Consider the following 72089-nt stretch of genomic DNA (forward strand, 5'->3'; position numbering starts at 1 on the left):
AAGCATTTTTGAAACTACATAGCAACAAATTCTGTTCCAAATCTGTGCTGCCCGACACAGTAGCCGTTAGCCACATACAGCTACTGAGCACTCACAGTATGGCTAATCCACATTTAACTGTGCTCTGAATGTAAATGCACACTGGCTTTTGAAGGCAGTTTGTGTTTTTTAATAATGTAAATATCACATTAGTAATTTTTATATCGACTACCTGTTAAAGGATGGTATTTGAGATAATTGGGCTAAGTAACATATATTACTAAAATTAATTTCACCTGTTTCTTTTCCCTCATTTGACATGAATTCTAGCAAAGTTTAAATTGCATAGGTGACTTGCATTTGGAGCTTGCATTGTATTTCTATTGGACACCACTGGTCTAAATTTGAGGGGATGTGTGTTGTTGGTGTGGGAGGTCCGTGAGTCTGGAGCAGACCTCCAATCAGGCGGTGGGGGTGGGATAGGACAGCTTTTGAAACCAGTCTGCTTTGGTCAGTTGGTTGTTGTCCCTAATTCCCTGTGAATAAAATGGACTGCCTTCCCTTTTCCCATCCTGCCTCCTGCCATTCACCGGCCTCCACAAGATGAAATGGGTTCAGCAGTGGAAATTGCTGGCATTTCTGCGGATGCTCCCTGGTTTCCTCCCCTCAAAGGACTGTACCCAGAAAGGAGCTCTTCTGGCTCCTCTGAGTGGGATATGTCTTCAGGAATTCTCGAAAGGACATCTGTGGTCTCCTGTCCAATGCCCATGCGCCTCTTCCTGGAAGCAACGTGTCTTGTTCTTAGCTTGGTTACCCCAAATACATCCTGAGACAAAGACTTGGGTGCAAGTGATCTTGCAGCCAGGGAGTCCCAAAAAGCACTGTGAGGTAGTCAGGCTGTGACACTGGGAAAGGATGGAAACCAACAAAGGACAGGCTGACAAGACTGCTGTGGGTAGCGGGGGCTCGGCTCCTTCGGGGACTTTGAGATATGGAGTGGAGCACATACCATAATCGTCCCACTAGGAGAGAGCAGGATAAGCTATTTATTCACTCCTTCTTTAATTTTTTTTATATTGACAGTCATTTTGGAGATATTAACTCTCTGGTATTTCTAGCTTGTTGCAGATACATATTCCCGGGGACAGAGAATTACCTCAGTAAGAAAAATGTAGGGAATCTTTCTTTAAAGTATATAAGAAATGCCTTCAAGTGGCCTTCAAGAAAGGCTGAAGGGAAATGGGAAAAGCACACCTAAGCAGACACAGAGGAGAGATGGAAGAAATGGGATCTGGGCGATGGTTCTGATCCGCTGGGTCAAGCCTTACCTGAATCCTACACACACCTCTCATTTATCTGCACCTATACATTCCATGTACTGTTTAAGTTGGTTTGAGTTGTGTTTTCTGGTATTTGCAACATAATAATTCCTAACTCATTTCGTTCCTAACCTTGTTCCCACAATTAAGAAGCTTTCCGGAGGTTTCACAGTCAGGACACAGCGCTGAGGGGTGAGTCATACCATCATCTCCTTCCTGAAACCAGGGGGCAGTGGTAAGGAAGTGAGGAGCAGCGTGAAATGATGGCCCGGTTCTCCTTGTGACCCAGCAGCTGTTCCAGGGAAGGCGACCTCCCTGGGGAGCTTACTCAACTCTCTCTGAACACCGTCCAAACTCCACGCCCAATGCACTGATGTTTATTCCGAATCACCTCAAGAATCTTCCTATGGAAACACAAAATTTAATAGGTTTCTTTGATGCTCTAAGGATTTTCACAGAACAACAAATGCAAAATACTATGTCCCATATAATATAAATACATTCATTTTATATATAATATAAAACAATTATTTCCACAAATAACTTATGAAAATACCTACGGAAGAATTTAAACAAGAGAAGAACAGATTTCACCTGCCATTCACATCATTTCACAGAGTTTCATGGATTTGGGAGGACAGCCGGGCTCCAGGAAGATTTAGCATAACATCTGAGACTTCTCCAAAGCCCAACTCTCTAGTAACCAATCCTAGGCCCACCAGCTAGGATCATCGATCTTCTTTCTCAGTTTTGCCTTTGGGTTTGAGTGGGGAAGTGGGAATTGATACAGTTCCATTGCTGAAATGGCCACAAGAGGGAGCTCCCAACGGTTGGCTGTACCTGAAAGGAAATGAACAGTCCACTCCGTGGGAAGTGACAAAGAAAACTTGACCAAGAAAAGATGTCTTCTGATAAATCTCAGCATCTTCCTGCTAAAATGCAAAGAACCATCATTGAACACGTCTGGTATGTTCAATGCATCCTCTCAGGATCTAGGTGAGAAACATTGTCCTGTTTAAACTAGGTCATTTGATTTTGGGCATTGGTTTATCTTGGGAGCTGCTCTTACATTTTACAGGGTAAATTTTGGAGCGACACAATTAAAGACTCAGAAAGTGGGTGAAGTTAACACTGAGCCCGTGGGCCTTGTATACGGCCAATCGAGTCAGAATAACTATTTACCATTGTGAAGCTCGGGTCCCCAGTTCACAGTTGTTTCTGAAGAACGCTCCATCGCCTCCCATCCCAGTACTGGTCTGAGTCCTTTCAACTCATGTTTGAATTGCTTCTCTCTCCTTCTCTCTCTTTCTCTATTTTTTTTTTATTATTATTATCATTTCACCAAGGACTTTGGATCATCACAAGATTGCTGGTAATGACAGACTATAATTAAGCTTAAAACAGATTTTTCTTTTAGGGGAGAGAAGACTCTGCTCCGGCTGAGACTCCAGATTGCTGGGCTGTAATTTGCAGTGCCGTCACAAAGGGGTCCCTTCTGCGCATGGCGCGCCGCAATGATGAGCCCGGAGCTGAAGTTGAGGAGTGTGTGCCTCTCCCTGCGCTCTCTCCGAGCCGGCAGAATGGACGCCTAAATAGCTGAGTAGAGCTTGAGGCTGATTACAGGCCAGATCCTGCTATTGTGCTTCATCAGTCGTCATTGTTGAGGCTGCAATTGCACGGTATGTTTCTCTTTGTCGTCTCCTCCGAGCTCGCTTCTAGGACAGGATGGGAGGGAAACTGTGTGGTGAGCCTGAGGCCCGGCGTGGGGAGAATTGTTCTTCTGGTGTGTCGTCCCAGGAAGGGCTTGGCCACTCTTCGGAAACAGAAGGTGGGCTGGCTTCCACCATGATGCCTGTAGCCTTGGTGTTGGTTTGGCTCCCAGACTTCCTTATGGATAATCTCTAACAAAGAGGGAGGGAGTCGTGGCTCTGCCCTCACTGGCTGTGTGAACTTAAGCAAGCAGTTCAACTTCTCTGGCCTTAGTTTTCTCATCTGTACAATGGGATTAATATTACTTATCTCCTATTCTGATGGCAGATTTGAGTACCAATAAAGTGAAATATAAAAAGCCCTTACACACACACACACATATAGTAGAAATAACAACTACTAATATATATTATTATGGGTATTGTATATGTATGTATATATGAGTATGTATAGCTTCTTAGGACTAGAGGTCAGATTATAGAGGGCTTCATATGCCAGGAAATGCAGTCTGGACTTGACAGCCTAATGTAATAACGATGATGGTAATGGTAAACTTGCATTGAGAGGCTCCTATGAGCCAGGCATTTTTCTGGGCACTTCACATGTATCAAAGGAGTGATTCTCCATAGAGGACCACTGACCTCTGGGAAGGACTGTTCTTCATCCTCTTAGGGACAGTCCCAGTCATTATATGATGTCGAGCGTCTTGCAGAACCCTCAGCATCTCTGCTCACCGTGCACAGCTAGCGCATCCTCAGTCACAAGACAGCCCGGGCCCTGCACTTTTTAAAATATCCAGCTGCGAACTGGTCTCCTAAAGCGAAGGCCTGTACTGTCCCGTGCAGAAGCTACCAGCCACCTGTGGCTCTGGAGCTCTGGAAATAAGGCCAGTCCGAGCTGCGGGTGCCGGGAGTGTAAGACAATGCACACAGGGTTTTCCAGGCTTGGCATTAAAAAAAAGTGAAGATCTCATGAATATTTTTGTATTGATTACATGAGGCAATGATTTTAACACATTGGATATATTGTGTTAAATACGGTATTTAAATTAATTTCACCTGTTTCTTGGTACTTTTAAAAAGGTAGCTACTAGGAAATGTCAAGGCCCACCTGTAGTGAGCATCTGGGGTTTGTGTTGCATTCCTTTTGGACGGTGCTGGTATGAACAGTGGGACACTGCAGAGAGGTTTTAAGCCAGGCCTTTTTTTTTTATTATAAAATGGGAATAATATTTACCTGGAATTTTGCAGTGAGAATTAGACGAGAAAATGGTTCTTATGTGCTTAGCCCAGTGCCTGGAAACAGTATGTTCTCAGAAGATAATAACCGTCACTTTCCTTGCAGCGTCCTCCCGGACAGGCTAAGCTGCCTGCCCCCCTCGCTGGCCATCCTATAAGCAGGGCCCGTGTGGGGCAAACGGGATACCCGCTGCAGCATCAAGGAAGTGGGAAACCTTTGGCAGCCAAGAATCCTCAGAGGTGAGATTTTGGTTCAGTTCTCTCCTAACAAAAAGGCACATTGAACTTTTCTATGACTATGATGCTGCAGATGGAGTTTCCTAGACAACTCTACAATGAGAAATCTAGGCTACGTGATTAGCCGGAAATGCCACAGGCTCGTAGCAGAAGCTCTGAGCTGCCTCCCTCTTCTGAACTGCAGGCACCTGTCTGCACTGGAAAGAACTGAAATTTGGGGATCAGACAGACCCTTCCCTTAAAGTCCTCTGGGCCTCACCTCTCTCTCATTCCAGACGCTGCACAGCGACCAGGTCAAGGCAGACCCTGACCAGATCCGCGCAGGGACAAGTGGACATGTTGTGCGGGACACGCCTTTCTGTCCTGCTGCGGGAGAATGTACATCCAGCTGCCACCTTACAAGGCCCCCCCAGGCTGCAAGACCAACTGCGGCCAATGGGAGACGAGAGCTGATGGATACACGCCTCCCTTACATCCTCTCTGCAGGCAGCCCCCAAACCCAATTCACAAGGCCGCTTGGACAGGCCTCATGGGATCAGGAGGCAGCCCCCGTAGCATCAGCCACCTTGCTCCCTCCTCCTTCTGCTCCGTGGATCGCTCCCCCCAGTAGTAACCCCTCCCACAAAGCCTTTGTCTCAGGCCCTGCCTGCTGGGGGCCCAAGCCAAGACAATCCCCATGGCTCTCCTGAAATGAAATTCATTCATCCAACATCCACTCGTATTTTTTTTTAAAAAATCAATATAATGCCCTAACTGTATTTTAATGGAGAAATAATAGAAATAGGCTATAAAATAAAATGTCTTTCAATGTGTGCAAGTTCAGACAAAAATCTAATAGAAGACCGCGGGAGCAGTGGAGATGAGGGCACCTTTGTGTGGATGTGACCTCGTGGGCAGAACCCTAAGAGGGTCAGGGACCTGGCTCTAGGCATCAGCTCTGCCATTAACCTCCTATGTCATCTGAGTCCTTTACTCTGGGCCTCCGTTTCCTCAAGGATAAAGTGTGGCCTTGAACTGTATGTTCTCTCAGGTCCACTTCTGCTCTATTTCTGTACGGTTTTCTGATCTTCTGACCTTTTCTGAACACTGGTTTCCTTATTCTGGTCTCTCCCCAGCTGGTAGAGGAGCCATCAGCAGTGAAAATAATAATGTTTATGTTGAGGATCCACTTCTTCTGGACGCTGACAGGGAGACAAAGCGTGGCCATTATGGAATTCACATGTAGGGAGGCGGTGGGGGGTGGAGAACAGGCAACAAGCCAACAGCTAAACATAAAGTGTGCCGAATAATAAGAGTAACAGAGAGAAGTAAAATAGGTAAGGGCTAGGGAACACGGGGGTAGGAGGCCAGGGATGGTTACTGAATAAATACATCCCTTATGATGTTCATCTCAGAGAGTTACACCTGGACTCTCTTCGCTTTGGAATGCCTGCTATTGCGGGTACTATTGCTGCATATAGAATGGCCCCAGCGCGTAGTAGCTTAAAACAGTGATTATTTCATCATCTCACTTGGCTTCTGCTGGCCAGGACTTGGGAAAGCGCACAGCAGGTGGTCCTCGCTTGGGGTCTCTCTGGCGGTGCAGTCAGTCAGGGGCTGGGCTGCAGCAGCAGGGGGCGCGGGATGTCGCTCTCTCTTCCTTGAGCTCAGGTTTCCCCATGGGGTCCCCCCACATGGGGCAGTGGGAGCTTTCTCACGGCTCGGAGGCGTTTGCACGGTCAGACCACTTACATGGTGCCGCAGGGCTCCAGGTGAGTGTCCCAGCAAACCAGATGGAAATTGTAACACCTTTTGTGGTGGACAGTCCTTAGAGAGGTCCCATGATTCTTGTCCCCTAATGCCGACACCCTGTGCGATCCCCTCTCCTCCAGGTCGGCCAGAAGTGTGCCTCATTCTAACCAGTAGACGAGGCCAACGCAATGGGCTGTCACTCCCATGGCTGTGTTATGTAAGTAAAGTGTAAAAAAACGTGTAAAGATTTTTCAGATGCAATGTCCCTTAATCATTTAACTTTGAGTTCATGACCCTGAATGGGCCTGAGCTAATCACGCGAACCCTCCAGAAGGAGGCCCAGACCTTTCCTGAAGTGAGAGGCTCCAAGAAGCGGAGACTCCCTCTGTCCATTGCTTGCTGGCACGGGCTGACCATGCTCTCTCTAAATTCATATGTTGAAGCGCTAACCCCCGGTACCTTAGAAAGTGACTATTTGGAGAGAGCGCCTTTCAAGAGATGATAAAGTTAAAAGGGGACCATTAGCGTGGCCCCTCAGCCAATCCAACTGGTGACCTCATAAGAACAGGAACTTAGGACGCACAGACAGACACCAGGAATGCATGTACAGAGAGGACAAGGAGAGCAAGGCCATCATCCGCAAAATAAACCTCAGAAGAAAGCAAACCCGTGGACACCTTGCTCTCAGACTCCCAGCCTCCAGAACAGCGAGATGACGAATGTCTGTTGCTGAAGCCCTCTGATCCGCGGTATTCTGTCATGGTGGCCCCGGCAGGGAGCACATTTGCCTTGAAAAAGCCAGGGGCCATGAAGTCTACAGTCCCAAGGACATAAATCCTGCCAAGAGCCTGAGGAACCTTAGAAGTGTGTCGTTCTCCACTTGAGCCTCTTCAAAGAGCATGGCCCAGTCAACCCCTTGATTTCCTCCTTGGGAGACCCAGCTAACGCACATCCAAACATACAACCCACAGAAAGTGTGAGGTGATAGCGAACTCTGTGACAGGCTGCTGCGTATGTGGTCATTTGTTATGCAGCATAGAACTCTAACCCATCTTTTGTGATTCAGCCTTGGAGGTCACAGCACCACTTCTGCTGCATTTTCTTGGGTACAAGGGAGCCATAAGCCCACCCAGATTCCAGCTTTGGGACAGGAGGTATTGCCGTGGCCAAATTTTAAAAAATACAGCCTGTGGCACCAACATAATTGAATTGCAATTTGTGGCTCACATTCAAAACCATAGCTTGCTTTCTGCATTGACATCATGTTCATTGACGCTGCCCGGTCCCTCCTTGATCTTCTGCTGAGGCCTGTTTGAGCCCGTTTACAGGATGTCTGCCTGTCCCTTTGAAGAGCCCCCAACCATAGCAGTATTGCATGTATTACAAAACAGGCTTTTCCAAACGTGCTCTCCATTTTTGATGACTCTCCATCCAGGCGTGTTCTCATTTAGGTAAAAACACTTATTTCTCTTTATACGTATTCCGTCCCCCCACCCTTGCGGCTCCTGGTGGCTGGTTTGATCGGCCGAGCCTGGGAAAGCATGAGCATAGTGAGCCAGCTGGAAGTGTGAGTCTCAGCCTTGTGAAGTGACCCCGAAATCAGTTCACTCAGCCAGCTCTCGGGGTTGTACCTGCGCTGAGAAGGCCCTGACCTGCACTGGTACTCCTTATGGGGGCATCAAGAGAAAGCCACCATCTAGAGCCCTGGCTCCAGGCCGGAACGCCAGAGGTCCCCTCAGAGCTCCATCAGCCAAGACGCCCTCACAGGTGCCCCCAGCCAGGAAGGACCTTAGGACATTCAGGCAGCTGAGGTTCAGTTCCCTTCTACAATATCCCCACCTAGTGGACCTGCCTGAGTGCGTCTCCTCGGGGATAATAATAACTCCCAGTTGCCCCCAGAAGGCAAGGGCAGGTCCCACCCAGAAGAAAGAGGCTATTCATCAGCTTGAGCCTCTGAGCTGCCTTCCTTGACCTCTTTAGCAAGACCATAGTCTTGGCAGCCAGACACTGTCAAAAGAAAAGAGTTTTCTAAATGCCTCTAGTTCCATTGGCCTACTGAATCATAGTTTTACCTTAAGACAGAGGAAAAGGGAAGTCCATTCCTTCAACTGTGGGGATCGTGGGAGGGGGAGGAGAGGAGCAGGGGCAAGGTTGCGGATGTCAGGGGTGTGCTGCTGAAGTCGAGGGAAGGGTCAAGAATCCTACAGAGCCAGTGACACTTCCCCATGCATCCCAGGCAGAGGCTGCCAGGGTCTGGGAGAAACTCAGCAAGTGACCTTCTCCTTTATGGCACAAGATGAGGGACAACTGCCCTAACAGAGCAGCACCTCTGGCCCCAGGGGATCTCAACATTTCCATGTCCTGCCGAGGTGACCGCGGGTGCTGAGAGAGCTGGCAGAATGGCTTGCAAGGGGGTCAAGGAAGCCATGACAGGCAAATGCCTAAGGCTGGGGTAAATGGCCCAGACCTAGTGATGGGCCTGGCCAATGGCAACAACATGAGACATGTACTGAACACTCACTCGCTAAATGTGAGGCATTGCTCAAAGTGTTTTTCATTTATTATCTCATTTAATCTTTGAATTTATCTGGTGAGGTAGGTGCTATTACATGAGGGAACATGCCCAAGGTCACTTGGGAGAGTATATAGAATCAGCCTGACCTTAGTGGTCCCATGCCAAGTACCAAACAAGGGCAGGATAAAGGCCAGGCAGTATCTAGAAAATTCTACATGCATGTGAGGACCTTCCCTACCCTACTCCGTCTGCCACAAGGACCCTGAAAGTTCTCTTAAAGGAGAAACCCAGAGGGTGGAAATCTGAAAAACTGTGTTTAACTCACCACAGCCTGAATGACTGAAGGAGAGTATTGAAGTTGTTCAATGAGACTGAGTTTACTGGATTGGCCTACATTCCATTTACTCATTACCCAGTGGGATAGAGTCCATAAAAAATATTATGTTAATCAGAGGACAAATACAGAAGCTTGATTTTTTTTTTTCAGGTTTGAGTGGTATGGGAGTCAATTTATGACTTGACTTCATTTCTTAGCCTTGGCCTGTCTAAAGCATTGTTTGGTCTCAACGTGAGAGTCGGGCAGCTCTGGTTTGAATTCCTGCTGAGCTGCTCACTTGCTACTTGACTTTGAACAACTTGCTGACCCCTTGGGGGCTTCCTTTTCTTCACATCTACAAAGAACGGGTGCAGGATTAGGGTTGCCAGATTTAGCAAATAAAAATAGAGGATGTTGTATCTGATAACATTTGAATTTTAGGAAAACAAGGAATCCTTTTCAGCCTAAGTGTATCCCATGCACTATTTGGGACATCTTTATGCTTTGAAATTGTGTTGTTTATTCTGAAATGCAAATTTAACTGGGCATCCTACATTTTCAACCCTATTCTAGAGGTGAACTTGGTGTGTTCATATCCCAGGTCTTACTCACTCTACAAACTTGAGCAAGTTACCTTGCTACTCTGGGCCACGGTTTCCTGGCTTTGCTGGTCTTTAGCTGTACGACCCAGGGGATCCTTCAGCCTCTTTGTGCCTCTATTTGCTCATCTGTGAGATGGGGATGTGACAGGCCCCACTTCGTAGAACAGTTGTGAAAATAAGTGAGTTAAGGCGTGGAATACTCTCTGCCTAGCGCCCAACACTCAACAATCACATCCTTTCAGAAAAATTAATTGGGGGACCCTTTTAGGCTAGGGGACAAACTGGGTGCTAGAAAAACAGTGGTGACCGACACAGACACAGCCTCTGGAACGAGAGTTTCCCAGGGCTGTGGCTGCTTTCCTCACTCACGATTTTACTGGTTATAGAAATGCCACGTCAATTTCATCTTTCATTTCCTTAATGGCTAAATGAGCAGTTGTTTGAATTAACTTATTTTTTTCTTTGCAAATGTCCACTTTTTTCTTCCTCTGAACCATCATGACTATAAGTCATTGTCTGTAGTTCCACACTTAGAAAGAGCTGTTCTGGAACCTCTGGAGGGTTTTACTGGGCTATTTATTGTGACCGAAATGCAAATGCTTCGGCAGTAAACATAAGGGGAAAAAGCTACCTCAGCAGCACACGCAGAACGTAAATGCAGATGGAAGCGGCGGGAGAAAGTGTCATTTTTAGTAAGTAGAGCAGATACTCCACTTTGCTGAAAATATGAAATGCCAGAAAATTCTCCTGATTTTCTGTGTTACTGAAAGAAATTTAAAGTTGACCTGTTTCTTCTTCAGGATCCCAGGATGACATTATAATTCACTATATTCAATATGAAAAGATAAAATAGCCAATAAAAATTTAGAAGGGGATTGGGGGGAAGAACAGAGCTTTACCCAATTCTATCAACTCCTGTTACCTGCAAAATAGGTCCTCTCTCAGTGCTGACAAATTTCCCTTGTCTTCGAGTCTGTTTCATACCAAAAAGTTCTTTTCCATGTGGTTAAGATACGTTGCTCTGGGTCTTTGTGAGCAACTTGCAAATAGATGTTAAGAAATAGGAAGCTTGAGATCCCCAGATCGGCTCAAATATAAGGAGACATTGCCTTGTCCCAAGTTGTTGACATTAGGATGCAAAGTCTTCTTTCCTACTTCCAGTGTCTCCTTCCCTGTGGAGGAGACCCCAAGAGCATGATGCTGCCAGCACCAGCCTGCACGCTTCACACTCCACCCGAGCCAACGTGGGATGTCCTACTGTGACTGGAGAGTGAGGACGGAGAAACTGGACATGCTAAAGCTAGTCGCCCCCTCCCCCTCCCGGTGTGCATGCCGAGAGCGAGCGTGCCCCCTGCTCCTCCACACTGAGTCTGCGACCAGTTATGGCTGTCTGTTTCAGGGTTCAGTGTTAGGAAATCCACTTGCCTGCAGATAGTAAGTCACAGTCTCCGATCTAACCCTTATCAATAATAAAGGTACTATTCTTGCATTTTTCCATTTCGCAATGAGTACAGTCTTTAAAGAATAGGGGCTGGTGTCTTAATCAGTTCAGGCTGCTCTAACAGAATACCATAGACTAGATGGCTTATAAACAACAGGAATTTATTTCTCACAGTTCTGGAGGCTAGAAGTCCAAGACCAAGGTGCTGGCAGGTTAGATGACGAGGGAGAGCCCACTTGCTGGCTTGCAGATGGCCACCTTCCCCTTACATCCTCACATGACAGAAAGCAGAGAGAGATCATTTGTTTCCTCTTCTTTTTATAAGGGCACTGATCCCATTCCTGAGGGCTCCACCCTTATGACCTCCTCACCTCCCAAAGCCTCACCTCCAAATACCATCACATTGGGGGTTAGACTTCAACAGATGGATACTGGGTGGTGGGGGGGGGGCACAAACATTCGGTCCATAACAGTTAGTGACAAGTTGAGTGTCCTGGATGGTCTTCAGAGCAATGTCATCTTTCTCTGGGTCAGACACAACCCACAAAACACACAAAGATTGGGAGCAAATCACACCAGGGCAGAGGAGAGTTGAGCCTGGGGCCAGGACAAGAGTCAAGGCTGCTGTTTTCCTCCAGGACCCGACCTTCCATTCACATACTCTTCAGCCTGTGCTACCTTTGAAAGAAAAGGGGGAAGGACAGAGCTAACCGGGCTGGTGATGCAACCTGGCATCTCTCAGTCCTGCCAACTACAGATGCTGATCGGAGCTCTGGGTCACTCCAGGGGATGATGGACAGGGTGAGATGGAGACAGGGACCCGGGCAGGTTTTTCCCGGCCCTAACAATTATTTATTGCCAAGTGAAGGAGCTCAGCTGGACTTTTTCTCTTGGTTTCTAGTAGACTTCCCAGAGTAGATACCTGGAGGTGTATGGCAGGAGAACGTTTTTCAGGGCTCACATACGAATTTCAAAAAGTGCGTCGGGTTCTGGGGTGCACTTCCATTACTGAAGGCCTCTTCTCCTGCGTTGCTTTGGTTTGTTGCCTGGCGGAAGGCAGGAGCAGCTCAGGTTTAGCAAGAGACTATCTGGAGCAATGGCCAAGAGGTCAGGTTCATCCAAAGCCTTCGGTCTCAGCTCTTCTACCAATTTGTTGGAGAAAGTCATTTGTGCCAATTAGACCCTGCTCAGTAAAGGGCTGCCCTGTCTGGAAGGCAGGTAAAGAAGCCATTTGCCAGAATAGGTGATCAATGAAAGTGACACATTACTTATGCCTCCAATTCTTCTTAGACAGTTAGCCCCCAATTAGCTTTCTGAGAAGTAGAGAAAATACATGTACTTGCCTTGCTAATGGGCACATGGTCAGGAATGGGTGATTTATACAAAGCATCTAAGTTCTAAGATGAAATGCACTGAGATATTGGGATTAATGAGTTTCTGACTTGCAAGTTTGGAAAAATTGTGAGGGTTTTTTATACTTCTCCACACACAATGATTTCATGGTAAAACAATAATGAAAAGGAACCAGGCCCCTTTGGCCCCTTTTTCCTGGTCAAAACAGTGCTTGTCCTGACCTGAGTGACCTTTTCTCCTATGAATTTATCCCCCGTATTCAGAGCTCATATCCCACGGGGAGGCACTGGGCCCAGACCAGTGGTTGGTTGTGGTTAATATCTATTCTGACCAGCTGGGTGTCCATTCTATGTGTGGGTGCCTGTGGTGGACACACCCTAAGGAGACCCCCCTCCCCTGAGTTAGTCATGGTCTTTATAATCCCATCTCTCTGAGTGAGAGCAGAACCTGTGACCTGCTTCAAGCCAGTAGAATAGGGTAAACGTGATGAGATGTCATACTAATGACCCCTGACGGCCTTAGAGAAGCCAACAGCTCCCTTGTAAGAGGACTATGGAGAAGGCCATGGGCAGCTGCGTGTGGGTGGCCTCCAGGAGCTAAAGGAGGCCCCCTGACCAAGAGCCAGCAAGAAAAGGAGGCCCTCAATTACGGACAAACTTCCAGTTTTTAAATAAGTCACGAGGATGTAATGCACAGCACAGGGCACACAGTAATTTTTTAATAACTATGTACAGTGACAGGTGGTTACTAGATTTATTGTGATCACTTTGTAGTGTATATAAATGTGGAATCACTATCTTGTAAACCTGATATTAATATAATACTGTATGCTAACTACAATTAAAAATAAATTTTTTAAAACTCCAATGCCAAACACACACACAAAAGTATACGAGGCCCTCAGTCCTATATTCACAAAAAATAAATAAATTCTACCAACGACCCGAAGCAGCTTGGAAGCAGATCTTTTTTCCTAGTTGAGGCTCCAACTGAGAATGCAGTGTGGCTAGCACCTTGACTGCAGCTTGTGAAGCCCTGAGCAGGGGACCCAGCTGGGCCGTGCCAGGACCCCGACCCACCAGAATGGTGAGCTCACACATATGTTTTGTTTTAAGCCACTATATTTGTGGCCATTTGTTACATATCAATAAAAAACAAATTCATCGCACATGCTGTACCAGTAGTTAAAGATTTGATTATCACCCCTGTTTCGTTCCTTATACAATTAGCTACGCACCACTTTGTGATACAGAATGGCACCTAGACCTTGTGCTGTGCCTATAGACTCAGGCAATTATGATTTTTCCTCTTAATGGGAGTGTAAATCCCATGAGAGCAAGAATTCTGTTCTTGTACTTCTTAAAAGCCCCACAGCACATCAAAGTACTTGGCACACAGTAGGTATGAAGTTATATGTGACTTGAGTTTTTGACCCTTCATTTGTCCAACTAAACTAAATGGGTCTTAAAGACATAGAGACATACAGCAAACTTTTACTGAATGCCTACTCTATACTGGGTTAGATCCCAGCTACACAGAGAACAAGTCAAAAATCCTGCCCTGCCAGTTGTTCATGGTTCAATCCAGCCAACAATATCTTGCAATCTCATCTCCTTACCATGCAGAATCAGAAGCTACCCGAAGATTCCTAGAGTTCTTCGTCAGTCTGTCAAATTCTGATCTTGCAGGTCAGGTAAAGGGGCAACTGGAAAGTTCTTCGGTGACTTGGAGAGTTTTCAGTTTGCAAGGAGAAGACACAAAAGGCCCCTGCAGTGCCCGCCTCCCAGTGAAATAAGGGGTGAGCCATGAGGACACATGGGCACACTCTGCTCTTCCTCAACAGCCCAGCTGGTCATCCCTTCAGCTCTAGGACTCAGGGGGACGTAGCCACATTCAAGCAGACCAGAGATCAAAGCCATAATAGGCAGGAGCTACTCTTTATTCATAGGTTTACAGAATATATCGAATTAAGAGGCATATCATTTGTTAACTCTATTTACCAAAAAGAGCTAAATATATATTCAGCCTTAAAACGCATTCATTGTAGCTTGCACACAGCAAAATTCGCTTTCATATACATGTGAACTATTCTTAGTTTGCCTAAATTATGCATTTAAAATACATAAAAATGGTACCAAATGGCACATTGGCCTATTTTATCACAGGTCTTATACATTCCTGATAGTCAAAGGGGTTCATGGGGAATGCATAGTTTCCTACTAGAAAAAAGGTAGATTCTGATACAAGCAATGGCGTAATGTAAGGATAAGAGTGCCTTGGTTTAGATTTCAGTAGCTTTCCAGATACTTCTTATTCTAATTAGTGTTACAATTGGTTCTCTTCGTTAATAATTGGGATGCCATTAATTTGCCTGGTCATTCCACCTTCTACTTGCCTGGCTGAGGCAAAGGAACACATAGTGACTTTTTCCCTTTCAGTTTGTTTCCACTTCCCCCAAAGAGTTTTCTCCACCACAGCCACCTGCCCTGCTTTTCTGTCCATTTCCTTTACTTTTCCCCCAGGTCTGGGCCATTTCACTCATTGTGTCAACAACTAGATTACTGCCCTCTAGTCTAGAGGGCTGTTTAACAGAACCTCTGGTCACTGCCTAATTAAAGACCTCTTCTAAAGCTGCAAACAAGAGGCTGAGACTTCTGCAGAAGAATCGGGAAGCTGGCTGAAGACAGTTGTGTTCGGCGGCCTGCAAACAGACGCGCCTCCCGCAGACCTTCCTCTCTCTTCCATTATACCCTGGTGGAGAAATTTCCATCGTGAGCGTTCCTGGCAGCTAAACTGCCAGCATCCCACACTGATTTCTTGCCTAAAAATATGCAGCCTCTCACTCCGTGGGGAAGAAAAATGCAACCCTGCCATCTCCAGCGTGCTTCCCAAAGGCTGATGGCGGCCCTGAGCAATTCATCATCACTCGAGCATTCAAGTTTTCAGTCTCCCCCATCACGGAACTGTTCTTGTTTATCTTGTGGACATTGTGACAAGAACCAGATGCGTCTCAACCTCAGCCTCCTTCCCACAGATATGTGAGGGGAGAGACAACCGTGCCAGCTAGAAACCCTCTTTAGAACAGAAAATTATCTGAAACTTCTGGAAGACATTCAAGAGTAGGGACGTGCATGTAACGGTGGTTCCGTGGTGTTTAATTGTTAAACGGACCGGTTGATTGGATCGTGTCTATTCAGCACTATTTTCCTTCTGGCTATGCACATTTTTTTGCACTTTTTATTTTATCTCAAGGTGCTGCTATATTCAAAATCATGAGTAGAACATTTTCACTCAGAGGGCGCGGCAGTGTCACAGGAAGAAAACACAAGGCCTGCCGCTCAGAGGGAAAGTTCTAGTCTTGCCACTCACTACTGGTTGATTTTGAGTGACCAAATGACTTAGAATTTCTGTGTCTATTTCCTTCTCTCTAAAACTGGAATAATATCTGCCCTCCAATCAACTGAAGAACTCTTTATGAACAAATGAGATGAACACAAATATACATTGAAAGATGTAAAGTTTTGCTGAAATACAGATTGGTCTTACTATCCACTACCCATGAACACAGCGTCATTCACACCAAAGGCTTATTTTTAGAGTTCTGATAAGAGATCTATTCCTGACTCCATGGTGTCTGGGGACAAGACCTCGCTTTAAGGCTGGGTATCTTAGCACATGGCTTTGTGGAGGGACTCAGTGTGGGAGCCTAGCCACCAAGACTGTAAAGAGAAAACAAGCTGAGATGATCAACCAGTGGGTGATGAGAATGGGTGGAGAAAGAAGCACACCCCCCCCAGAGCTGCCTCCACAGGGACGGTCCCCCGTGTCCCTCAGCTTTGGATTTTTGTTGTTGCTTGGGGTTTTTTCTCTTACATTATTACTGGAAGAAATCTTCTTGCAGAAATTGTTTAAAACCTGAGGGACTCTTGGGATGGAGCAGTAAGATTAATGAAGCAAAGCTTCCATCGCCTCGCGCCAAGAATATCTACACTCCTTAAGTAAGTCGGCCAGAACAAATATCTCCTCCCTCAGCGCGGGGACGCTGCAGACTGCAGACTCGGATCTTGTCTAAAAGTTTTCAGACAAGCAGGTAAAAGAAAAGAAATCCTGATTGCAGCTGAGTGGCTTACCCACCCTCTCACCCACTGACCCCCACCCCTGTCATAAGCTTTAGGTTTTTCTTTCCCTGTCTCACCGGGACTCAGCAAGTCTCCCCACCCCACCCCACGCCGAGTCCGGCATTCCGTACTCTCTGGTTTTTCAGATTTGGGGCAATGGTGACCAGGACGGTGAATCACATGGTTAGCCCCTAATGTCACCCTCAGAGGTGACTCTGGGAAGCTGGTGCACCGCTCAGTAGAGGCAGCACTGTACCGAGGGCTCAGTTGCTTTCTCCACAAATGTCTGAATCAGGACATTATTTTGATCTGACCCCAGTGCAGTCTAAACGTCCCCTGCTTGGCTACTTGCCAAGTGCCTGTTTTCCCACCCAGCCTTGACTGAGGGCTTCCATGTGTCAGAAAGAAGAGTTTGCCCGTCTTGACAATCCAAGGACTAGCAGACTATCCCACTTTAAGCCTCCCCAGTGTAAGGATCTGGGCATTTGCCATCAATTTAAACAACCAGGAAGGCACAAGAAGGCAGAAGAAAGAGTCACTTGTGCTGTACACGATGAAAACCCAGCACTTTTCTCCTGTTTGGCACTTAGTAGGAATGTTTCAAGCAACAAATCCACTACGTGCAGATGAGCCCGTTCATTAAAATCCCTGGTGTCCTGGGGCTGGAAGCCCTCAGCCTGCAGTCCCAGAATGTACCCAAGAGAGCTGTTGTGACATCAATGCATTGTTCTCTAAATGCTATTTATTGCCTCGATCTGCATGGCTTAAAATCTGGAAACAACAAACACATTCATATTTGCGGCAAAACATCTACCTACTCATGACTTGGCCAACAAAAAAATCATTAAAAGAAATAACAATACAGTCCAATGATTATGCTACGTTCATGGCTAGAAGAGAAGTTGTGGGGTTACTCTTGGAGAGAAGCTCCTAAATGCATTCACTTCACATTCTCTGAAGAGAACCAGCTAACCAGGCAGAACATCCACCTGGACCCTTCCACAAAACCAGAACCCCCACCCTCATGAGCCTCCTGATGGTCTACCCCAGAGAGGCCCACTTGAACCAGGCCACCTGGGCCTCTGAGTGCAGACCTGCTTTGTGAGATTCAGAGTGTCTGGCTCCAAAGCTGGTCCCTACTGATCAGCTGGCCCCCCACCCCCATCCTGTACAGGATGAGCATCCTGGCAGCACATGGGCTGGAGTGAGCTAAGGACAGGGAGGGGGAGGTGTGTGCCGTCCAGAGTACCCCATTTTCTACAATTGGGTGCTGTAGTGCCTTTGGAAGGGCTGTGCTGGCAGCGGCAACATCCGCACCTCAACACAGCGGACTGTTACATGAGTAGGGAGGTAGGCAGGCGGGCAGGTAGGTGAATTGCTATTCAATTACTTGGAATATTAAGTTGCCCAGAAGGCAAAGACATGCATCAATCAAAGGGCCATCTCTAGGTTTCAAAGTACGTCAAGATTTGCGTCAAGTCCTCCTTGCCCCCACAAAATCTGACTTCAAAAATTCTCACCAGATGGAAATACCTGCTCTATTCCTCTACAGGACAGAATAAAAAGCACCATTCAGTCTCTGGGCTGTCTGCTGGTTACCTGTTCACTCAGAGAATGGGGTCAGAGAAGCAGATGAGTCATGGAGAGCATCAAACAAGCACTGTTGCTCCGGCCACCACGGGGGTCAGCTCTGAACCACAAGAGGAGGAGAAACTGCTCTGTCTCGCTCCTGGGTCCATAGCCCATGCTGGGCCTAGACATGTGTGAGCAGAATATATTCTCTGTAGCAGAGGAAGCAATTTGTCCAACATTATTTGTTGACACACCCATGACAAGCATCCATATGAGCCAATGAAATAGCCAAGGTTCTGCTAATAAGGGTGGGAGGGGGCGGGATTCAGGAAATTGGGATGGCTCCAAATAGCATTGCTGAGTGTTACCAGATTTTTTAATTTATCATCAGCAAATCTTTTCAGCTGACTTTGGCTTTAAGAGTTCTTACCAGAAAGACTGCTTAAATGGGATGAGAAGGGCCCATAGTTTGTTGGTCTTTTAAAAATATTTCATTTTAAGAGCTATCCCATCTTATCCAATTTTTCTCCTTTCTCATTTAAAAAAAAAAAAGCATATTACTTTCCTAGATGGTAAGAGTTAATACTTTACTCTTTTCTTAAGAATCACAGGCTTTAAGATGTCTTTTTAAATGGGAGAATGGGCATGTCATGCAGTTAGCCAATAAATGCAATCCCTGATTAAAATGTGAGTTCTAAAAGTTTGAAAACTTTTAACTATTTCCCCAATGCATGTTGAACTTCAGACCTCTGAACCTGTCTTCATTTTAAATTTTTTCCCTGGTCCTGTCTTGGGAGAGCTAGTGCTACGTGTTTCTTTAATGCACCTAGCACACTTTCACAAGCTTAAGTCAACCACTATGTGTTCAAAAATCTTTGTTTTCCCTTTGAAACTGGATGCAAAAAAGAAATCTCTCCTGTCAGTGGAGACCGCTGTGAAGCAACGAGGTGCCTGCACATAAATCTCCTTAAATTTCTTGAATAGCTGCTTCTCTTTATCCCACTGGTAGATCTGAGAGAACGTATAGTCACTGCCCAGGGCCAGGTAGTGGTTCTCTTTAAAAGAAAATGGCTGCAGGGTCATGGCCCCCCGGGAGGGGAGAGCCTGGATCTCCACAAACTGCTTACTGTTCCACCTCATGACCCTGGAGTCCCCGATGAAGCGGGTGAGGGAAAGGTAGAGGGCGTTCTGCATTCGGAAGCTCTTCACGGCCAGCACATCTTCCATGTTGGGGATGTCACTGTGGGGGACAAACTTCTTTGAGCTCTTATTCCACTGCAGGATGATGGGGACTTGGGAGCGGCTGGACAGGATCAGGTGCGATTTCCCATCGATGTCAACAAACTCCGCGTCCGTGTCCCTGAACCACTCGTGCAGAGACTGGTACGAGTAGAATCCTTTGCTGTTCCATTTGTAAACTGTCGACAGGCCGGCTTTCGAGCTGTCAGCGATGACGAAGAACGTCTCATCGTCAATCTGAAACAGCTCGATGTCATTGGGCTTGGAGATGCGAGAGACTTCGATGTCTTGGAATTTGACAAACTTGGTCCAGCTCTCATCGTATTTGTAAATGTGAGAGCCGCCAAAGAGCTGGGCCACCACCACAAAGACCTGGTCCTCGATGAGGATGGCCTTACAGCCCACGATGGACTGACCTGTGCTCCAAAAGAAAGGAAGAGGGGGTTAGGGCAGCCATGGTTACAGGCGCTCCTCCACAGGGACGCTGAGACCCTGGGACACTGCTGGTGAGAAATGGGGCGGCCCGTAGGGAAACCATAGGAAAATTAAACCAAGAATTACCATGTGATCCAGAAATTCTACCTCTGGACCCATAGCCAAGAGAATTCAAAGCAGGGCCATGAAGAGAGATTTGTACACCCATGTCCACAGCAGCATTATTCACGAGAGCTGAGAGGCGGAAGCAACCCAGGTGTCCACTGAGGGATGAACGGATAAGCAAATATGGTCTATCCATACAATGGAGTATTATCCAGCCTTGAAAAGGAAGGAAATTCTGATACATGCTACAACGTGGATGAATGGTGAAATAAGCCAGTTCACAAATACACACATACTATATGATTTCATGTACATGAGGTCCCTTAAGTAGTCAGATTCATAGAGACAGGAAGTAGAGGGTGACTGGCTGGGTCCAGGAGGAGGGGAAAATGTGGAGTTGTTATTTAATAGCTGTAAATTTTCAGTGTTTCAAGATGAAAAGGGTTCTGGAGTTTGGTGCACAATAACACGAATGTACTTAACACAACTTCAAAACAACACAACAGCGCACTTGAAAATGGTTAAGATGGTAATTTTTATGCTATGTTTATTTTCCCACAATTAAAAACATTTAACCCTTTTTAATAAATGGTGGCTCCATAGAAATAGGTAAATGCTGGTCACCCAGGTCTCTGCATCTTTAGATGCAGGTGTACAACTCAGGAAATTCACTACCGCACCAAATGAAGAGTCTTCAAGCTCTTCGAAAAAGTATTTCCCAGCTCCATATGGGCAGAATCAGAAGATTGAATGGGCTTCTCTTCTTGTGTGTGGGGGTGGAGGGGGGATGTTAAAAGGTGGGAGTGAGGCCTCACCAGCAGGAGGGCGAAATTTTAATAAGGGCTCTTGAAGACATTGGGCCTCTTCTGATTTCCAGAGCTAAAGGACACCGGGGCAGCATCGCACTACCTTGTGACTCTAGACCAGGTGGCACAGGGTTCCAAACGAAGCCCCGCACCTAAAAAACTTTGTGACTCTGAGCCAGTTAATTCAACCCTCTGTGCTCAGGCTCCTCATTTGCAAAATGAGACTAAGGATGCATCCAGCACTGGCCTTCCAGGCTGCTGTAGGGACTCAGTGAGAAGTGTCCTGGTTCGGGTTCTAGTTCAGGGCACCTGCACACAGGAAGTAGCTATCATTACTGGGCCACTGAAGCAACTGCCTTGATAACCAGAAGACTTAGCTCCTTGAGAGACTGCCCACCACATGAACACCTGTAGGATGAGCACCTGTAGGATGAGCAATGATCCGGGTGATCTAGCACAGGTAGCACAAAATTAGGACTTTGCAGGAAAAAGGGAGCATTTTCAGCAGTGACTCCCCTGAAGGTGTGGACCACCTCCTCCCCCCTGCCCCGCTCCTACTCTGCACTCAGACCCCCAGACGACCTCCGCCATCCTCCCCATCCCAGCCAGCAAGCAACAGGACCACCCATGCTTCAAAAGCGTTCACCCTCCATCTAGGTCATTTCATTAAAAGTCCGGTCCTCTGATTTCCTAGGCAATTTGGACCAAAGTGAATTTGATCTGTAAATTACAAGGATAGTCGCTCAAGTTGTGTCTTTGGTAATGACTTTGGGGGCAGAGAGTAGGTGGCTTTTACAATGGCATTTACTTTTCTCTGTCACTGCTTTGGCCTTCCTGGAAGAACCTGGACCCTTTTCCTCTGCTTATTGCATGTTTTCTGAGTATCAAAGTTTTAAATGTTCACCAAAGCAAGTTTTAAAAATAATAATAGGTAACACTTATAAAGTGTGTACCTATTGTACCAAGCACTTTATGTGTACCAAGCACTTCCTGTGTATTTTTACTCACTTAATCCTTATACCAACCAGATGAGGCAAGTACTATTATTATCATGATCCCCACTGTATAAAGGGTAAAACCATACATGGAGCTTATGTGTGTAATAGCTAGTGTGTAATAGAAATGGGGAATCCAGGTAGTCTGGCTCCAGTTTGCACTCTACCAACGACATACCAAAAGGCACAAAGAAGAAAATCAAAATCACTGGTATTGCAAGTGCTGAAATAATATTTAATATCTTGATGCATTTCTTTAATCATCAACCTATGCTCATATTCAAAAGCTCTTCATAAAAATAAATTTGAGCTTACAGTCTATACTCACAGGCGTCTTATAACCTGCATTTTTTTCACTTGACTAGTATGTTGTGAACATTTTCCCATGTTATTTTATCTTCTGTAACTAGATTTTTAAACACTACACAGTATTCCACTGCATGAATGCACCATAGTTTAACTAGTCCCCTATTGTTGGACATTGCAGTTATTTCTAGCTTTTCATTATTGTGAGTAACATGCTTCCTTGTTGAGAAATCTTTTTTGGAAAACCATCTGGCAATGTTCTTAGCGTTTGCTGAGTCAAACATTGTGCACATTTTTAAAGGCTTCTGGGTTTAAACTACCAAGCTGCTCTTCGAAAGCTGCACTGACTCCCCCCACGCCCCGCCCCACCAACACGAACTGAGAGTGTGTGCTCCCGGTCTCCTTCTGAACCCTGGCCGTGGAGACCCCTGCTGCCCAGAAGCATCCCACAGGCCTGCCGGTCTCAGCCAGAGGGCCTGTGAGGCAGGAAGGACTCGTTCTTTAGAACTGCTCCACAGCGCCTCTGCGTGTGGCAGTAGCAGCAGAGATCATCGGGGGGGGGGGTGTGTGTGTGTGTGTGTGTGTGTGTGTGTGTGTGTGTGTGTGTGTGTGTGTAGTTTAATGTAGTAAAGGGAGATTGGAGACTGGACCGTACTTTGTATATAGAAATCAAAATGCAAGCAAAATAAATTGAAACCAGGAGAGCTGAGAAGAGATGTAAAAAGGAGAAGATGTGAGGAGTAAAACTTTGGGGTGAACATGACCATGGGTTTCCCTCGCCTCCGAGCAGATGACGCACAGCGGAGCTCGCCCTTTTGGGGTCCCGTGCTCACGGGGGTCACAGGGAGGAAGCAGGTGCCCCTTCCACTCCTCAGAACTTCAGTCTTTCCAGGCACAGATTGAGAAATTCCCGCCCAGCCCTCACGGACTCTGGGATCACACCATGACCAAACAAGATGACAAAAGGGACATGCATGCCCCTTGAAGGGAAACAGTCCACATTTACCTCAGTCTTCAGGACAAGTGGTTAAGTGGCCGTTCCCTTGCTTAGCCATCTGCCCAGCACATGCGTGCTGCAGGGCTTTGCTCAGGCCAGGCTCAAGTCCAGCTGGCCACGCTCCTTCCTGCACCCAGGGGTCCATCTACTTCTGCTAAAGCCCCCTGCCCCTGTCTCCCTCAGGCCCTTCCCTGCTGGTCCCTGCCGGTCCCTATGCTAATGAACACTGTGGAGAGGATTTGATTGAAGCAAAGAGTTAGGGTCTGTCAGGGAAGGAGGCCTGCTCCTGTCTTTTTTCTCCCTGTAAAGTGGAGACAACAGTACACATGTTAAGAGGTTATGGGGGTTACGAGAGAAAAGCCTTACAAATCACTGTGTACATAAATCTTACTTGCTTCCCTTTGAGTGAAAAATTGTGTGACAATGAATGTGACCTGTGTGTAATAGGGATTCACATACTGAAGAAGGAGAGAAGACAAATAGTTTATTCTAAACAGGGCATCAAGGAATGCTTCCTGTAGGAGGCTGCACTTGAGACTGGAGACCCGGGTGAAGGGAGAAATATAAGCAAGTGAAGTGGCTGAATTGTAAGATGTGATCCAAAATCAATAAGTGACATAAAAGAGGCCATACATATTAGGTAGGTGTGTTGGGACCCTGTTAGATGGATTTGTGCGCTTTCGTGAAGAAGAGTAAGAGACCTGAAGCTGGTCGCTTCCCCTAGTGGCGACAGCAAGGAACGGTAATCAAATATCTATTTTTTCTCCCAACCGGACACCCAACATTCATTGAGAATATACTATACACCATGCTCTCTGTTATGTGTTATACCTGTTACCCCCATTCACTTCCCATGGGCCCAATAGTACAATGGCCCCATTTTATAGATGAAATGGGAATGCATGAAATTTTCATTTCACAGATGAAAAGGGTCATGGAAGTTAAGTGACTTGGCCAAGGGCACCAGCTATAAAGATCTGGAGCCACTTTCGTCAAACGCCAGCGTGATGTTGGCGCTCGTGAGCTTCACTACCGTTGTTGGAGCTCACTTCTTGAGCTTGGCTGTGAAGCCAATCCCAATGGGCTTAGTGATGGGCTGCCACCTCTCAGATTCAGACTTAGAGACTGAGGGGCTGAGGAATCCCTGGAAACTAGCAAGGTCCAGCCCTGGCTCCGGCCGTGGCCATACCCACTCCGACCTCACTGACTACTTCCTCCCCACCACTTACCCACTACCTACCCACCTGGATCCTCTGCTGGATCCAGGCCATCAGTGCCCACTCGAAATTCTTACAACAGCTTCTCAACTCTTCACTCTCTTTCCACCTCTGTTCCTCCTCCCGCAGGCTACTCTAAACCCAGCGCCCTGTGCTGGGCACCTGCCTCTTCCAGGGCAGCCCTCTCGTCTCTGCACAAAGCCCTCCCAGGCTCTGCAGGGCTCTCAGAGAAAAAGCCCAAGCCCGTTGGGAGACCTGCAAGACTCTGTGATCGGCCCTTCTTACCTCTCTGGCTTTGTCTCCTGCAACTCTCCCCTGGATCGTTTTGCTCATACCAAAACAGTCTCCTGAATTACCCAAATAGGAAAGGTACCCTCCTGCCTCTGGACCTTCGCACTTGCTGTTCCCTCTGTCCAGAATGCTCTTCCCCAAGCTCTTCATGTGGATCAAACCCTTATTTCCCACAGGTCTAACTCAAATAACACCTTCCTAATGAGGCCTTTGCTAGACACTATAAAATTGCAACTCTCCCATACCCAGCACTCCCAAACGCCCTTCCCCACCTTCATTGCGTTTCTTAGCATGCTGCTCTTTGAGTGTTATATGTATTCCAATTACTTGTTCTTTTTATCCCCTCTCTCCTTCCTTTAGAATGTAAACTCCTTGAAGGCAGCGGTTTTTACCTGGCTTGTTTATTGCTACGGCCCCAGCACCAAGACTGTGCCGGGCTCAGAGTAAGCACTCCAGAAATTTCTGTGAGTGAGTGAATGAATGAATGACTTGAACGCAGGCATGCCACGAGCTGTAGGTGGAGGGCCATGCCAGCCCTTCCTACCTAGGTCACCTGGGAGAGGGAAGGAGTGTGACGCAACAGTGACGAGCCCTGGGCTCTGCCTCAGAAGTCACAGTGGAGTGACTCATCTGGAACGGCCTGGAGAGGAAGCCAGTGTGAAGAGCTGCCTGCCTTGTGCCTGGCACTCACTGAATCCTCACAACCTCCACATGAGGCGTGTCTGCCCATGCTGCAGATGAGGAAACTAAGCCTCGGGGCCACCACAACTTCCTAGCACATGGCAGCGTCAGGAGTAGAACCCACATTCATCACTTTTCAAAACCCAAGTTCTTTATAGTCTGTGTGCCAGCTCTCCCTTGAATGGAGGGCCTTTGTCCTCTATCTAAGGGCAGGCAACCCGCAGTAATAGCCTCAGCCGCCGCTGTAGGTTTCCAATGAGACAAACCAGTGTCCGGCGTCTCACAGGCCCACAACCAGCACTGGCAACGAGCACGGGCACCGGAGCTCCCTGCACAAGAGCAAAGCGACACGCTGCTCCCGGCTCGCATCACAGCAGAAGGCAGAGGGGCCAGCTCCTTCACCCCTCGCCTGACGTCCAAGTCAGGGAAAAAAGGGAAGAAAAAACACAAGGGTAGTGAGTCCCTCTCTTGCCTCACTTTTTCCTTTAATGTGGACTCGGTTTAAGGTCCGAAGGCTTCGGCTTCCCTCGCCAGGCTTACCTGTGCTGCTCTCTGCTGAATCCGCATTTGGGCAAGCGGGGCTGCTCTCAAGAATGTGAGCTCAGCACCAGGTGGCCAGATGGCTCAACAGCAACATGGCTCATCTGAAAGGGCCTCTTGGTGGCATCTGCATGTGCGTCTCACAGACCTCTCTGCGCTGCGAGATGAGGCTCATTACGACATTTTCTCTGCCTCTCTACATCCTGCACCTGCTGCGAAGCCACTTGGTGCCGGAGAGATTCCTGGGAGCCTCCCCATCCGGAAATTCTACCTAGATATGCTTCTTGCTGCAACAGCAAAATGCTCTTCTAACTCCAAACTGGGAACCACTAAAGGAAATTCTCTCCTGGGGCAACAGTTGGGCCATGGCGATGCTGTTTATAAAGTCAGTATTATTATCAGGCTGCACTTGATAATTAGAAGTCTTTGAAAGATTATTTTGACTTTATCCACTTATTTGAAAAGCGAGTAAAACATCCATTTTTAGCAGCACTAAGACACTGGGATCCCCTGCCAGCACTGAAAGAAGCATTAACTCTTGTCCCACAGGCCTGAATCCAGAAAACCACGTGTTCTTATTTTTTTCGCACTTAGTCAAAGGAAGTGGCGATCACCAGGGCCTGTCAAGGGGCCAGGAAGAGCATGCACAGCTAAAGTGTGCATGTGTGTTTACATGCATGTGTGTGGTATGTGAGCACACATGCATGGACACATGCGTGGGATGTGGGTACATGTGCTTGTGTGCATGTGTGTAGTGTGCGCACCCGTGCATGTGTGCACACATGAGGGCACGTGCCTGTGTGCATGTGCTCATTAGCATATAAGTTAGCAATCAGCCTTACAAAAGTCAAAGGAGCCTTCCTCTGTAGCTGCTACAAAGCTGGTGCAGCCTTAGCAGCTATGACTGCTCAAGAGCAAGGGGTTCTCAGGGTAACTTCTCACCCTCCAGGAAAATGCCTCCCACCACAGGCAACCCATCCCCCTCTCTCTTTTCAAAAGGAACACCAGCAATAACCAGGTTCACTACATGAGGCTTCTGTTCTCACCCATAACGGACCACATCGTGAAAAACAATCAGAAATAGGGTTAGGCTGGAATGTGTCCCCCAAATGTAACTGAGTGAGAGAGCCAAGTGGTCCCTCGGTGTGGCACAGAATGTTTCTTCTCTCACTGAAATCAGGCCAATACGTCCAATCAAAGCCACGACATACCTGTAATGTTGTCATAACTCCGGAAATTCATTTCGATGTGGTCCCACTCGAGCACCATGCAGTTCTCCATGCTAGGCTGGGCAATGGCCACGTACACGTCATTCTTGGAGTTAAACGTATCCACTGAGACCGACTGGTAGGGCAAAGTCTGATGAACAACAAAATCTGGGGAGGGGTGTTGAAAGAGAAAGGCTCCATGAGATCCCTTGTGGGAATTATCAGCCACCCCTTCCTTCCTTTCTTTCATCAGTTCCAAAAAAAAAAGGCGGGGGGAGGGCAGGAGACAAGCAACACAAACATCAAGGCATGTTTGACTCTGGGAGATTCCAGAAGGTTCTGGGGTGCCCAGGATTATCAGACTGAATGGACAGCTTCTAATACAGCTTCTTTGAGATAAACAGCTCACAGGTTCGGCTAAAGGATCTGAGTGTTTTAAACAAGTAGGGTGAGACCTGGCTTTCCAAAAGGCAAGAGGGAAATGAGGCCATTTCCTCTTCGCAAAGCAGCATTCCTGAAACTAACTTGAACATTCCTCCATGAACAAGGGCGGCGGTGGGCACCTTACTTGGGGAACGCTGTGTTTCTAGCACTCTCAGTCAAGAAACCTGTTTGCACTGTTTGCTGCGGCGGGGCCCAGCTTGCCTGCCAGTGGGGCCCTTTTCGCCTGTCAGCACACATCCCAGCTCTGCGTTACCCCAGCGCAAAACTGGCATGGTGGGTTTGCAGTGGAAAGTCAGCTCCCAAATGGCACACTGCGTATTTGCAAACCCTCCGACACGGCCTCAGAGGTTTATAAAGCCCCTCGTGCAGGGGAGTTAAGCATGTTTACTGGCTCCCGGACCCAGTGCAGTGTGAGTGATGGCTATGCCTGGGGTCTGGAGATCTATTGGAGTTCCAATCACATGCTTGACTCTTACATTTAGTGGTAAATTAATACTCCTCACCCACATCACTCACCTGACTCACTGTATTAAATCTCAGGAGGGAATGTACAATTTTACCAAGGAACAGGATGCAGATGCTCTGAGATGCACAGATAGTTAGTGTGGGGGGCAGCTAGAGAACCGATGAAGGAAGGGGAAGAACACTAATGAAGTGTAAGGTAAGGTATTTCTTTGGCCAGAGAGCCTTCAATGTGTACCGCTTGTTGGCAGGTAAATGTGCCCACAACAAAATGATGGTGGACGCTTGGCTAAGGAAAGTTGCTCTTATGAGAAAATCCTGGATTTGCCCATTTCTCCCCTCCACTGTCCTTAACAGTACCCCCTCAAGTCCCATCTCCTCTGCAAAACCTTCCCTGATCTGTCCAATCCACGGAGTCTTCCTAATTCACTGGACACATAACAGGCACCGTTGTCTACACTTTATTATTCACAATGATTATATCTTCAACATGGTGACACCAGGGTCGGACTTGGAGTAATGGGGGAGCTCTTAGAGCCTTGAGTCATTTTCCAGAGCCAGAAGCCCAGAGAGGGTGCATGTCTGGCCACAGGCACATAGCATGGTGCATCTCCTGAACTGTAAGATCGGAGCTGGGCCTTACACTTCTGAGAGCCCCCATGGCACGAGCCCACGGCAGCCACTCAGGAAATAACTCTGACGTGGAAGCTTCATAAAGCTGTTACACAAGAAAGGCAACAAAGGACAGGACACCCACTAGTGAGTAAAGAGGGACCATGCTGAAGGAATGGAGGCAGGATCGGAGGTGAGAGCCACTGGGCAAGTGTTGGCATTGGAAGCATGGTGGCGGGAAGAGCGGGTGCCGGTTGGGGCAGCAAAGAGGGGCGGGGCTGAGGGAGAGAGGGCAACGGGCGGCCCTGGAAAGAACACTGCGCCCGGCGTCGGACCACCTGAAATCACTTCCTGCCTGGGCCAGGCGCTGGGTGTGCACTTCCCCTTACAAGGCCTCAGTTTACTGACCCACAATCTGGGTGCAACGGTGCTTACCTCCCAAGCTTAATGGCAGAGGGACACGGGACAATTTTTGGTGGAAATGTCTACCTCAGGGCTTAGCACATTGTAGTTGTTTAATAAATACGGAATTAAGGTTCGAAAAAGGATGGCCCACCTCCCCTGTCCAAACCACCACTGGGCTGTCTCTTGAGGGAGTGTCCATTTTAATGGTATCGAAGATAAGATGCCAGAGCTGTGACTCCACCTTCCTGCTGAGTGACCTTGGGGAAGTTCACTCTCTCTCTGCCTCAGTTTCCTCACTGTATATTATGATTCATACTCACTTAGACTTGTACAAAGTTAGTGTTCAATGCACATTAACGTTCAGAGGTATTTCTCCCTGTGTACAGTAGGTGCTTAATCAGTGCTGCTGGCTCATTCTGAAGGCTGTGTTTGGTACAGGTGGGGATGAAGCTGAATGAATGATGCTTGCAGGTGTAGCACAAAGAGGGAGAAGAGGAGGCTGCCTCTGCACGCTGACAGCAAGAGGTGGCCAAGGGGGAACAGGGACAACTGGTATTGTGGACGGGGCCCCCAACGCCTACGCCACAGGAGGCAGACTGTCCAGAGCAGCTGGGTCTCTGAGGTAAAACAGGCTGGGCTCAGGTTTCCGCTGTCCTTGCCATCTGTGACCTTAGGCAAGAAACTTGAGCCTCAGGTTCCTCCTGAGTAAAATGAGGGTGACGTTCATGTCATAGGCTGTTGCAGAGACTGAATAAGAGAGCATGCATAAGAGTTCACACAGAGCCCGTCTGCGGTCGCCCTTCAGTTGGGTTACACATGTAACTATACAGTTGCACAGAGCTTTAGGGTCAGAGTTCCAATGGTACCGTTGGGCTGCCTGCGTCAAGATATGGAAGAGTCACAACAGCTCCTAGCCCCAACCCTCTACTACGTGCATCAGTCAAAGAGCAAAGCAGAAAATGTCAGCCTCGGTTCCTTCCTGCTGGCGCAGGCAGAGCCAGCGCAGACGCCTGAGAGCGCCAGCCTAGGACACGAGGCTCCTCCGTGCTCACGTGTCACTAGATGGGAAGTGGCAGCAGGCCCGGTCTGCTTCTCTTCTGGGGTTAGGAAAGGACTCAGAGAATACAGGTGCCCTTTCAGTGACAACCACGCTGGCTGCAAACATCTCCCCAGCATCCAGTGGCAACCCTCTGACCCAAGTCTGAGGAAGCTTCTCAACACGCCTGCGACGCCTGTAGCTCATTTGTTCTAGTCTGTCTCCTGACTACACGCTGAATTCTCAGAAACATGAGCATCTTCTTAAACATGGAGGTCATGTAAAATGCTGACCAGAAAGTCCGTTTTTTCTGAACAAATCCCAGAATGAGAAAGAGCTGCCAGAGTGGACAGCATTTTACAAAGCTAGCCGTCAATGATCTGATGGTCATTTATTTTCCCAAAACATCGGTTTCATCATATTTTCTATAAACTGAGTATCTGGCACAACACAGACTGTTAAGTCGTTTGAATCATAAATCTAATTCTAAAGAGACTCCTTCTCCCCTACTCCGCCCGCCCCCCTTCCCAACTGAAAAAGGAGGAGGAAGAGAAGAAAAAGAGGAAGAAATGAGTGGAAGAAATTGATCGATGCAGATGTATTTGTGTGTACGGGGCTGGGGGGATTCGAATTTAAATATCTCCTTCCATCCTTATCTTAATTTATCTTTCACAAATGGCAAACGCACATTCCTGTGGAAAGCTCTCAGAGAACGCACATATTGATATGACATCAATTTACTAGTGTTTAAGTATTATTGGTATTCTCTGCAAAAGCCTGCCACGCTCCTTCGCACTGGATTCAGTTCATGATGTCAGTGGGGCGCTTCCAGTTCAGGCGCGGCTCCCCCTGGAATCAACAGATTTTTACACGGCTATTTATAGCACTTGCAGAAAATAAATTATACATGATGCCTATCCTGTTGGGAGAGAAACTGCACATTAATGCATTATTTCTCTTTGCATTTTCATCAGCCCTGAAATAGGGAAGCTAACAGGACCGTTAGGATGCAAAATTCACTCCCTCTAAGGAATTTAGTGAATTATCCACCCAACGCAGGGAATCATGAGCAGGTAACAGGGGTTTTTGAGGTGGTTAAAAATAGACTTGAGGTGGAGAGTTCTGGCAGGACAGTGATTAACCTGAAGAGCTGAGACAGTCCAGGGGTTGCTTCGCGGTGTTAATTACACCCATGTGCCCAGAACAGTATCTGCCTCCCTTCTTCCACCTGGAGAACTCACTCTTTGCCTGCAAATCCGAGCTCAGAGGAAAATAATGCACAAAGAAGGTGTGCTTCCTCCCAAACCTTTGGTGAGGATGTGCTACAGTGCCCTGACTCCAGCATGGGCTTCCCGTCTTCCTCACACACCTCCTCCTCACCCCCGACTAAAGCCGCAGAGGAAGGCGCTTGATCTGAGCAGAAGATAGGAACCCCGCAAAACTCCCCATTTATTAACCCATGTTTCTACAAGGCAGGGACTCTATTTGGGGACTGATCATAACCTGGCTGTGCCATACTGTTTTTCATGATGGAAGAAACTGGAAGCAAGAGTCCATTTGTCTCTGAGTCTTCAAGGGAGAAAAAAACAACAGAGAATCATTAGCTCCCTGTTACCAGGGGAGAGTGCTGACTTCCTAAATTTTAATAGGAAGCTTTCTAGCAAAGACATATAGAAGAGAGAGAATGCTCTAAAATGTGTTAGGAGCTCATGCTGCCCTGTGGATTCTGGCTGTAAGACGGATTTCAGGACCTGGCCACTTCGGTTCCAAGCCCCGTCCATCCCCGAGAAAATTCTCAGAGCCCAGATTCTTTTCATAACCATCTGCAGGGCTCTAAGGTCAGAAATCACATTGTGTCTCACGTGCATTATCCCCTATCCCCAAGACCCTCTATAGCCCATGTCATTTCTCTCAGAGCTTGGCAAGCTTTTCATCCATTATGGCCAGGTGTGAACAGTGCAATGGAAAAGCTGCTAACTTCACGTGGGCGTTTGGAGAACATTCCAGAAAAACTGGAGAAGAGGTCAAGAGGAGCCCCGATGAGCTTTGGTTTAGCATTTCATACCAAATGGCCTTGAATGGCCACCTTTGGGTGCAAATGTTATTGACTCGACCTTTGATTTATTGCACTGCCCCACAATACAGTAAACAATCGGCCTCGGCTGGCTAAAGGGCACCTGCCAATTACACAGCTGAATAAGCTCCCGCTCAGTGATGAAAGACAAGGTCGTTTCCACAAGGTTTCAGGTGTTCTCCCAGAAAAGAACAGGACTTGTAGGTCCCTGATTCACAAAGATATCTAGAAATCATTTTTACTTTGTGAGTGTTTGTTTATTTGAAGGATGGCAGCAGGACTGGCCTAAGTGTGATATTTTGTTCTTCAAGTTCTGTCTTTTTAGTTTCTGTAACTATTTTCTGAGTTCTCATTCCTGCTGCTCCGACTGACATGCCTTGAGGCCCTGTCGATGTCAAATCTCAGACTACACGTTCAGTTTTGCTAACTCTGATGAGAAGTTTCATACTGTGACTTGATCCTCTCTTCCTTAAAATCGGACCTCAGAAGCTGTGGCAACTCCGTCTAAGCCTGTCACCTGGAGACACTCACGTGCTGTCTACAAGACGTGCGGAGTGGAGACAGTACAGTGAAACCTCAGTTCTCTGACTTCACTCGTTCCAGAAGGCTGTTCAAGAACCAAATTGTTTGAGAGGGGAGACATTTGAGAACTGAGGTTTGACTGTATTTTCATTTTATCTTTACAGCCTAAAAAATGTATAAACTGAAAACTTGAGTCAAGAACCTGGAAAACAAAATCAAACTTTACATTTTTCCTTCAATGAGTTTTCTTTTGACAACTAACTGTTAACTTATATTTCTACTTTGCCATTGGTTATAATTTAGCTAGTTATCTTTTTTTACCTGAACTTGCAGACACAATTTATAGATTTTTAAAGTCTCGTATTTATTACTTAAATTTTCAATAAAATTCATATAATTCAATAATTTTGGCTTCTCTGCACTGGCTTTCTATGAAAACCCATACTGATTTGAAAATGTTTTCATGCCAAACTCACTAGTTTATACTTCAACCTTTAAAAAAAATCATTAGAGAAATTTGAATTTTGTAAAGAATCAACAAGACCCAAATTAAAGCCAGTGCAGTTAACAAAAATCTAAACCACTGAGATATTTTTTCTGACCACTTTGTTTCTTTCAGAATGCTTAAATTTTGCCTAAAATAATTTTGATAAAAAAATTTTACACCCTCTTTTCTCCACTCCCTGTTGACAATCTAAAAGAAAAAGTAACGGATTACTCTAAATAACAGTTTTCAAAGAAATACCTGTAGTTGTGCATTCGTAGTCAAAGCTGGTCACATCATTTAGCTTCTTTTCCTGATACTCTGGTGGACCAATACATAGCACATCAGAAACAGTGGAGTTTGTCATCTTCAACCACAGATACAACCACTTGGCTTTGCAGTCACATTCAAATTTATTACCCCTCAAATCTCTAAAAAAATAACACAAACACAGGGAAACAGACATGCCTGAAATGTTTTGGCAGTAATATAAGACTCCAGAATCATTAACATCTTGATATATTGAATACCCCTAAAAATGTAATTTAAAATTTTTTTCTATTTAATACACTCTATATCTTGTTCTTACCATTGACTATTGACTATATTTAATAACCTTCAGTGCCTATGAATTGAACTATATGGCCTACAGAGAGCTTTCAGGATTAACATACACACCATTTCCTCAAACTCCGTTGAAACTGTCACCATGCCTTGCTGGACATGGGAGAGACAGCAGAAGGACACCACCCAACACAGGTTCCCACAAACAAAAACAGGGCATTATAGGAAGCCAGTCTTCACAAACACACCTGGAGCATTAAGGTCTTGTTCAACCATAGCCAGTAAGAAGTGACAGACTCTAGAAGGGAAAATACCATCTCTGGGAAAGAGCCTAATGCTGCAAAGCCTATTCTAAAATGGTCAAATCCATTCCAATACAGACTATATGCTCTTTCCTAGTGGGCAATACTTTGTCATAGAGTCTTTAGCTACAACATAAAAGAAATGTAGTAAAGAGGGAGAAAGTATTTAAAGCCATGATTAACTGGGGCACTATGACAAGCAGACATAAACTTGACTTTCATTACTTACAGTTCAATCAGAGAGTCTAAATCACTGAAGACATCTCTTGGGAGTGCTTTTATGTGGTTATTGGCCAAAGAACTAGAACGAGAAAGTAACATTTTAATGTGGTTATTATCTTCATGCTCTATTACTCTGAAGCCCCTTAAATAAAGTAATGATTCCAAACAGGGCTCAAAGCCTCTTCAGCACAACGTGGTTCAATTTCTGTTTTTTAAATATATAGTCTTTATTATGTATTTTCCCATTACCATTTAGTCCCCTTATACCCCGCCCCCTGCAATCACCACACAGCTGCCCGTGTCCATGAGTGCTTTTTTCCTTTTTGCACAATCTCTCCACCGCCTAACCTCTCCCCACCCCCATTAGCTGTCATCTGTTCTCCATCTACGGCAATGTGGTTCAATTTCTGGCTTTGGTCATTAATACTGAGATAAAGAAATGAGTTGAGTTATATAAAAATAACATTATAAATGCTGGAGTACAATGTAGTCTTTTGTTTTTGAAACAAGCACCTATTAAGCTCTTGTTATACATTTGTTAAACCTCAGGTATCACTTACGTTTCTCAGAATAAAAGCCAAAGTTCCTTTGATGGAGTACAAGACCCTCCATTGTCTAGTTTACCTCCATTCCTGCCTATCTATGGGATCAAGATCCAGCCACATTGGCCTCTTGATTAATTGACTGACTGATTGATTTTAGAGAGAGAGACAAAGGAGAGAGGGAGAGTATGCAAGAGACTGATTTATTTTTCCACTTATTTATACACTCACTAGTTGATATTCTTGTATGTGCCCTGACCAGGGATCAAACCCACAACCTTGGAGTATTGGGACAACACTCTAACCAACTGAGCTACCTGACCAGGGCCTCTTTGTTATTCCTCAAACAGGAGAAACACAGTCCCAGCTCAAGGCCTCTGAATTTGCTGTCCATCTGCCTAGAATGTTCTTCCCCCAGAGACCCCAGAGCTCACTCCACCACTTCTTACATGCATCCTCAACTATCACCGCCTTCTCTGACCTCTACATGTCTTTCTCCCCTGCTCTGTTCTACATTGTACAACTGCTACTTGGCATGCTATACATTTTATTTATCTCTCTGTTTACCGACTGTGTACTTTCCCTATATGTAGGCAATATGGGGTAGGATTTCTGCCTGTCCACATCCGTATCCTCAGCTTATAGAACAGTGCCTGACACATAGTAGGTACTCAATAAATCTTTGTTGAATGGATGAATTATGCACTAAAATGGCAATGATTTAAAAAAAGATATATAGTCTTATGCCAAGAAGTTCCCTAATGGCCCATTTAAATGAATTTTATCACTTGTAACTCTAAGAAAGGACCCGGTAAGTATGCTTTTACATAAAGACTTTCAGCTCTAACACTAACAATAATATAAAATCTCAATGAACCACATTTAGGAAAAGAATGATGGCAATCAGTTTCATTCTCTCATTAACAAGATTGACTAGAAACCATTCTGCATTTTTGCTCTTAGTGTTGAGGAGCTTTCTAACATGTCCTAGCCCACCCCCGCTAGCCCATCAACTCCTTCTCGGATGATTCAGGACTTTGCAGTGCCCTGTCATCATTCTGCAGAAGATGAACGTCCACGGGGCTGGGCTGCTGACGTTGAAAGATGCTGGGTATTGAAATGATGTACATCATGTCTGTGGTTCCCCCCAGGCGTTCTGCTCTACTATGAGTCAGCCAAGACACTGATGTCCGCGTTTTTTCTTTTACACATAAGTACAAATAGCAAAACTATAAAGGATAAACATGTAGGCAACTGAGCACCAACCTCCTTAAATATATACATATATATGAAATTAGTCTTTTTGAGCACCAGAATGACCCATCCCAGAAAGAGGAATTACAGAAATGATATTCCTCCTTAGACTCAGCTAGAGCAGAAAGCTTTGAGCCCCTTTGGAACCAACCCTTCTTGCTTCAAGATGGAAAGAGAATATGGAGAGACCTCTTCCCTTCTAGACAACCACAAATGGATTAGAATACCATTGCATGTATTGTTCAGTCTTTCTTTCCTAAATGATTTATCTGTACATTTTTAAAGATGTTGGAAAATAGACGAAACATGAAAGCAAATTGAACATACTCTAGAACAGATTTCTGAAATTAAAAAAAGAACATGTTTGTTTTGATTATTTTTTCCTGCTTGACGGTTGCTTTACCTGAAATGTCCATATTTTTCTTTAGCTAATTAAAGATTAGTTATTCAGCTAAATTTTTTGTTACTTGAAATGTATCATCTTAAAGTGGTAGGACTATACGGAATGGCTGAGGCCAAAAGAGCAGACTGTTTAGCAGTCGTTCCAAGTGTTCCATTTAGATTTCAGAAAGCTGAATTATTTACGTGGACCAGCCACGCTACTCACACTCAGTGCCCAACATCCTACTCTCCACTTCATTTTATCTACAAATTCATGGCACTTACTTCATTTCTAAAACTACTTAACAGCAACCCGCCCCTTGGGTTTTAGGGGCCTGCTGGAAAACAAACGTCCTAGATTTTAGTTACAGATTGGCACTGCTCCTGCAATGCCCTGAAACCTGATCTTTGTTTCTTTACATATAAATGTGACCCTGTAGGTGCTGGACAAGTTCATAATAGATGAAAATCAGGTACCTAAATGAGCAAATGCCAGATAGCGACTTCCTTCATCACAGGAGTGAACTTTAGACAGCTGATGTGCTCTCTCCGCTTAGAAGTTCACATGGGGTTGGGCGGCAGGGACAACATGGAAGGCTCAGTTCATCGTTAAACAAGGCATTAAATGCTTTAATTATGACATACATCTCCAGCCTGCGGGAGCCCACTTTAAAAGTTACCTGACTTGCCCAGAAGTAGAGTCCTTACGGAAAATCCAGCTCAGGAAGGAACCCCCTGGTCAACCAGCAAATCAGAAACACTGTCCTGCTGGCTTAGCCCCGTGCTAGAGGCTGGGCGAAGGCCAGAATTATGGAAGATCCTCAGGAGCCCTACCCTTGGGGGACTTGCAATGATGCTGGGGAGATAAAACTGATATCCATGAAATAGCACCAACCAGTTTGGCCTGAGTCTACTGCGAAGTGTGTTAGTGTGCGGAGCCAGCAGGGAGGGCTGCAGGAGGCATGGAAGAGAGACTCGAATGGCTCCATGGGGGAGACAGAACTTCATCTGGACTTTAAGGAAAAGTGGACAGATCCCAGGAGATAGCAGGCAGAAGAAACAGCATCCAGGGCAAGAAGAAGGATGTAAGGAAAAGCCCAGGAGTGAGATGAGTTGGGTCTGCAGGGTTCTGAGGACTTTTAGGGATATGAGGTCAGAGAGCTGGGGAGAGGGGGTCCTGCTGGCTTGACTGCCAGATGGCAATACGTGCTAGGACGGGTGTGCTCTGGGCCCAACCAGAGGACTTCTTTGTTCCCTCTGCATTTCACACAGAGAAGGAGGTGCCTCTTACACATATGTACACCTGATGTATACATATATGGTCATGTGTGCAGATGCGCAAGCATGCACGCGCAAATGCAGTTATGTACACACATAGAGAAGTCCATGCACCCATGGCACAAGTGTGCAAAGCTATGCAAATATACATGCACAATACCTGCACGTTCTTGCCTGTTTCAGACCAGGGACCCTAGCCAATTGGTCAAATAAAAGTTGACATCTGGGCTAACTCTGTCACATGAGGTTTGCGTTAGGTTCACAATCTGCTCAGACCCTTTGCTGGAAACAAAGCCACGCATTCCTGACTTCTGGGAACTGGGTTTATCTGCCCACAGCTGTTCCTCTACAGACAGCCACAGCTGTCTTCTTAGCAGACCCTGTCTGGCACCCAAACAGCCAAGGCTACTCAGCAGTCCTTGGAGAAAATCGAGACTTCCTAATGAGCCATGGAAGTGAATGATATTGTTTTGATGATGATGATGATGATAACAATGCCAACCACACCTTGAGCATTTAACTGGGTGATGGGCTAATCAGGGGTGTCCAACCCACGGCCTGCAGGCCTCATGCAGCCCAGGATGGCTATGAATGCGACCCAACACAAAATTGTACATTTATTTAAAACATTATGAGATTTTCTTGTGATTATGTGTCTCAATGCATTTAATGTGTCGTCCAAGACAACTCTTCTTCTTCCAGTGTGGCCCAGAGACGCCAAAAGGTTGGACACCTCAGGACTAACTGCTTTGCAAATACGCATTAACCCACTATGTGTGGCAATCTTCTGGGGTCAGTACAATCATCCTCACATTTAGGATGAGGAACCAGACTCAAAAGGCTAAAAAACAGTAGTAAATGATGGCCTTGAGATTTGAAGCCAAGTCTATGAGACTCCAAGCCCATTGTCGTAGCCTCTATAGGACTGTGGGAATTCAGCATTTAGGTGTAACTTGAAAAAAATAAAATCGAATCAAGCCTTTTACAGGAAGAAAAGCAAGCCTGGAGCAACAACGCCAACAAGAGCCCAGAGCTCTCCAGGATCGACCGCGCTGGTCCGAGGGCTCAGATCTCCCACTCACGCCCGCTCCCCTCCTCCCTCTGCAAACCTGAACCCAGGCGGAGCTTCTGCTCCATAGGCTTCCAGAACCAAGCACTCCCTGAGCCTGGCGACAGACACCTTCGCCTCTGTCAGAGTTTGACATAAACAATTATCTCTTGAGATGCTGTATCAGTCAGGTGGCACCAGCCGAGGGCCTTGCCCAGCACCCCATTCGAGGCCCTCTGATTTTCTCACTTCTCTTTTTTCCACAAGCTGATGAGACAGGTTATCTGACTCAAACACAAACTGTCTATTACACATATGGGACCTGGTCCTGGCTAATAAGTGGCTCTTACAAGACAATGGCTATTTTTACATTTTCATAAACACAGTCCCTATGTTTCCCGGTTTTCTACACTTGCTAAGTGTGTGCACTTGCCTCATTCTGATATGCCAATTCAAAGCAATCTGTTTAATTTTTTTTCTCCAGAAAGCTATTAAAAAACCCAGAGAGCTTAGCTTAAGCCACCGATTAATCCAACATAAAAGGAAAAGCTATTTGCATTCAAATTAGAGGAACCACAAAATGTCTCTATTCCATTTTGTCCTAATTCTGACCCTGCATTCAACATGCTTCTAGGAGTCGCGTAAGCCTCAGTTTCTAAATCTGTAAAATGGGGACTCACAGATTATTGTGAAAGATAAACAGAAGAAGGCTCCCAAAGCACACAGCCTGGGCCTGGCACACAGTAGGTGTACAATGCCTCTTTGCATTCTACAAGGTATGCAAGTCAGTTTCCTTCCCATCTCCTCCATCACTCACATAGGCCGCTCATGGCTCAGAGCGCTCCCTACTTGACGTGCAGGCATGCGGTCCATGACAATGATCCAGAGTGATGGAAAAGATGATAAAGACAAATGTGTCTTTATTATCTTGGGCTGATGACTGATCAGCAATACAGAAACCTCCAGGGCAACCTGGAAATTAGTTTCATTCAGAGGACGTTCACACTATAGACAAAACACTAAAAAAAATAAAAATAAAAAAAATAAAAATAGAGTCACCAGGAAATGAGTCTGACTTTGCATCTTAAAGGACTGACGGCACTTTTCATAGGACTTACAGGTGAGTCAGGTCGCGGAGGCCACGGAAGGCATTTCTTGAAATGGTTTCTATTTTGTTCCCTTCAATGAACCTAAAGAGAACAGCAGTATAATTAAACTGAATTTTCTCGGCTTACCATTCTCTAAAAAATGATACTGGTATGTTTGTGGAATAAAATCTAAAAACATTCATGAATTGTAACAATTCATCTCTGAAGAGCAGGTCAACTGCCCCAGGTTCCGGGCGGGGGGGCGGGGGGCAGGTGTGCATGCGAACACACGTGTCTGTTCCCCATGCTCCCCAGAAGCTGCATGGCCGTCTTCACACTCAGAGTGGGCACCGTGGGTAAAAACATGCTGGGAACAAGGAGAAGAAAGCACTCTACAAAGGCAAGGGATGCCCACATCTCTGCAAGCCTGGAATGCTCCCAGACGGTCAGCCCTTCCTACATTTCACAGCCTGGCTATTAATACTTTTGTTAATATCATTGTCCCTTGAGGGGACCCCATTGTTTCGTGTCTCCTTATTGAAGTTTTTGCCGAGGGAGAATTCCATTAAGCGTGGCTTCTGGCAAACTTTGAGTTCATCACATCCTACACAGTGTGATCTCTGAACAGATCGGTGACAAGGCAGGGTCCCCTTGAGACCTGGAAGGCACTAGGAAGTCGGAAGTGTAATGACATTGAGTATGGGCCAAGCTTCTCTCTCTGCACTGAAACATCTTAGGGCTTGAGCATAGGACCCTGCAATATAATTCAGGCCATGCATTAAAGTCTTAGTGAGAAATACAAGCACTGCGACTGTGCCCCAGGGCCACGGAGACCTACAGTTACTTTAAGGCATCACATGTCCTCAAATGGAAGAGGGTCTTTGGTGAGATGGTCCAAGGGAGAGGCTTTGCAACACAGTGCCATTAGTTACTGAAACAGCTCTTGGTTCTTGCACTGAGGAAGTCCTGATGCCTGCTTTTTAAAAGTCAAGGGTCTATTCAGTGATAGGCTCTGGTGTAAAGGAAGCTAACCTCCTCTTTGATCTCCTCAACCAGTCAGACAAGCTAGCTGCTCATCGGAGAAAGCTGCTAGCTTCATAGTCACTCCCTCCAGCGCCTGTTCCTGGGCTTTCATAGAACCTAGTTGGGCTTAGCGCTGCAGTCCCACCTGCCTTTGCACGTTAAGTATACTATCCCAGCGTACATATTATGTGCACTCTGGAGAAAGAACTGCAAAAACATCCTTCCAGGACATAAAATCAGCAGAGAGCTTTCTGAGACCCAGGATGTGTTTAGAATTCAAACATCTACAATACCTGTCCACCTCAGATAAGAAAGCAGAGACAAGGCTTTAAAAATCCCTCTGAATGCTAAGGAAGGAAATCCTATCTGATAGCAGGATTAATATTATTACAAAGTTACAAAAGACCAGGATGAAAGAATTTAGGGGAGAAAAGGACATGAAAGGGGGAAAGACAGAAACCAGAGGGAGGGCAAAGCTCATTGCTGGGGAAAAACTGCACATCTGAAGAGAGAAAAAGAACCTTTTTTTTTGAAAGGAGAAGAAAGAAAATTAGGCTCTCATCAGCAGCTCACAGGAGATACTGCAAAAGGGACATAGGCCAACTGAATTAAAAACATGAAGTTGTATTCCCATATAGGGAGACTTTATTTAAAAATAAGTAACCCCCAGAATCCTTCAGCTTTATTTCTGGCTGATCAGCAAATCCATGCCCAGTTATGAGAGGTAAAAATATCCAGCACAATTTCCAATTGTGCTTACAACATGACAAATTAAATGTCAGCAGAGAATGAATGTCTTTCCTCCTTTGTTTCCTTTCCCCCTTTGTCCCCAACCTCCTCCTGTCCCAGCATGTTTATACACAAGTAAACTACAAAAGGTCAATGCTGAAAAGAGAATGGGGTTTTTCTCCACCCCTCAATTCTCTAAGAGATGCTGTTCGGCCTGGAAAGTACTCCAACAACTCTACTGACATACCAAATGCTCAGCAAAGGGACAAAGCAACACACTTACAGGTATTCGAGATGAAAAAGTCCAGCAAAAGCATCATCCCGGATGACTGTAAAGGAGTTAGAATTCAGCAATCTGAAAATAAAGGACAGAAACCAATGCAGACATGTAAAACTGGAATCCCATAGTAAAGCCATTTCTGTTTCTTTTCCTATGTTCTGATCGGTGGGCAAATACGCGCTCTGCTCAACCCAAAACTGGCCCATTAGATGCACAACCCAACTCAGAGATACAGACAGAGAATGGCAAGTGGATCCCCTTCAGTCCAATTTTCTGGTCATCGCCACTACTCTACCCTCTCTCACCTGTGAGTCTCAGTAAATATGACCCGAGAGCTGTTATTCCCAAGCATTCTAAAGCCAGCACACAACCAAACAGCCGGGGAATGCTCTATGATCCACAAGCAGTCATAGAATTAGAGATCTCAAAGGAGCTATCCAAATCTATTTTTAGAGAAATTTGAGCCCAGAGAAGTTGTGACTTTACAAAAGTCACAGAGCTGAGACAATAAAAAAAAATTAAAAACCTTTCTACGATATTATACATTCTCATGAGGAAATAAAAAAATTTAGGAAAGCTTCAGAAGCTCTTTATCACCAAATAGTTTTTTTTTATGAGCCACCACCTAAATCTACTTGGTAAAAGTGTACATAGTCTTTATAGTTACCACTTAAATCTATGTGGTAAAATATCTAAAATTGTATTTCTATTGTGTGGATAGTATATTTTAATAGAAGTAGAATTTCCAAGAAATTTCACAATTTAATGTATATTGCTTAATTTTGATCTCATCTCAAATTTAAGAAACCAATACAGATACAGAGAGTGAGCCGCGTACTCATGACTGCCTGTCACTGATTTGCTTTTGAAAGCTGATTTCTGGACATTTCTTTTCATTAGCAAACATCAACGGACCTGGGCAACAGGGCATGACCTAGGCACTGGCCAAGAGCAGGCAGGATACAGAGCAGTTATGAGTGTGGGTTAGAATTCTGGCTGTGATTTAGGGCAAGTTACTTAACTTCTCTGAACCTCAATTTTCTCATCTGTCAAATGGGGAAATAAAAATACCCTCCTTGTAAAGATAATGAAATGATTAAATAAAATTTTGCATATAAATGCATAGTATGTTTCCCAATAGTTTATGTATTCGGTCATCTAGAAATACTGCCATTTCCAGAGTAACATTTAGAATTTAAACGGTAGATTTTCTCTTAAAGTAAAGGCAACAGTTTTAGGTGACATTCTGGTCAAAATTCAATGTAAGTACTGGCTGGTGTGGCTCAGTGGATTAAGCGCCAGCCTTCAAACCGAAAGTTGCCTGTTGGATCCCCAGTGGGGATACATGCCTGGGTTGTAGGCCAGGTCCCCATCCGGGGACATGTGAGATGTTTCTCTCTCACATCCATGTTTCTCTCTCTCTATCTCCCTCCCTTCCCCTCTCTCTGACAATCAATAAATAAAATATTTAAAAAAAAACATTCAGTGGAATCACAGCCCCAGTTGCTGGAAGTAGGGGTTGGGATCTACAATAAGGTCCTTGTGGAAAACATGCGCCAGGAGAAGGACAGGACCCTGAGCCAAGAGCCTTTGGACTCAGCCTGGTGGCAACCCCAGAGGCCATGTTACCACTAAGATCCAGCCATGATTGACTCATGGAGCTTCAGTGTTTTAGGAAGAACTGACATCAAAGATGCAGAGATGGCTCCTCCCAGGACCGCACGGTCGGGACCCCCATTTCCGGGAGAACTTCCCAAACTCACAGCAGCTGCAGGGAAGGCAGGTGGGAAAACATTCGATCCTTGATCTCCGAGAACGTTCCATTGACCAGGCTCCTACGGGCAAAGAGGAACACAACGAGGCCTGGGCTGCCTGAGAAGCGCTGGGCAGGGTGGGCAATCAGCCTTACCCTGCCCACCCGCACTTCCCACGCCTTGGCTAGGGAATGAGTCTTAAAAGAGTTGGCCAGGGGCTTCTCAGGGTAGGAACAAGAGGAGTCAAGTTCCTCTCGCAATGAACAGGATCAATGTGTATACTAGTTTGAATAACAAAAACCTTTACCACCCGTCCAGCTCCTTCCACAGACATTATCTCAGTCAGTTTGAATCAATCCCCCACTTCCTTTTTCTTAAGTGCAGGAGGCCCGGCTGCAAATGGATAATTATTTCACCTCTGCCCATGATTCTGTTTGCGCAGACACAGTGTTAATGTTGGCCGACGAAACTCCGGGGTAGGATTAAGCATTCCCCTTGGGAGCCCATCTCTGAAAGACACTCAGAGCACTTCTGATTAAATGCACCGTGAAAGCCTTGGGGGAAAACTCAGAGACACCTGAACTTGAATATGCAGTGGGAGGCCATGCCATCTGCCAGATTTAACGGTCAATGTGGGGGCAAGAGGCTTGGCTCTATTATTGCACCAGGTTCCCCATCCTTTCTGGCCACAGCAGGACCTCGACACACTATTTCAAAACGACTTCAGTTAGCACGCGGATGAATTAAGCAGCTGCTGGTCTAAAGGATTTAACAAGGGGAATTCTAATTTCTGGGATCCTCTATGTCACCAGATTTAGCAATTAGGAACCAAAACGGCCCTCTTTCCCTGCCAGCTGGACTGCTAACTTTCTAGAAATGTAAACAGGATGCCTGTCACTCCTGGGCCCAGGCCTCTGTTCCTTGCTGGAGGTTGGAGGCAGGACAGTATGATTCCAAGAGGAGGTGCCCTGAGCATAGCAGCTTCACCTGGGAATTCCCTGCCTCTGCAACTGAGTGGGCATCCCCCAGCACCGAGGCCTGGAACAAGGGAGTCATTTCCCAGCAGTGAAGACATAGTCCAGTAGCCCCCTTTCAGAGCCATTATCAGAGCTGGTCACGTGGCTTGAGTGGCTGTGTGCGGGCAGGTTGAAAGCATCTCTTAGCAGGTGGATAAATGATGTGGAGCCTTTTCCCATCAGTTCCTCCAGCACCGAAAAAGCAGCCAATGTAATACGCGGTGCAGAGACCAGCGAGAAGCCCTTGCGGACTCAGAGCAAGAAGTCAGGCTGACTTCCAGCACCTGACCACTAGGCTGGGTGCCCTACGTGCCCCAAAGCTCTGCCAAGCCCTCTGGGTCTCTTCCAGGTCACATGGGCAGTGCCCGGACTCCCACTTCCAGAGGCTGCATGACTTTACCCAGGTTCTTCCCAACCTGAACTGTGGAGAGGTCGGGACGAGGCCACGGTGTAAACCACAGCCCCAGACCTGAGTGGGACAGTGAGGCCTCACCCCTTCCCAGGCCACTCACTCCAGCCACGCTCACCGCATATACATGCCCACACACAACCCCCCTCAACATACACACATCCTCGTAAACTTTAATGCACCCCGGAATCACCTGGGGACGCCAAATGCAGACTCCAAGGCTCCACTCCAGAGCCCCTGCTTCATTCAGCGTGGACCCCAGAATCTGCCTTGGCACAAGCTCCGCCAGGTAGGTGGGTCTGATGCAGGTGACCTGGGGGCCACACTTGGAGAAACACTGACACAGGGACTTGTCTGGGTTCCCAAGCTCTGCGTCTCGGTTCCCTCCATCCTCCCCAGGGCCCGAAACTCCACCCACGTCCCACAGCGCGCCCCCACCCAAACATAAAGAAACAGGCTGGGGAGTGGGGCCGGGTCGCGACGTCCCAAGGCCAGAAGCAACTCCCTGGAGACGGCGGGCGCAGGGTGGGGCGGGGCAGGGAGCTGGAGGGGTCCCACTCACTCACAGGGAGCTGATGTCGCCCGGCACGACCCTAGGCACCCAGGAAGAGCCCACGCAGATGATGGACTCCTTGGTACAGCTGCAAGTGGCGGGGCAGCGCGCCAACCGCCTCACCTGCGCGCTCGGCGGGACCCAGCACGCGGCGCCCAGCAGCAGCAGCAGCAGCAGCCGCCCCGGCACCCCGTCGCCGCCCCTCCGTAGCGCCATGCCGGGTCCCCGCACCCCGCCCCAGTCCCGACCCCTGCCGCCGCGCCGCGCGCCTGGACCCGGCGCAGCTGCAGACACGGACGCCGCTCGCTGCTCCGCCGCCGCCGCTGCTGGCGAGGACGAGGGCGCAGCGGGTGTGGGAGGCCGAGCTGCAGCCGAGCAGCATGCTGGCCGCCGCCCCCACTCGGCGCCCCCCCACCCGAGCCCAGGCTGCTGGGCGGCCGCCGCTGTGCCCGCCGCACTCGCGCCCGCCTGACATCAGCGCTCTCGCCCGCAGCCCGCTCTGGCCAATGAAGAATGCGGGGCGGACGCCCGCCCCGCCCCCGCCGCGCCCCGGGGCCGCCACCCGCTCCGGACCCTCCCGGACCCTCCTCGGCAGCTGCGGGAAGAGGAAAAAGTTGGGTGACCTTGGGGAACGGCCGGCCTGGACGGAGACCCCCTGGGGGCCCGCTGAGTGGCGGGGCGTCAGATGCCCGCAGTCCCTCTGGCGGGCTCTTTTTGCCCAGGCAAAACAGGACGGGGGAAAAGTAGGGCCAAGGGAACGGGCTTGACGACTGGGAAGGGAGATTTTCGTCCTGGGAGCCCTGAAGAGTGCAGAATTTTGAGCAGCCTTTAGTAATTTTTAAAAGAAGAAATGAAACGAATGCTGCCACAGAGTTGGGCCAGGGTAGCTTTGCTGTCTTTTGCAGTGGGGCTGTGGGGTCTGGGTCGCGTTCCCCCAGCGCTGCGGGATTGCTGGAGCCGGCCGCCTCTCCCTGCTGAAGGAAGGGAGAGGAGAGAGCCTGCTACAGCCGTGCGCGCCCCTGCTACTCTGGGGCCTGCCTGCTCCTTGCTGTGGGGCTGAGAAGCCCGCGAAAATTTCCCCTCATTCAGCGTGCTCTCTGGCACCCCACCCACCCCAATGACAGGACAGGAGTGTTTTGTTCATAGAGATTGAGAGTGTGCTACGTTCTAGGCACTGTACATTTAATCTACTCCTAACCCTTTGAGGCAAGTCGTATTTATCTCCCTAATGTACTAGTGAGGAGATTGAGGTACGGAAAGCACCAGTAGCTGATTCAGGAGTAGATGGCTGGGCAGAGATGGGGGTTGGAGCCTGGGTCCTGTCCTGAGGCCTGGGATGGGGATTGGTAACCCGTCCTCACTGAGCCCCTCTTCCATTCTGCATGTTTGCTACACTGAGCTGGAATCTTATTACCACAAGGTAGTGTCCACTGGGGAAATTAAAGAAAATGGCCAAAACAGAACCAAAACGATGGTTCATAGCCTGGACTGGCAGAGTACAGACCGAGGCAGACCATTTCTTCTGTTGCGATTCCCCCAGAGAAGGCAGTACCGGTGCAAAGGGTTATTCCTGCAGGAGCCACCATTACTATCCCTTCCGCAGCCATCCTTCTGAGCGTGTCTCCAGCTAGCCACTGTGGGAGGGGACAAGGGGACAGGCCCTGTCCTCAGGGAACTTGAAGTCTAGTTGGACTCATAGACCTAACGAGGTAACTGCACACAGTACACAGGGGCCACAAACTGACCAAAGGAGTTCAGGAATTAAAAGGGAGCTGCCTCAGGCAAGCGCGGGAGGAAGTGGACATTGCTTGCAAGAAGCCTTTATCCAACACCTAGCATCTGTGGGAACCGCTCTACTTTTATCATCGTTTCATTCTCACACCTCCCCCAAGAAATGGGTCTTCCCATTTTGTAGGTGGGAAAATTGAGCTCAGAGATGTTATTCTCTTGCCTAAGGTCCCCAGGCTTCTGCATTGGCCTGCATTCCGTAAACGCATTTGTCAGCAATGCCCAGGGCTGGGGGCGAGGACGCAGCCCACTGTCTGGATAGGGCAACAGGCATGGGGACCCACTATCATGGATGTGTGTCCTGCACACCTGAAACACGCCCGCTTGGCTTCTCTAGTGTAGTACTTTCCTGCCGACCCACGGAAAGAAAACCTGGCTCTCGCTTCTTGCGGTGTTGGGGTGGAGCGAGGAGCGGGGTGGGGAAGGCAAACCCCCTGTCCCCAGGACTAGACAGACTTGGGTTAGCACCCCAGCATGCCACTCACGAACCCTGATCACAGGCAATCTGTGACTTCTTTAAGCCTCGACTTCCTCACCTGTAAAACAGACAGTCGTACCCACTTTGGTGGGTTACACGTGATCAAGAATGTAAAGCGCCCACTGCCATACGGGAAGTACTGGGTATTTGTTCAGGATTGTGAATGATATTGTGGAAAAGGCAGTTCTCAGCTAACCCCTATGATTGGGGGAAACAGACAGGGGTGGAGCAGGGGCCGTGAAAGGAAATGAGCTTTATTAACCTTTGTGCTTCCTTATAATCAAGGACAAGGAAACAATCTAGCATAGTGCTTTTCAATCAGGGGTGACACTTGGCAATGTCTGGAGATATTTTAGGTTGTCACAGTGGGACAGACTGCCACTGGCATCTGGGGTAGAGGCCAGGGATGCTGTAAAACATCCTGCAATACGCAACAAAAAATCGTACAAAATGTCCCTAGTGTCTAGGTGGAGAGACCCTGGTCTGGTGTCCCAGAAAGACCCGCGGCACAAGGAATGCCAGAGATAGAGATTCTAGGCATGGCCCCACCCCTCATCAGCAATCCTGGCTCACGTTGCTCCCATCTCAGCCTCTGTTTCCTCATCTATAAAGTGGGAGTAATGAGACAACAAGACCTTCCTTTTTCTTCTCTATATAAATTGAACATATCGTTATTACTATCCCTACCCCGCCCCCAAGCCAGGGCTCACTCCAGCCCATCCTCTCCAACCTGAAAAAATAGAAAGTTCCCGATGGGAAGGCTGCAGAAAGGAGACTTGGGGAGCATAGCTGGCAGGGTTGGTATTTGTTTCGGCTCTGTTAGAGACACTAAGTGAGCGCTTGTAAATTATAAGTGCATTTTATAAATTGAGATATAAAAATGGAAATGCAGATTACTTTGGTTTGGTTCCAACATCGTCAGCCGTTGGGGGAGGAGGAACTTAGTAGACAATCAGAGAAAAATCTGTTTCCAAGAAATAGCAAGAGTTTTTCAGAATGTAAAAATCCTTGTTCCACTGAACACTTACTCAAGCTGCCTCCATGACATGAGCACGCATGCGTCCCTGTCGGGCCTCACATGGTGCCCGCTGGAGAGGCAGCTCCAAGCATTGTTCATTCAGTCCCCAGCTCATTTAACCACCTGTCAGTTTGGTCAGTATTGATTGAGAGTCTACTGGGGGCTGGGTGAGATTAGCTTTGAAATCAATGAAACATCTAGAATGCCTCCCAAGTTTTAGCTTGAGCCAGGGGGTAGGCAAAGGCACCACTTTTTTGAGCTGAGAAAGCCTAGAAGAGGAGAGGGTTTGGCTGGGAGAGAGGTACCGAAAAATTTGGTATTGGAGATGTTGGCTCTGGAATGTCTAGGAGGTATTCACACCCAGCCGAGCTGGCAGCTAGATGACCAATGAGGATGGTAAGGAGGAAATGGGAGGGCGGTAGATGGGAAATCTTTGTACCCTCGATGAAATGTTGATGCTCCCTCAGTAAACCTTCAATGTAATGTTGATTGAATGAATGACATTTCGGACATACAAACATTGAAGATAAAATATTTCTCAGGTGCAATCAGTAAGAAACAACAGAAATCTCACAGAATAGAGTGAATCTAGGAACGCTGCTGTTTCGCGAAATCTGTTTTCAGACCAAAAATAATTTTAAATACTAAACCAAACTGTAAATCTCATAAGAATCTCAGAGACCTCATCATGCTTCTCATCTCCCTCCCCTATTTTCCAACCAAACTCCACTCCCACCCTGCAGCTGGCCTTCTCACCAGAACTGTAAGCTTTGGGAGGCTTTCACAAATGTCTAACACTTCTGGCTCCAATGCTTGCTGTGACAACGGAAGAAAAACTACTCATCCAAACCTCAAAGGCACTCAGTTTGAGTGGCTACAAATTAGATCTCCTAGGGTAGAAAAAATAAATTTAAAAAAACCCCATCTTGTCTATATTTTTTTTTTTTTTTTTGCTATCATCAGAGAATTTGCCAACCCCTCCTTGACCACATCACCCCAATATGCCACTCCTGCGGTTGGCTGCTGGTCAAGTGTAGATGCCATTTCTGGCTTCCCACCATTTCCTTTCTTCACAGACTCAGAGAGGGTCACAAGCCTGGAGCTCGCTCTGAATCTGGCTCTGAGTGGCCTCTTGATTTTCAATCATGTTCTTGAAGGGCTGCCTGTGGATATCTCATGCAGTTTCCTAAATCAGCTGAAAGGCCCTCAAGCCTCTGGCCATGGTTTCAGGTGACCTTGGCCACCTTCTCTCCACCACCAATGTAATGGACCCCTGTGGGATATTTGTCACCCAGCCTCAGCTGCCCCATCTCATGACAACAGGACACATTTTTGCTTGGGAGGAAATGGCTCCTTCTCAAAATTCAATCCATGTGGCTCACTTGATGAATATTTCCAACTCCCATGCACATGTCATCTAGACTAGAGCATTCCTGAACATTCCGTTCTCCCAGCCTCAGTGACAAGTTTCATGATAACCACATCGACCAACTGGAACAACCCTGGGAAGGGTGAACTCTCTCTCTGCTAGAGCTAGGGCATCTGTCTTCTCCTGTCCTCTAGGCATTGGTGTTCCCATTTTCCAGGCTTTTGGACTCAAACCAGGATTTTCACCATCACATGGAGCCTGCCCACCACCCTCTCCCTAATTCTTAGGACTCTGGACTAAGCAGAATTACACTACTGGTTTTCCTGGGTCTCCAGCCTACAGATAGCGGATTATGGGACCTCTCAGCAGCCATAACTGTGTCATCTAATTCCTATAATAAATCCTCTAATGTATATTATACATATGACATGTATGCACATATAAAAAATATATATCATATGTGTGTATGCATATATGTAATCTTATTGGTTCTGTTTCTCTGGAGAACCCTAGTATATCACTTTATATTTATAAGACAGAAGGCCTTTAGCTATGTTCCTAGCTCTAGGAACCCAATCATAGTCAGGTTGAATTGATTGGAAATACATCTGTGAGTCACAGAGAGGGGCTCTGAGTAAAGTCAGTCGTTAAAATAAGGACAGTCTTCTAAATAACAAACTTCCACAGTCTCACACTGACAAGTCAATATAATGACTTTATGGGAAATCTCTTTGTTCTTCTTAGCATACTTAGAAATTCTACTTTAGGACAAGTTGCACAGGGAGTACAGATTTAAATTAAATTTATAATAATGGGTCTGTAAATATCCTTTAAGCTCTAAAATAATGGTTAACTCAATGCTTTGCATTCTCAAGGGACGTATATTCTCTCAAGATTCCTGCTCCTGAAGCCTGTAGCCTCTGGTCTCAACTTAATTTTAATCAAGGCAAAATCAAAGATACTTGGGGCTTATACGTTTTCCATTCTGCAGCATTTGAGTTACTCTGCGCTCTTACGCCCTCTGCTCAACCCAGCCTAGCCTCATCTGAATGTGTTCTAAGGGAAGTATCAGAAATGCATCCACATTGAATCCCAGTGGCTGTTTACTCATTGGACTGCTCTTCCCAGGGACATTTGTGCTTGAACATTGCTCTCAGAAATTAACTAAACACCAAGGGGGAATTTCAGAGAGTCCCTGAAATCAGAAAACGAACTAAGGCTTCCACGGCTACCTACAGGCCTGGCGAAGGGTCTCCCCTCTGCACCCCTCCTATGTCTTAGTAGAAGGGTTGCTCCGCAAAAGAGTATCCAGAACTTATCTTCATAGCCCCTATCCCACCCGCAGCCCACGTCTCCCCTTCCTGAGCTCTTCAGAATCCAGTACTAAGAAACACTGCTGTGGTTTCTTAGTATTACAATTGCAATATGCTATTGGAGGGCCTGGTTTGAATCTCAGTTTCACCATTGATCACCTTGGCAGGTCTTATCTTCTACGAGGGGCCTTGATTCCCGATTCTGCAAATGGAAGAGGATAATGCATATTGCCCTGGGGTGCTTGAAGGATGAAATCAGTGGAAGAATGTGAAAATTCTTTATAAGTAGTACAAGTTAATTAATTCAGTAGTTAGCTGGTGGGTCTCTACCTGTTCATTGAGAGCCATAAATCACGGGAGATACAGATAAGGACATGGGTATGGACAGATACAATATAGGTATAGACATGGATATGGATATAGATAGACAGATTTAGGTACAGAGAGATACAAATATGGGTATAAATATTGATAGATATAGACATAGATATAGCTATGGATATGAATACAGATCAATGTAGATATAGATATAGATAGATACATATTTAGATATATTTCTCTTCAAGAAGCTCAGCATGTTCCCAAGGAAATAAGACTTTTTCTATGTTATAATAATAGCCTGCTAGTACCCCAGAAGTTTCTTAGTGCTTCCACAACATATTTCCACAACCCAAGAGATAGAGTCTGTGCATCTATCTGAAAACTGGGAAGATGGTTTAATCATTCAACACACATTATTGAATAGCTCCCCAGAGCCAGGCATTGTGCTAGATCCAGGAATACAGAGATAGACAAGGCAGATGTGGTCCAGCTGTGGACTCCTGCTGCTCCCAGCCTGCCCTGCTTCTCATGCAGCCAATCCAGCTGGACATCCTTTACCCTTGGATCAACCACCTCCAGGCAACTGGGCAGAAGTTCAGGACCCAAGCCAGGGGGCCAAGGTGGGGGTGACAACGCCACACACACTCCCAGGTCCCCTTACACCAGGGCAAGACCAGACCTGCCACTACACTGAGATACATTTTCATCCCTTAAACAAGCCTCATAACTCCTTGTTCTCAATTGTGAGAAAGACACTGGAGCTTAGAATTTATGTGGCTCCCAAAGACTGCTGATTCGGTAGGAGAGCTGCTGAAGGGTCATTTAAGGAAGGCAGGGGGTGCGTCCACTGGCCTGAGTGCTGACCACAGGAGGCATTTCAGGAAGAGGCGGCTATAAATCCTAAGCTGGTCCTCAGCAGGCCAACGTAGCTCGTGTCAGACAAGGGCTTGCGCTGTGTTTAAGACAAGTCCTGGAGTGTTTCTATCTCAAGGATATTTCCCTCCTGTGGCAGAAGTAAAGTAGCTCCTAAGGGTACAATGAAAAGATCTGACATTTACACAGCAGTTTCACACTTAACAAGATCTTTCACCCCCATAATCTCAATTATAGCCTCACAACCACCCTGGCACAAAAGGCATTTCCAGAGGAGGAAACTGGGGTGTGGACAGGCTAAGTGTCCTGCTCAAGATCAGGCAGCCAATGTCAAAGTGCCGGAGGCTGCAGGGATCAGAGTTGTCCTACTCTGTCACCACGCTGGAGGGTATTGGAGCGTGCGTTGGCAGAGGCATTGGAAAAGGAATGTGTCGATGCTTTCTACAAGATTCTAGAAAGAAAAGGCCCACCATTTTTCCTCCATCTTGCCCCAAGGTATTCAAAGACATATCTTTTTATGTTTCCCTTGGGCACTGTTAGTGGGAATGTAAATTGGTGTAGCTGCTACAGGAAATAGTATGGAGGTTTCTCAAAAAATTAAAACCAGAGCTACCATATGAGCCAGCAGCCCCACTACCAGGTATATAGCCAAAGCAAGTCAAACCAACATCTCAAAGAGGTACCTGCACTCTCAAGCTCACTGCAGCGTTGTTCACAATAGCCAGACATGGAACACATTCAAGTGTCTGCTGATGACAGCCTATCTCTGATGTTGGGCTGTTTCCTAAATGCAACATTAAATGTGACTTATTCTATAAGCTCTCAGGGGCTGGGTCTTGATGATTTTCAGGCCACTCATGACCTACAAGATAAACCTGTCCAAATACACCAAGAAGTGCCAGCTGAGTGCAAAAGGGCAAGTTTCCCCTTGATGCACAAGTCGCCTGGATTGAGACAAGAATCCCCAGGAGCCCAAAAGACTCGTCAAAGGGTGACAAGGTCAGGGAGAGGAAAAGACCTAGTCACACCTGGAGATTACAGACAATCCAGGAAGCCTCCAGGCCGAAGCAGGGCCAGCTGGAGGGATTGCCCCAGCCACCCTCCACGCCCCTCCCCATTCCAGGGCGAGCTGCGACAATTTCTCAGAGTGTACAACCTAAGACAGCACTATTTATTTTTATCTTTTATCCTCTGAAAGGAATAATAGGATTCATCAATAATGTCTTGTTTTTAGACTCATTTGGGAAATCAGGAAATTCGCCACACAAATAGCATTCCCTCAGATCGATGTTACTATGATTTTTTGGACAACGTAATTACAGCTGGATTTTCCCATAAAAACCAAAGGACCCTTGGTGTCCTTTCTGATATATGGGAGGTCACTGATAAGGCTTCCAACGTCCAGAGTATGGCCAAATTGGTGCTGTCAGATCAGCTCAAGATTCTCTATTTCTTCACCTGCCATAAATATACACAGCTCCTGGAGAATGAGTCAGTCTTCCTTCTGGCTCTTTCTAAGCTCTCTTGGGACACTGGTCTGCAGTGGTGTGCTGTTTAGGATCTTTGGGAAGCAGCGGCTTAGCTGGAATTGAAAGTACAAAAGGCTTAGTAGGGAATAACATCAGTAACAGAAAAAGGGGAGAAGTAGGCCAGGGCCCGGGAGCCATCGGTCTGTGACACAGACCCCGCGATTCAGTTAGATGAGCCCCACACTGGGCAGAAACGGCCAGCCCTGTAACCACCAGCTTGCTCGGTCACAGTCCAGGGGCTCCCTGAGAGAAGAGTGAATTCCTTGCAAGCTGAGCAGAATCCAGAGGCACTAACAGCTGAAGACTGACCCCTGGCCACTGGGCCTCCAGGCCTTTCAGGAAGAGGCATCTGAGCTGTGAAGCCTCAGGATCTGCGAAACATGGCCAAAAAGACATCGGGGCTTTGCCAGCTGACACGAACAGAGAGGACCTTGGTAAAAACTGGTACAGAAGATCTCCCAGCCTTTCTGGGCCCAAGAGAATATTTGCAGTGACTTCTTCCTTGAAATTCACTGCTTAACAGGAGCTATGAACTCCTGCTTATTCAATTTCATTTTTCATAGTTCATTGGTTGATTCGATAAACATCTACTGAGCATTTTGCTTTATTTTTTATTTATTTTTTCTTAAAGTATAGTTGACATCAATATTATATTAACTTCAGGTGTACAACATAGTGATTCAACACTTATATGCCTTACGATGTGATCGCCACTATAAGTCTGGTAACCATCTGTCACCCTACAAAATTATGACAATATTATTTCCTACATTGCCTGTGCTGTACACTACAGTCCCGTGACTTATTTAGTTTATAACTGGATGTTTGTACCTCTTATTCCCCTTCACCTTTTTCACCCTCTCCCCCTCCCCCTGACAACCATCGGTTATTGAGCACTTTCAATAACTTCTACTGAGTTCCTTGAACGTGTCAAATCCTCGGTGAAGGACTGAGGCCTCAAAGATTTCTGGCCCTTAAGCCCTGCCCTCAAAGAGCCAGCATTTAAACAACAGATAAATAACTGAAGAAATTATAATATATGACAACTGCTAGTGAAAAGAAAGATGCTTGGGCTTGATCAGTTGACAAAAAAATTAGAGAGGCTCAGTAAAAGTTGTTAAAGAAGATCTTCAGGTCTTTCTGGGCCCAAGAGACTAGTGGCAATGATTTCTTCTTATAAATTCACTGCTTAACTGGAGTTCATAACCCAGAGAGCCATAAATGCCCCGAAGAGGGAGTGCACAGCCTCCCAGCAGCGGCTTCCCAGGGCGGCTGTCACTGGAGCTGGACCATGGCGAATGGGTAGGATCTAAACACACAGGTACAAGGAGAAGGCCATTCTGCAAGGAGGAAATGAAATGAGCAAAGCCGCCAATTAATGACAGCAGCAGGAATAATAGCTAACGCTTTTCTAACGCCTACTTGCGCCAGGCCCATTAGGTGAGTTTATCTTACTTAAGACTGGAAATGACTCTGCCAAGAAGGTGTTAATATCGCTACCATATGGGGAAAGAGTCTGGGGCTCAGGAGCGTTAAGTAATTCGCCTTATGTTGCACAGGTAGTGGCAGAGTCAGAAACCAAAGCAGGGTTTTCTGGTCTGAAAGCCCATTCCCAACCTGACTCTGTTCCCTAACCCTCATGCAGGTGAATGTGAGACCAATGACAGCGTTGGCCAGGGAGAGCACGCAGCAGAGTGAAGAGGAGGAGGAGAAGGCGGGGGAGGACAAGGAGGAGGGGGAGGAGGTCTTCTGAGGGTGAAGAACAGTGGATCCAGAGCTGGGTTTTCTGTAGAACATCTGGTGGATGTGCCCAGGAACCAGGCGGAGGTTTGCATCTGAGATGTAAGTAGGAGACTGGGATTAGAAAGGGGTTTGGGAGAGACGTGGCAGGAGGTCATTGCTGTGTTAGGAAGTGGAGGACTGTTTATTTACCAAGGAAAGCAGTGGGCCAGGTTAGACAAATACGATGAGCATGAGACTCTGAAGTTTGGCTAAATGCCTTGTCGGGGAAGAGGAGCAGAATCTATTATCCCAGGGGTGAGAGAGGGCTAGAAGATATGGAGAGAGAAGAAAGGGCAGGGACAGAGGGATGAGGGAGGCCTGCTAGCTATACGATTCTTCACTATGACCACCACCCCCACCCCCCCAATCTTGGGGAAAACTACCAAAAGCACACGGGCTCAGGAGGAGTGATTTTTTTTTGTTTTTTGGGTTTTTTTTAATTTTGGTGGAAACCAACAAAGGTGTCTTTCACGTCAGGCCCACACAGGTGAAACAGAGACTCTGTGCTCAGAGCAGGGGCCCAAGGCTGAGACACTGACGGCCAAGCCCAGGGAATCTGTAGAAATCATGGGCAGGAATCTGGACTTTCACAGGCTGGAGATTCAAGTCAAATCTACCAAGTTCCCCACGGACACAGGGAGGCCCTGGCTAAGCCAGGGCAGGCTGCGCATGGAGACTTCGCCACCAATGAGGGAGCTCCGTGGAGACCACACCCAGCAAAGGAGAAAGCAAAGGGCAGAATAGAGAGGGGATAGAGGTGACAGTGAGCAGAGGGAAGGGCCTAGGGCCTGGCTCTATCCTAAAACCAAATGATAAATCAACTGAATGCCTCCGGGTCTCGTGTTTCCTAACAAGAGCACAAGACCACACAACCCCAGAGCTTTTCAATTTATGAACCTCTGGGCTTTGAAGATGAATGGGCAGGAAGGGAGAAGCAACAGGAAGACCTACATGTCCTGGATGCAAAGAGGGGAGATACAAGGAGGCAGCTTCCAATGCTGTCGAGTGCCAAGACTTGAGAAGATCGCAGGCTTAGATTTGCCCACTGAGTTGGGATAGAGGCAGTGGCTTCTGGGAGAGTAGAAGGGCCACATGGCTGGCCTCTTGTCTAGGACATTGTGTCCACAATTCCCTTTTTTAATAAGGTGCCAAGCATAGGAGTGTTCAGTTGGATAAGTATCTCTGTACCAAAGCTGAGTGGCCAGCCGTGACGTGTATGCAAGAGTGGCACATTCTGTCCTGGCTGCTGACCCATTTCTCGACACCAGGTAACAGGAACCCCACTGCTCACACTCATGGCTCCAGGGATAATTAGGTTCTGATCAAGCAGTGTTCGGAAATGATGCTCTCCTCTCCTAAACGGATGAAGGACTCCCTGGAGGCCAGAGGGATGTGATCTCAGGTGACGAGTCTCCTTTCTGTCACTCTGACTTTGAGTTTTCCAGCTGGCTCTCCACAGTCCCCCCAGCTGCACTGTCACGGCTGAAGAGGACATTGGGCAACTTCAGACACAATTTCGTGAGCCTAGGAGAACAGACAGAGAGGCGCTGGGGAGACCCCTCCTTCGCTGATAAACCCCTCCTCCACTCAGACACCAGAGGGACTGAGTGACACACATTCCTTCTTTGTCAATTCTTCTCTCAGGAGGAATAATAACTAACTCACTACGCATCTCCACCAGCACTGGCTCATCTAGGTCTTCCCTCAGGTGTCTCGTCTTCAGCAAGGCCTGCTCTGCCCGGCCGGCCCATCTGAAGTGCAACCTCCAGCCCTCTCCACCCGTCCACACAGCTTTTCCTTGGTAAGCCGTTCCCACTAGCATAGTATATATTCATGTAGTCGCTGCTTAATTTAATATTGTCTCTCTCATTAGACCGGGACCTCCATGCCCTGGCTGGGGCTCGGTTGCTTGGAGCATTGTCCTATACACCAAAGTGTTGAGGGTTTGGTTCCTGGTTGGGGAACATACCTAGGCTGCAGTTCGAGCCCCACTCAGTGTGCGTATGGAAGGCCACTGATCAATGTTTCTCTCTCTCTCTGTCAAAGAAGTAATACATAAATAAATAAAATCAGTAAACATATCCTCTGGTGAGGATTTTAAAACATTTTTTAAAAAAAGAATGTGACCTCCATGAAGGCAGAAACCTTGCCTGTCTTGTTCTCTGCTGTCCCCTAAAGCCCCAGAAAAGCTCCTGGCACTGAACAAATAAAGACTGGATAAAAAATCGCTCAATAAGTCCTGGAGCATGAGTGGATGAGTGATGGCATTGAGACAGTACGTTAAGGGGGAAGCCAAGGGCAGAGACCATGGTGTTTGGTTTATTGATCTAGTCCCATTGCCTCGTACTATCCCTGACACATCATAGACTCTCAAGTATCATTGGGTGAATAAATAAAAGAAGAAAGGAGGAACCAATGTCCATTCCAGCCTCCCCATTGTGTGGCTGAGGAATCTGTGTGAACAGCGTTGGAATTTGGAGCACCTGCAATGGGCACTAATGAAGAGGAAAAACTGTACGAAGAGAAGTCAGGGAGAACCAAAGAGTCTTGAGGCCCCTGGAGTCATTTGAACTTCTTATCTAAGGAGAGGTGGTCCCCGTCATAGGGCTTGAAAGTTGGGTTCTGAAATTCTGCTTTGACCTTAGGGAGTCATGCTTCAGCCAAGAAGGATAGACCATCACTAACTGGCTCTACAGCCTTAATCGCTTAACCTCTCTAAGTTCTAGAAATGGTTATAGGAACGAATGAATGAATGAGTGAGTGAGTGAGTGAGTGAATGAATGAATGGTAACACTGCATTGTGGGAATCTTCAATGGTTCAAACTTTCCGTGGAGCACGGAGGTAAAGAGGAATTAGAGTGCATGCCAATTTAGATTGCCTCAAAGACGTTCTTCTAGGAAATCTTGCCATTTGTGATAAGATGGGTAGATCTTAAGGGTATTATCACTGAGGAAAATAAGTCAGACGGAGAAAGAAAAATGCCATATGGTTCCACTTACGGAATCTAAAACTAAAACAAACAAACACACAAAACAAAACAAGAACAAACTCACAGACACAGAGAACAGACTGGTGGTTCCCAGAGGAGACGAGGGGTTGAGAGAGGGCAAAATGGTGAAGGAGATTAAATGTACAGTGATGGATGGTAATTAGACTTAGAGTGGTCAACACTATGCAGTGTACACAAATATTGAATTATAATCTTTTATGCTAATTCTACCACGATTTTTTAAACTGAAAGCAAATAAACAAAAAAAATCTAGTGTTAACCATCTACATTTCCATTTTTCAAAGCATAGAGGAAACGTTTTCACAAGTTAAGAAATCAATGTATTTAAAGGCAGCTGGGTTTAGCTTGGAAATAAATATACATGTAAATCTGATTCTCTATCCCCTTCTTTTCATTCTGTCACCTTTTCTAGAAAATCTCAGCTCAGCCACGTTCTCAGCTCAGAGTGTGAGGGTCATATCATGCCTTTGGATGAAGACGGATTCCTTTTCTGGGCAAAGAGGTTTGAACCTGGTCGGTCTTGCTGGGTTTCCACTCCATAAATCCTCACGGGGCTCTTGGGGTTATCTTCGTTTACCCAAGGAAACTAGTCCTGTTGCCTGCCATGGAAAGGACCCCTGAAAGTCACAGACACCACTAACTCATGGGGGTGCCCTGGAGCTGTCTCATTTGAGTGATGGCTGGGGAGTATTTTAGTCATTTGAAATCATTACATTAGATAAGAGGCTCATCTCATCTTCCAAGTGAGCCTGAGTTGCTTATAATTGTGTTTATTAGATGATTTACTCTGAACGTTCATTTATACACAATGCTCCCCACAAACTGTTGACTGGCTTTTGATTCTTCTTTACTATTCTATGTCCATGGTTTTATACTATGGTGCCTCTCAGCAGCCAGTGGTGGGACTGCAAGATGTGAATGACCGTGCTGCGCCAGAGGTGGCGGAGGGCTTAGGCCGGGAGCCGTGCTTTTTTTCTACTGGAGTTTTTGCTCAAACTATTGCCCCTGCCTGGAGCTCCCTGCCTGCCCACACGCCACCTGCCCCTGCCCTCACTGAACTGAGCCCTAGCAAGACTCTCGCTCTAGTTCAGCCAAGGAGAGGGGCTGAGAGGGATGGGAGGGCGGTGAAAGGAGAAGCTGGGCTGTTTCTTCCCTCCACCTCCGCCTCAGGGGGCGTCTCCTGCCAGCTCAGCCCACCTTGGTTCCAGCTTGTTGCGAGTGACCCTGCCCTCAGACCACTGCCTCCTCCCTAGGGACTGTCAAGGGTTCTTGCAGCTGCTGGCCTCTGGGTTGTCCCTCTGTCTCCTTGTGACTTCTTAGCTTCTCTCTCCATGTTATAACACATTCCTTTAATAAGTTCCTTTTTCTGTAAATACCCAAAGTGGTTTCTCTTTCCCTAGTTGGACCCTGATGGATAGAGGTGGGGAGAAATTATTTTAAATTGCAAGAAAATAGACACTTACTTCAATGATACTGTCACTGCTCAAATTGATTACGAATTCCTTTCTCTTTGGGAATTGTCTTCAAACCAAGTTTTTAAGCTCCAAAAAGAACACCAGTGTATTAACTGTCTGGAGCTGCTACAACAAATTTCCACAAACATGGTGACTTAAGATAAAAGAAACTGTCCTGGTTCTGTCAGACGACAATCTGCGGTCAGGTGTCCGCCGGGCCACACTCCCTCAGCAGGCGGCAGGAGAGAAGCCTCTGCGGCTTGCTGCAGCTGCAGCTCCTGCTGGCTCGGGCGCTCCGAGGCTCCCGCTGCCTCACCCCAGCCTCTGCCTTCGGCCTTGGGCGGCCTTTTCCTCTGTGTGCCCTCAAATCTCCCTCTGTCCTCTAAGATACTTGTCATTGGATTCAAGGCCCACTTGGATAATCCAGGAAGAACTTATTTTTAGATCCTTAACTTTACCTCTATAAAGACCCTTTTTAAAAATAAGGTCACATTCATGGATTCCTCAGATTAGGACATAGGCAGATCTAAAGGGGAGAGGACACCGTTTAACACACTACAGTTGATTTTATTGCTTTACTGTCAATTAGGACAACCTCTCGCTCCCTGTTTCTCACACACACACACATACACGTTACTCCACTTGATCATCAACTTTATTCGCCCAACTTAGCTCTCAATGTTTTTTATTATTTTCCAAAGCTTAAATCAATGTTTAAAAGATGAGGAGTGTGTTCTATGGCAAATAATGAAAAACCTCATCATACCAGCATAAATAGAGGAAAAAAGTGATTTGCTAACATCCACAAAAGTCAGTCAATGGAAAGTTATGCTTCGAACTCTGTCTTTCACTCTGGCTGACCCCTCCCATCAGCAGAAAAGGGATTTGGGTTTCTTTACTTGAAAAGTATGCACAGTCCACGTTACACTGCTTCTCTGCCCTCACTCAGCACTTGCTTTTTCTGTTTTTAATCCAAATATACTCGTATGTTTTCTTGATTATTCTTAGTACACATGCATCTGCCAAGTTAAATATGGTGAAGGCAGCTATTTATTGGTCTTGCGATATTTTTAAGGGTTCAGGGAGGTCCTTCACAAAGGCATAATTTTTCACAGAATCATCTAAAGGCTTAATTTACATCACTTCTCTTGTTCTGGCTCAAGTCGATGAACAACAGTGACGTAAATGAAGGCTGTAGATGACTTAACTGAGATTATACTCCAGTTATTGGTTTGGAGCAAATAGAATCCTTTACTGAAAAAATAGCTGCACTGACTAATGCTCCCCAAGAATAAACTGGAAAGAGCATTAGATATAGAAATAGAACAAGTAATTGCCTTGACTTTGAAAAAGATGTGCTTTACAGATGAGTCAAATTTCATACAATTTTTAATGTGAGGTAGAAGCAAGGTCCTATGTACATACAGTCCTGTATTTGTAGAGTCTTTAGAAAGTAGAGGAAAGGGAAAAAGCTGAGTTTTAAGAGCATACCCCAGCGACCAGTTAGACAGTGCTTCTCCCCGTGGCTATTAGTGATGAACGTTTGCCTCACAAAGCAGGGATATTAGAAAGAGGCTTTATGCAGCATTAATTAAAATGTAAAGAAGAATGAGCCCCTAAAATGTTCTCTCTCATTTTCTTTTTAAAATTGTGAGTAACTAAATATGTGACTGACCATGCAAGGATATGGATTATTCTAGCAAAACACTAATCGGACACATATTTTATGAAACTCATAATAGACTTGCTGTTGATGAATTAAAGCTACCAGTCACTGTACTGAGGCCATTATATTCATCTCCGATATTTACGACAACCCTGCCCTTTTACAGATAAGGAAATTAGGGCTCAGAAAAGCAAGGGCTTTACCCAAGGCCACAAATAGAATTACCTCAATTCTAAAACGCCATTGACTGTGGGACTCTCCATTGATTTCATAACTGCTTTGCAGGGACCAACAAAAAACACACTTCATTAAGTGTATAGCTCTGTGGTAAGATCAATCGCGCTTTCAAAAACATTCAGATTTGAAGGGAAGAAAAAGAGCATCTGAAATACACAGAACTGTGGGAGAGCATCAGCCCTAAGGACAGGCTTCATAGCAAGGTCCTTCTGGTGCCAAGGCCCAGGCTGTCTCCCCAGCAGCCTGCTCGCCCCCAGCTCTGAGCATCAGGGCAACGGTGGCGGGTCAACTTGGAGCTAGAACCACTATAACAAGACCACATCTTGGGCCCTCTCCATCTCTTCTTAGCTCTTCTGTACTCCTCTAGCAGACATCATTGATTCATCAGCATCCTCTTCATCTGTTTCCTTATTCTGCAAAGGCTGTGAGCCAAGACCACATGCTGCGCCCGGGAGGGTCAGCAGAGAGCAGAACGCTGTCCTCAGGAAGCTTACACAGGGGCTGGGGGAGGTGAGGAGAGGGGAAGTGGGGACATTATCAACCCATCACCCAAACCAATGAGAGGTAGAGCTGGGGTATGTGGTGTGCAGAAGTTCTCTGGAAGTCCCTGGAAGTCCCAGGGAGGAGTCCCTGGAAGCCTCTCTAGGGAGATTTGATCTACTGGGGAAGATCATGGATGTCATTCCTGAATCAAGAGCTGGGAAGAGTTACCTTTGCTAAGACAAAAAGGAAGAGTGTACGCAGCAGATTAGAGTGTGTGCAAAGGCCCTGTGGTGAGTGAGAGCAGGCGATATGCAAGGAAGTAGAAGCAGTCAAGTATTCCTGGAATGCAGGGAGTGAGGAGGCTAACAAAGTGGCAGGGGCACTGTGAGGAGTGTTTCAAAGGCCACCCGGCCATTGTCCAGAGCAGCAGGTAAGAGGACAGACTCTGGAGCCTGTCTCCTTGGGTTTGAGCTCCCACTCTATCACTTATTAGCTGTGCTACTTAATCTCTTCTGTTTGCACATGTGAAATATGAGGGTATTAATGGGAGGATTAAAATAATTAATACTGCTGTATATAAAACTTTTTAGAACATGCCTGACAAAGGTTCAGGACCATATACATTTTTGTTATTATTCTAAGAGCAACAGGAACACAGTATAACTTAGTAGCAAGAAGGTAACATTATCAGGTTTGGGTTTCAAACGGTTCACTCTGGCCCCCATTGAGAAAATAGATTGTAGGGAGGCAAGATGCTGTGGTTTAGCCAATTAGAATGTTCGCAATAGGCCTGTTTTACTGTCATCATTCTTTCCCCGTCACAGCTTTAAAAACCTGCAAAAGGAAACTCAGAAGCAAAAGCAAGGTGTCTACTTTCAAAGAATTGCAAGGATGCCAGAAAATTAAAAAAACACAACAGGTATATTTAAAAAAAAAAAAAAAAAAAAAAACAACCCTGCAAAAACTGCCAAGATTGCCAGCTTTCTATTTGTCTGTTCATGGTGGAATAAGCGCAATTTTCAGATGTGATTTTTATCTCCACATCTGTAGAAACCAACATTGCACAAGTCAGGGATAAAGGCATTTTGCTAGGTAATCAGCAACTGTCAGGAAATGCTCAAGGACTCATTTATTTTGGGTATAAGAACTAGACAGGGTGATCCTGTTCTTTAGTTGTTTTCTTTCATTGGCATTTTATCTCAGGATGCAAAGTGCTGTATATATTTGCCACCCATGAGGCATGATGGGTACACTTACTTAGTTGTAGTGGAAATGTGCCAAGAATCGGGTTTGCTTCTACACGCCCTGTTCTTTACTCCCTCTGACACCGGCAAGGCTGAGGGGCTGTCTGCTCTGCACATCCTTCTCCAGTCTTTTCCAGCTCCTCCTGCCCTTTGAGAGGCCCTCAAGGAGCTACCCGAGCTCTTCCCTGGTGCTGGGCTTCCTACACACAAGGGTTTCAAACAGCAGAAATTCAGGGACATAATGGAGAAAATGGTTGGGAGGTTTCCAACCGTGATTCAGAGTCCTAGTAAGAGTAGTGAATTGAATAGTGTCCCCAAAATCCATGTCCAGCTGGAACCTCAGAACGTGACCTTATGGGGAAATAGGGTATAATTAATTAAAGATCTTCAGAAGACATCATCTTAGATTTAGTGTGGACCCTAAATCCAATAACTGGCATCCTTACAAGCAGAGTTGAGGACACGGAGAAATACAGAGAAGACGATGTGAAGATGGAGGCAGAGATGGGAATGGCAGGCCTACAAGCCATGGAAGACCAGGGCTAGGCCAGAAGCTGGAGAAGGCAGGGAAGGGTTCTCCCCTAGCACTTTGGAGGGCGCCTGCCCCTGCTGGCCCCTTGATTTCGGGCTTCTGGCTTCCAGAGCTATGAGAGAATAAACTTCCGTTGTTTAAGCCGCCACGTGTGTGGCCATTTGCTGCGGCAGCCCTGGGAAACTAATAGGATGGAATGCGGGTGCAGGGGCTGGAGAGGGACTCAGAGGGATGGCAGAGGGATGGGCGGTGTCAAGGAGAGAAAGCTGGGATCTGAACAGGAACCTGCTGGCGTTCCCGTCCCAGCTGACTGGCTTTCAGGACCGCCCTAGGCCCAGGTGCGGTTTCAGACTGAGAGTTAGGTAGAACTTAAATGGTATGGCAGATAGTCCCATCAACCGATACCTTTTCTCCCTTCTCCCTCTTAGAGAAGCAGCAGAACCCTTCCTGCCAAGTGTTAGCGGGGCGCGTGGCCACCCAGCCAGAGACCACACAGAGAGCAGTCCCTGCTCTCCTTTGCAGCTGGGTGTGTCCAAGGGGCTGGATTCTTACCAATGTTAAGTCATGGGAAGTGACGTATGTGATTTTGGAGTCTTGACTCTACAAAAATTGGGCACATGTTCCCCTTCCCTCTGCCCATGAGCCAGAAGGCAAAAGTAGTGTCGATGAGCCAGCTTGAAGCAGGTGGACAAAAGCCATAGGTGCTACCAAGCACTTGAGATGTGGCTCGTCCAAACTGAGACCTCTTTAAGTGTGTAATACACACAGGATACCAAAGCCTCTGTGCCTGAAAAAAAGACTGTAAAGTATCAAATTAATACTTATTTATTTTGATTATATATTGAAATGATAAAATTTTAAATATGAGTTCAATACAATGTAATATGAAAATGAATTTGACAGGCTTCATTGTACTTTTGTTAATGTGGCTATCGGAAAATTAAAAGTTATGCATTTTATGTGGCTCCCATTATATTCCCATTGGCCTGCACTGCTCCAGATCCCAGTGAGGAAACTGCCATCCGCAGGCTAAATCCCCACCAACCAGCTGTTTTTGTCAATAAAGTTTTATTGACACACAACCGTGTCCATTTGTTTCTGTATATAGTCTCCAGCTGCTGTAGTGCTACAATGACAGAAATGAGTAGTCACAACAGAAGCCATTTGAATCACAAAGCCAGAAATATTTATTGTCTGGGCCTGTACAGAAAATATTTGCTGGCTCCTGATCTAAAGGATGATCGACTTCAGCAGAGAAGCCTCCCAGGTCCCAAGGACCAGGCCTCAAGAGACCAGAGTTGCCCACTCGGCCTGCCCCATCTTCCTACACCTGAAATGTTGTGTGAGAGAGAAGTAAATTTCAATCTTGTGTAAGGCTATGTATTTTTCGGTATTATTGCAATAGTTTAGCATTTACCCTTAAAAATTATGGGATCCCCACAAGATGAGGCTGCAGTGGGAGTCCCCAAAGACGGGTATTTAGGGAGAGACAGTGAAATACAAGTTAAGAAAAGACATTTCTCAAGCTTTGCCCGGGAACTTGGGCCCAGAATGTTAATTGTCACCATAAACCGTGAGCCTGTAACGTAGGGTCAAAACTGCATCTGGGGTTGGCATCTAATTCTGAGAAAACCAGCGGATAATAGGGGCCATGGAGGTTAATTGCCAGCTTTTACTCAACGGTCACACTCTTGGCATTTTAATCCCATTGTCACCAGGCTACCAGTCATGTAAAGCCCTCAGTAATAATGACAGTGCTGTTTGGAAACAGCCTCCAAAACGTGCAACCGTCGCTCTTTCCCAGGCTTAGCCGGGGCTGAATATCTGAGTTCCCCAAGTGACCGTGACAGTGTCCCCACCGGGAAACATCCAGACAGAAGCCGGGTGGCCTCTCCTCTCCCCCATCTCCTAGGCCTTGAGCCCCCCTTCGCTTCCCCCGCCGGCCAGCTTGGAACAGAGGCCCGCCCCCTTCACGCCACATTCGCGGTGCAGTCACTCACCTGCATTCCCCGTGACAGCAGTGCCTGGGGTGACAGCTCTCCTCCCTCCGATGCGCCTGGGGGGCAGCCGCTGCGAGGATATTTTTGGCAGAATTAACCTATAAACTGAGGGCCTTATTACCAGGCACAGCTTGCAGCCCTGCGGGCCAACCCCAACCCTCTCCTTTCTCCTTATTATGTAAAGAATGTCGCAGTCCTATAGGCAACGCTTTCCATGGACATTCAGATCAGCTTTGCAAGTGGTCAGCCATTGAAGAAGTCGAAAAGATGTAGGCTGGGTGGGTTGGATAGAGTGCTCTGTGTGTGTGCACACACCTGCATGTGTGTGCTTGTATGCATGTATGTCATGCATGTGCATGTGTGCACATGCACAACCGAGTTCCAGTGTCCAAAACTGCCCATCCATTTCAGGGAGGGACATACTGTAGATGTTCACAGAAAATCCATATGTTGACCTTGACCACCAACCCTCTCATCTGTAGCAAATTGAAAGGTGGTATTTTATGAACTTTCTTTCACTGTGAAGGAAAATTGATGGAGAAAAGGCTAGAACAAGGTAGGTTCTAGAAGCATGTGGATATCTGCTGGCCCATTTAGGGTCTTGGGCATGGACTAAGTTTCCTGGATGCATTCCAGAGAGGACCCGAGGTTTTATTTTCATTGGATAAGGCTGGCACCAGGCGTGAAGATATTCTTCTGGAATTCCTACTGCTTGAGGCAACAATTTCCCAAATTCCCATTTTTACTATCTTCTTCACCGGTACTCCTCACCGTCTTTATTTTTTTAATTTATTTTTATTTTTTCCGTTACCATTTATATTCAATATTATTTTGCATTAGTTCCAGGTGTATAGCATACTGGCTAGATGATCATATACTTAACAAAGTGTTCCCTCTGATAGTTGTAGGACCCCCCTGGCACAGGACATAGTGATTACAATGTTATTGACTATATTCCCTGGGCTGTACCTTACATCCCTGTGACTATTTTGTAACCACCAGCTTGCACTTCTCAGTCCCTTCACCTAGCCCCCTCCCCGCTGGCAACCCCCAGTCTGTTCTCTGTATTTATAAGTCTGTCTCAGTTTTGTTTGTTTGTTTATGTTGTTCTTTAAATTCCACATATAAGTGAAATTGTATAGTATTTGTCTTTCTCTGTTTGACTCATTTCACTTGGCAGAATGCTCTCTAGGTCTATCAGTGCTGTGGCGAATGGTAAAAGTTTGTTCTTTTTATGGCCAAGTAATATTCCATTGCACGTATGTACCACAGCTTTTTATCCACTCATCTATTGTTGGGCATGTGGGCTGCTTCCATATCTTGGCTGTTGTAAATAACAAATAGACATTTCTCCAAAGAGGACATATAGATGGCCAACAGATATGTGAAAAGATGTTCAACATCACTAAGCATCAGAGAAATGCAAATTAAAACCACAATGAGATATTGTCTCACACCTGTCAGAATGGCTTTCATTAATAAGTCAACAAACAAGTGTTGGCAAAAATGTTGTGGGAAGGGAACCCTCGTGCACTGTTGGTGGGAATGCAGACTGGCACAGCCACCGTGGAAAGCTGTATGGAGGCTTCTCAAAAAATTAAAAATGGACCAGTTCATGACCCAACAAATCTTCTCCTAGGTATATATCCGAAGGAACCTAAAACACTGATTTCAAAAGAATACACACACCTCTCGCGTTCTTGAGTGCAACTGTATTCTCAAGTGTAACTGTATTCTAATGATTTGTTCCCTTTTGTCTCGAACAATTGCAAATCCAGGAGTTTGTCTTTGTTTATCCACGCCTTGGCAGCCCTGCTTTCTCCGACCTCTCTAACCAGTCTCCACCTTTGCCTCGGGACAACCTCAGCAAGCCTCCGCTGGCCTGCCTCCGGAGCCTCCTAGCTGCCCCTCTGGCTCCAGGGTGCCCATGACCTTCCTAAAACAGATCCGACCCATCCACAGTCCTGCTTGCAAATCTGAATTGACGGCCATGGTCTCATTCTCAGGATTGCACCAAAACCCTCCTGACCCCGCTTGGCTTCTCCTCTTCTGCCTTCCCTCCCTCCGCTGACATTCACAGTCTAAGTAAGCCCTTGCCACATCAAATGCCTTACTGCTCCTCACATGTGCGCTTTCAGGCCTCCCCCACGTGTGTACATCCTCTTTCTGCCCCGACCCTCCTCTGATCTGCCTGGTGAACTGCTCAGACTTCAGGACCCTATTGAAGTAGCGCATTTTCTTCAGGCCTTCCCTGACTCCGCCAGGCAGAGTGCTCCCTGTCCCGTCTGGAGTCTTGCTTTCATGGCCCCTCACCTTTGTTACGAAGCACACTTATCGTGTTGTATTGTTACTGTTACAGGACGTGAGATGACGTGGTTGTCTGCTACACAGCAAGGCTGCTGAAGACAGGCTACTTTCTGACTTTCACTGTAAGTAAATAAGCCAAGGTGCTTTCTTTACTTGGGATAGATCCCTAAAAGTGGTGTTAGTGATGTGGACAGAAGTCATAAAGCAGATACAGAGCAGCAGCAATAATACTAAGAAGAAAAATGCCAGAAAACTTTCTACATTCAGAACTAAATAGGACCTTTACCCAACCGTGGAAATCGAGTGTGTTAACTCCCTCTGACACAGAGCAGAGCGAGAGGGAATGAATTCAAGAGCAACAGAACCAATACATTTCTTTCCTTTTTTTTTTTTTCTTTTTTAGCTTGACAATATTATTTATTTCTGAATGGAGAAATTAAGGAAATGAGATAAGTGAAGTCAACAAGTGAAAAAGCAACCCACAATGGAAGGCAAATTAACAGACCTCAGCGACTCCTCCTAAGGGCCCCCTCCCATCTCCAGCAGCGGAGGAATCGATAGGGATGGCTAAGTGCTTGGGGAGCCAGGGGAAGGCCGCGGAGGGGGGCCGGGGCACTGCGAGTCAAGCATCGCTGCAATTTCATTAAAGACCCAGGGGTGACATCGGCCATCGATTTTGTTTTTCCCAGAACTTTTCTCTGATTCGGTGCTTTGTGAAGATGGATGGCTGGGATCCTGAGCAGCGAGAAGGCAGAGAGGAAGTCCAAGGAGCCGGTGCACACAGGAGCTGCTGGGTCTCAGACTTAGCCAGTGTCCCCCATCAAAGAAAAAGCAGCGAGTATACAGAAGGATGACGTAGGAGCGCTGCCCTTGGCTTCAACGCTCCAAATTAAGATTCAGAGGGAGTATACGAGCTGTAAGCGCTTTGCGTGGGTAATGGAAAAGCCAGGCAGAGTTCTGAGCTCAGAAGCTAACTGACTGCAAGTTTGGACACATTATCGAACCTTCCTATGACTCAGTTTCCTCATTTGGAGACCACCTGTCTCCCAGGACTATTGTGTGGATTAAGTGAGGCGATTCCTGTCAAGCGCTTTACCTTAGAGCAAGCATTCAGGAAATGTTGGCCACTACTGTTTTGGGTGGTATTTTTTGGTTATTGTGCAGGTCTTATAGAGCTTATCCGTGCTTTTGCACATGCTGTATTTTTTGCCTGAAATGTCTTTCTCCTTTATCTTGTCCCCTCTTTGACACCCACTCTTTCATCAAGACCTAAGTCAAATGCTGCCTCCTCCAGGAAGCCTTCCCTGACCCCCACAGGTCTGAGTTGGCAGACCCTCCTCTGCATCCCCATGGCCCATGTTCTTATATTTATAGCACTTGCCACATTGTCTTGTAGTGTATTTAACGCTTTGCCTAGTGGACCAGGAGCAACTGCAAGGCTGGGACTGGGTCTCCCTCACCTACTTCTCTAGTCCCTAGGATAGGGACCAGGACATAATAGGCACTCAAAAAGTACCTGTGGAATGAAGGAATTATATCATATAATTTCCAGTCCCTAGAAAACATCTCCTGCTTCCCAAATTGCCTCTCCTAGTCTGGAAAATTCTACCATTTGGGCCTTGCCTTTCAGCTTAAGACTCAGATCCCATTTAAGCCCTATATGTGCCTCCTGCTGCTACCTGCCACTCACATATATGTGCTAGGGGCCCCAAAAGTGCTTAAAGAATTGAATTGAGGGGTGTCCAACCTGAGGCTGGTGGGCCACATGTACCCCAGGGTGGCTATGAATGCCGCCCAATACAAAATCATAAATTTACTTAAAACATTATGGGATTCTGTTGTGATTACATGTTGCAATGTATTTAACGTGTGGCCCAAGACAACTCTTCTTCTTTCAGTGTGGCCCAGAGATGCCCAAAGGTTGGACACCCCTGGTAGAGGTTGGGTGCCTCTAGGGAAAAAAAAAAATCACACACCAATAAACCAGAGAGGAGGGGATGGTGGGGAGAAAATAGAAGGTGCCTGCTCAGTGGGGACCCCTCACTGAAACAGAAACCCAGCCACGCCCACACAAGGCAAAGGTCAAGGAAGGGAAGGGGACATTTCTCCTGGGTCCTCTGCTTCTCCCTAGGGTGCCATGTTCTCCCCTGGCCCTTCCAAACCTCCTACTTCATCGTCTGAGCAAGGTTCCTGGTACCTTTAGCTGCTCCACACTTTCAAGGGGCCGAACTTTGCTGAGAAGCAACACTTAACACACAAGGAGGGTGATTTGAACGAAGGGAGAGCACCTACTGAGTGCTGGGCGCGTCACACAGAATTCACTAATGCCTCCCAGAATCCTAAAAGTAGATGCTATTTGCTCCATTTTACAGAGGAGGAAAGAGGGACTCAGAGAAATTCACACCTGGCCCAAAGTCCCCCAGCAGTTAAGTTGCGGAGCGTACACACCACAACACCAAGCAACTACGGGGCTCTGGTGACGGCATGTGTTTTATTCACAAAATACTGGCCACTCCACTCTATTTCATTGGTTGGGAAAAAAGTACTTACCTCTCTGTTCTGTTCAGAATGTGAAGTTTTCTGGCCTTTCCTTCTTAGTATTGTTGCCACTCTGCCTCCAGCTTTGCATTTCTTTCTCCAAGTTCCCAAACTTACGTGCTATCTTTCAGTCATTTTTCGACACCTTCTTCTTCACAGTTTTAAAAGGGTTATCAAGCACGGGGCTTGCTGTATGTGTTGATGTGTGCCCTATTGATACAGACTAGAGAAGGAATACTGGGTTGGAACTTTTTTTTTTAAATGCACACACTCTCACTTAACAGGAGATAGTGGTGGGTGATATGCTAAAAAGAAATGACATTATGTTTAGACCAAAGACTGCGAAACTCAGCCTTGCTGGGTGACAGCCAGTCAAGGCAGCCCTACCTAATGGATAGTGCAAGCATTGTTTGGGGACATTTACTGCAGAATACAATGGAGTAAAGGCACCAAAGGTGAACAAAATATCATCCTTCATAGGCAGAGACACGGGCGGTGACAGAAAATAAATTGCTGGAGAAGCGTCTCTTAAAGAAGAGTAGTTTTAAATGTCTGCCTGACTTGAGTACCAGAAGCTGCCAGGATTTTTATCAACTGGAGGAATGGAGCACAGCAGGAGAAAATTTGTTTTATTTTTCTTTTGGGATGTGGCATGATGTAGAGAAGGCTGGTTGTGTTGGGGAGAGACGTTGAAATGCCTAGCTTCTTTTACA

General features: G+C 46.6%; 1 protein-coding gene across 1 annotated transcript; it reads right to left on the bottom strand.

Moving 5' to 3' along the window:
- Positions 1–16680: 16680 nt before the first annotated feature.
- Positions 16681–45649, bottom strand: LGI2 (leucine rich repeat LGI family member 2). Its single transcript, XM_054582001.1, has 8 exons — positions 45447–45649; positions 43465–43536; positions 41705–41776; positions 39700–39771; positions 34086–34157; positions 33252–33421; positions 26955–27119; positions 16681–19786 (listed from the first exon to the last, which is right to left on the bottom strand). The coding sequence occupies exons 1-8, from the start codon at positions 45647–45649 to the stop codon at positions 18969–18971; spliced, it is 1644 nt and encodes a 547-aa protein (XP_054437976.1). The 3' UTR covers positions 16681–18968.
- Between the last annotated feature and the right edge of the window lie 26440 nt (positions 45650–72089).

This window comes from Pteronotus mesoamericanus, unplaced genomic scaffold (assembly GCF_021234165.1).
Source record: "Pteronotus mesoamericanus isolate MK-2021 breed Mesoamerican mustached bat unplaced genomic scaffold, CSHL_Meso_final contig_68, whole genome shotgun sequence".
NCBI lineage: Eukaryota > Metazoa > Chordata > Mammalia > Chiroptera > Mormoopidae > Pteronotus > Pteronotus mesoamericanus.

Bases quoted from the DNA above. Each gene is read 5' to 3' on its own strand.
- LGI2 (XM_054582001.1), bottom strand. From the start codon at position 45,649: ATGGCGCTACGGAGGGGCGGCGACGGGGTGCCGGGGCGGCTGCTGCTG. The intron at 43,537-45,446 runs GTGAGTGAGTGG...CTTTGCCCGTAG, and splicing joins CCGGGCGACATCAGCTCCCT to GAGCCTGGTCAATGGAACGT. The intron at 34,158-39,699 runs GTAAGTCCTATG...TTCTCGTTCTAG, and splicing joins CTCCGCGACCTGACTCACCT to TTCTTTGGCCAATAACCACA.